The sequence below is a fragment of the Humulus lupulus genome, chromosome 6 (genome assembly GCF_963169125.1).
Source record: "Humulus lupulus chromosome 6, drHumLupu1.1, whole genome shotgun sequence".
Classification (NCBI taxonomy): Eukaryota; Viridiplantae; Streptophyta; class Magnoliopsida; order Rosales; family Cannabaceae; genus Humulus; species Humulus lupulus.
In genome coordinates this window covers 33,885,318-33,957,406 of record NC_084798.1, presented here as the reverse complement: position 1 = coordinate 33,957,406, position 72,089 = coordinate 33,885,318, and the positions used below count along the sequence as shown (strand labels likewise).

At 38.2% G+C, this 72,089-nt stretch overlaps 1 non-coding gene and 1 pseudogene across 1 annotated transcript; one reads left to right on the top strand and one right to left on the bottom strand.

The window, feature by feature from the left end:
- Positions 1–50,285: 50,285 nt before the first annotated feature.
- Positions 50,286–53,913, bottom strand: LOC133784953 (uncharacterized; annotated as a pseudogene).
- A 778-nt stretch (positions 53,914–54,691) lies between these two features.
- LOC133787364 (small nucleolar RNA R71) lies at positions 54,692–54,799 on the top strand. The gene has a single exon (XR_009872390.1). It is a non-coding gene; the product is annotated as a small nucleolar RNA R71 (small nucleolar RNA).
- Positions 54,800–72,089: the final 17,290 nt, after the last annotated feature.

Genomic DNA, 72,089 nt, shown 5'->3' with positions numbered 1-72,089 from the left:
AACCGATTCATTAGAGATGCCTTTTACCCTGACTGGGTAGCCAATCCGGTGTTGGTCCCAAAACCCAATGGGACGTGGCGGACCTGTATTGACTATTCAAACCTCAACAAAGCTTGCCCGAAAGACTGTTTTCCGTTACCAAGGATTGACCAGCTCGTGGATGCCACGGCGGGGCATGGCCTGATGTCCTTCATGGATGCCTATTCTGGATATAACCAGATTCCCATGCATGCCCCCGACCAAGAACATACGAGCTTCATAACGGATAAGGGGCTATACTGTTACAATGTCATGCCATTCGGGCTCAAAAATGCTGGGGCCATATACCAGCGGCTCGTGAACATGATGTTTTCAGAACAGATAGGCAACAACATGGAGGTTTATGTTGACGACATGCTTGTCAAGTCTTAACTTAACAATAACCATGTTGATGACCTCGAAGAGTGCTTTACCGTACTCCGAAAGTATAACATGAAACTGAATCCTCAGAAGTCCACTTTCGGGGTATCGTTAGGAAAATTCTTGGGCTTTATCGTGAACGCTCGTGGAATAGAAGCCAACCCCGACAAGATCAAGGCCCTGATTGACATGCCCTCACCTCAAAGACACAAGGATGTCCAAAGTTTGACCGACAGGATGGCGGCCCTAAGTAGGTTTATTTCAAAATCTACGGACCGTTGTCTCCCGTTTTTCAATCTTTTAAGAGGAGGAAAGAAATTTGAATGGACAGAGGAGTGCGAACTGGCATTCCAGGAACTTAAAAAGCACCTCGCCGAACCCCTTATCTTATCAAAACCTGAAAGCGGGAGAAATACTGTACCTATACCTTTCCACCACCGAACACGCAATAAGTGCAGTACTCGTTCGAGAAGAAGAGAAGGTACAAAGACCCGTTTACTACATCAGTAAAAGATTACTGGGGGCAGAGTCAAGATACCCCCTGATGGAGAAGCTGGCGCTTAGTCTAATTCATTCATCTCGTAAACTCCGCCCCTACTTCCAAGCGCATCCCATCCATGTGTTGACTGATCAACCACTTAGGCAAGTCTTGTCTAAACCAGAAGCTTCAGGTCGACTTCTTAAATGGGCAGTTGAGCTCGGACAGTTCGAGATCACCTACCATCCGAGGACGACCATTAGGGCACAGGCGTTGGCGGACTTTATAGTAGAATGTATTGGCATGACCAACGATGAAGTCATAACCCCGGCCCACGAGCTGTGGAAACTATACGTCGATGGCTCATCCAATGAAAATGGATCGGGGGCAGGAATCATTTTGATTACCCCTGCAGGAAGCAGATTTCATTCTGCCTTGAGATTCAACTTCAAGGCGTCGAATAATGAAGCCGAATACGAGGCTTTACTGGTGGGGCTTCGTATAGCCAAGGAGCTCAAAGCTAAAGCAATACATTGCCACAGCGACTCCCATCTCGTGGTTAACCGAATCCTAGGAGAATACCAGGCTCGTGGCACGAGAATGACAGCTTATTTGGAGAAGGCAAAATCCGCATTGGAGTGTTTCGAATTTTATACAATCGAACAGGTTCCCCGAGAGCGGAACTCAAATGCAGATGCCTTAGCTCGGCTCGCCACCTCCACCGAAAATGAAGAACTGAACGTTGTGCCCATAGAACACCTATCGGCACCTAGCATTAACGAGCTAGAGGAGGAAGATGTGTGTATGATCGAAGCAGATCCTACTTGGATGACCCCAATAGTTGAATATCTCGAGAACGGAGTCCTTCCAAAAGATCGGAACCAGGCTCGAAAGTTAATGTATCAACTTCCCCGTTACACCATTTTGGACGGAAAGCTATACAGAAGGGGATATTCCATGCCATTACTTCGGTGCGTAACTCCACCCGAAGCTAAGAAAATCATTGAAGAAATTCATGAAGGGTTCTGTGGAGATCACACCGGGGGGCATAGCCTATCCAAGAAGATCATACGCCAAGGATATTTCTGGCCTACTATTAAAACGGATTCTTTTGAATACGTGAAGAAATGCGACAAATGTCAGAGATTCACCACAATTCTCCGAGCTCCACCATCCGAGTTGACCATGTTGACTTCCCCATGGCCTTTCGCGGTATGGGGAATCGACCTCATAGGCTCCCTCCCAACTGGCAAAGGCGGAGTAAAATATGTTGTAGTCACCGTGGATTACTTCACGAAGTGGACGGAGGCTGAGCCATTGGCAACAATAACTTCAAAAAAGATCCTTGATTTCGTGGTAAAAAACATCGTATGTCGATATGGGGTGCCGAGGAAGATTGTATCCGACAACGGAACCCAGTTCGATTGCGACTTGTTCACCAACTTTTGTGAAAAGAACGGCATAATAAAGAGTTTCTCATCAGTAGCTCATCCTCAGGCGAATGGCCAGGTCGAGGCTGTGAACAAAACTCTCAAGAGTTCTCTAAAGAAAAAGTTGGAGGAGGCGAAGGGACGATGGCCCGAAGAATTGCCCCAAGTCCTATGGGGATATAGGACCACAGCTCGAACATCAACGGGGAATACCCCGTTCTCTCTAGCATACAGTTGCGAGGCGATGTTGCCTATTGAGGTCGAAATCCCAACAATCGGAACTCAGATTTACGACCAAAATTCAAGCCACACTCAGCTCGAGGAAACCTTAGATTTGATTGAAGAAAAGAGAGAAGAGGCTCAGCTGAGAAACGCTGCCTACCAGCAACAAGCTACCAGGTATTTCAACAAGAGGGTTCGAGATCGAAAGTTCAGAATGGGAGATCTGGTGTTAAGACGCGTATTTTTAGCTACACGAGATCCGGCAGCTGGTGTACTCGGGCTGAATTAGGAAGGACCATACCAGATAGAGTCAGTCATCCGGCTCGGTGTTTACAAGCTAGCAAGATTGGATGGGAGCCTAGTACCGCAAGTATGGAATGGCGAACACCTAAGACCTTACTACTAATAGTATAGGAAAAGTGTTGCCTGTAACCATGATTTTCTATCTGTATTAATTTGTCTGCTTTTGAATTTCATCAAATAAAGATCTATTTCATTCAGTATGTTATCTCTTTTTATTCTTGCAATCTCTCTTAATTTAATAACCTATGGTCACACTCATAGGATATTAAGGGGGCATATACCATTAGCTTAAAAAATAAAATAACATGCACGAAAAACATAAAAGTATTTGGATGTAACCAGATATGCGAGTTTAGATAGTTTGGACATAACCGAATTATCAAAAACATAAAAGTATTTGGATGTAACCAGATACGCGAGCTTAGATAGTTTGGACAACCAAATTATCTAAGGATAATAACGTTTGGATTTAACCAAATGTGCAAACTTAACAGGTTTGGAGCAAACCAGCTAAAACTAATCGACGATAAGTAGGAACCTAAACCTACTTCGAGATAAGTCGAGATCCAGGCTGGAATATCTTAAAGGAAAATAGTTTCGGACTCATAACCTTGGAGTAATAACCGAGGACAAGAAAAGGTAACTAAGCAATAACATATAACTAAACCATTCACATTACATACCATACAAGTACTTTCGGGTTCATGGTTAAAGTAATATCCGACCTTGATGAATAACGAGATCGGAAGCGGATAATTCGAGCAAGCGATGCATGAATGCATCGAGTCTTGAGCCTAAATCCAAACTATGTTTGTATGAATAAATAAACATAAATGATTCATCAATATAAAATGTGCAAAATATTTCGAGCCAAGAAATGTAAAGCATATATAAGTCAATATAAAAAGAAATTGTATCAGCCCTGTGGGCATAAATTAAAGTAATTACAAAAATAAGGGGACGCAGCCCCAAGATAAGATTTCCCCAAGATCAGATTCAAGAAGGAGGAGTCTCCTTGGCCTTCTCAGCATCAGCAGCACTGGACCCCTCAGGACGAATAGCATGACTATCCTCCTGAGCACCTTCGGAGGCGGCCTCCCGAGCAGCCTCTTCCGCCTCGAGCCGAGCATTCCACTTATCCAGAAGCTTCACCTCAAGAGGACCTAAGAAGCTGGTATCCAGGTCTTCGTTGTTGGCCCACATTCTGTACATGGTTGAGTCAACCCCTAGTCCTTCTTCTCCTTATATTCAGCAAGGAGACGAGCCTTCTCGCCCTCAATTATGTCATAGGTAGCGGCCTGATCTTCTTTGAGCTTTTTGTTAGCCTCTTGGAGCCGAGCGTTCTCCTTCTCAAGTTCCGCGAACCTAGCATTCTCTTTCTCGAGCTCCGCGAGCCTAGTATTTAGCTTCTCAAGCTCGGACGCTTTGGCCTTAAGCTCCTCGGCTCCTGCCTCAAGCTTTTCATTTGCTGCCTTCAGGTCGTCACTCGCCTTGAGTTGAAGATCCTTTGCCTCCTGAGCATAAGACTTGCTCGAGTGGATCTCGTTACTCAACCTATAGTTGAGTTGGGCAGTAAAGGCAAGAGACTGAAAAGAAAAAATTGTCATTAACACCAAGACTGTATAAATATAACTAAAAAGTAGAAGAAAACTCACCGTGGCAGTGAGCTCGATGCTTTTCTTGTAAAGGGCAGTTCAATCTTGGGCATTGTTTAAAACCTGCCATTGGGGAGCTTCGAGACTACTGAAGCTCTGGCCGATTCGGGACATAACATCTGAACACATCATAGACCCATGGGATCCAGCCGCGTTGTCAATTACATACTCATCGACATGAGTAGAAGCTGACAGCTTCTGTGCTCGAGAAGTGGAAGGCTTTTTGGGAGGTGGACCAAGTGAGGGCTGGACCGCCACAGGAAGTTGGGGCTCGGCCATAGAGGAGGCACCAACCTGCGAGGTCGGCGCCGCTGCGGGAGCACCAACCTGGGAAGTCATCGTCGCGACGGAGCTCATAACAGGTGGAGCAGGAGGAGTTTTTTCGGACCTCCTGGGGACTTTGGTGGGCCGATCCACCTTTCGCGACCCCGCCCTGGGACGCTTGCTCCTCTTGGCACCACCACTTTCGATGATGTTGTCAAGGTCGGAATCCATCTTGTCTGCACAAGTCACGACACAAGGTGAATCATAACAAAAAGAAGAAATAGTATATAAAGTGATTTAGTATCACACAGATATACAGAGCAATGATAGAAGAAACCTAACTGGAACTCTCCCCCGAGCTCAAGCTCGGGGACCATGAGATTCCCCCATCTTCAGAAGAGGCGGGGGGAGTACCTTCCCTATAGGTGGACGTCAACCTCGAAAGGTCCCTATAATCATTGGTCCCATATTGGACGGCTATCCCGTCCCACACCTCGTTCAGACTGTACATGGTGTCATACTTCCCGAGCCAACTATCAAACCTATGAACTCGGTCGTCTACCCAAGTCCATATGTAGAAGTGGTCTCTATCATCCGGACACAAAACTAACCTATCGGGTTTATGTTTTAATAAGGTGGGGGACCACATTCTCGAGCTAAGGATGACTTTACCTTCTTCATCCGAGTCTGAGCTCGAGGCTTCATCGTTAGCCTCATTGCCTGATGGCGGACTCCTTCGGCGAGCTGGAGGTAGAGGCCTCACCTCTCTCCTCGGAGGGAGGATGCCTGTGGGCAAAGGCACCTGCTCCCAATGATCATACTTGTTGTTGGACCAGTCTGAGGTGGACTGGCCATCTCCCAAAAGCCTGCAAGCTCGGAGCTTACTCTCATGTAAGAGGTACGAGAGAGACCTCCGGCCCTAAGGGAGTTGGAGCAGAGTCTCTCTATGCTCCTTCATGGCGTCGTCGGGTGTAGGGCGGTGAAAATTGGCTGAAAAATAAGACACATTGCAACTAAGTACGAACCTACAAATAAGAGCCCGAGCACAGAGATAAAGAAGATTGGAATACTTACGAATCCGCCTGAATGAGTAGCATCGAGACGGGGATAGGCCGTCTGTCCAGAAGAAGGATTTTTTGAAGTCAGGCGGATGATTAGGAAGGTCCTCAAACATCTTCTTCTCCTTGGGGTAGCTCGAAAGATAGTAAAAGCCGTCTCCTCCCCGAGCTCGGGAGGGGTTTCTTTTCAGACAAAAGAGGTATAAAATCTCTTTTGGAGAAGATCCTTCCCACTTCAGCTCATGGTATAGCGACCTCAGGGCAGACAGAACCCTGTAAGAATTGGTGTTGAGCTGGAACGGAGCCAACCCAACAAAATTCGTGAAGTCCTTGAAAAAAGACTTCAAAGGCAATAATGCTCCTGCCTTCATGTGTTCCTGACTCCATGCCGCGTACCTCAACCTGTTGTCAGGGTTTCCAGTCCCTGGGGCGTAGCAGCTTCGTTCGCGAGCGGTCGGAGCTCGACATCTCAAGGAGCTTGACAACCTGAGGCCATGGAAGGCCAGAATATCAGTTATCTAATTTATCGAGGTAACCGAGCTCCAATAATGTTCGGCCTCGAATATTTCCCTCCTCGGTTGCGAGGTAGAAGGCTCCCCCATAAGTGAAAATTGGAGCTCTCCCGGGCTGTACGCAACGGTCACTGTCAATTTAGGGTCGAGTGGGATCGGCCTGGGCCCTGAATTGGATTCTGGATAAATGGCCTCTCGAAGGGTCCTCCTTTTCTTCTCTATGACCTCGTCAATTTGGTGGCGATAATGAGCTCGAATATCCTCCTGTTCGCGCCCGAGACCGTACTCGCGAATTCGACGTTGATTCCGAGCAAACAGCGACTCCGGGCTCGGGGTTTTGGGCGAGTAAGGGATTGCCAGCAACGACCCCCACCGTCTTTCTAGATTCTGTGACATCTAGCAAGAAAGAAAAAATGGTGAGGGCCATGCATGCAAGAGTCCAAGAATTACGAGCTTGACAGGACAAGCTCGGAGTTTAAGAACAAAACGAGCTCGATACTAAGACCCTATTAAAGAGTCAGAACGCATATTCTATCGGAAAAAGGAGGAGAGTGGACATAACTTTTTGAAAATCTCGAAATATCAGGGAAAAAAAGGTGGCGGTTATTCAGAAAAGGTAACATTGGGTATCGTGCATTCTTTAAAACCAAGATTTTGTACCCAAATATCTTGGTGTGCAAGATACATCTTTTAAATTTTGAAAACCCAGAAAAAAGAGACCATGTTTGGGTTTGTTCTACATATAAACTGGATTTAGAACCAGTAATGGGAAAACCTAAATCTAAATACCTATTGGTCGAAGCATCCTAGAATATCAAACTGCGAAATGAACTAGTGCATTCCCAGGAACAAAAACAGCAAAGCCAGAAACTGATAAAAATATATATAAATATCAGATACTTACACAATGAAGGCGATTGCAGAAAAATTGTCGACTGAAGGAGAGGCTGCAGGTATGTGCTCACGGTCTCGAACAGGCTGACGGTCCTCTGTTTCTTCGGCTGAGAAAACATGCACAAGCGAGAAATTCCCAGGGAGAGTTTCTGGTTTTGTTTTTTTTCTTTCCTCTGATGAACAAAAAATAAAAGGAAGATGATGAATGGGGTCTTATATATAGACGGTAAAAGGGGATTAATCTGGGGCATTGAATAAAATCCTTGCAAGATTCAACGGATAGGGATTACTGATATGATGGTACCAGAAAGGTGGCAGACAAATGATCGTGGGCAGATTTCCAAGGTACTCGAGTACCCTGAATGGGCAATACCCAACTGACACGTGTCCATTCTCAAGTATGTGACGGTACGGTTCCCGAAGAAAGTAGTTCAAAAGTTTCCTTCTCATAGGATTCGAACAAATACTTTTGAGGGGGCAAGATGTTATACCCAGATTTCGATCCATGAGAATTGTGGCCTCGAAATCTGGATTCATAGTGAATGAACTTGTAAAGTCTGGAATATGTTCGAAATCTAAACATCGAGCCTGCAAAGCAGAGACGACTTCGAAGATGGTAGCCTCGCAACCCTCACGAGCTCGAAAGGTAGGCCCCGAGGTGCATCTGTTCTCAGGGATGACCTCGGATCAGGGGCTCCGAGCCTGACGCGCGTACGAGCTCGAAAGTCAAAAGGAAACCTGGGAGAATAGGGCCTTGGTGATATAAGATAATAACTTTGAATATCCTAATGAGTTATCTATAAGAGACGCGGTCTACATTTATTACTGTAAATCCCCTATAATAAAGGGATATTATTTGATCAGTTATACACCCCCTGGTCTTCAGGGGACGTTTCCTTTTATATCGGATTACAGGCATTTAATGCCATTTAATTTATTTGCATATAAAGAGTAACTTCCCAAAATATGTGGGATAGTATTCTGAAATCTTCTCTATAAATAGAGAGTTCATGCACCATTGTAAAGGGACGGAATTTTTGTGATCTTGAGAGAAAACTCTGAAGAATTCATCCTTGAAGAATTTTCAGAGATCATCTTGAGTTTAATAACAAAGACTCGTGGACTAGGCAGATTTAACTGCTGAACCACGTAAAAAATCGTGTTTGTATTATCATATTTTTATTGGCCATTACTGATTATTGTTTACGTGCTCTTCTTTCACTGTTGATGAAAAACGGCGTCAACATACATATTTCTACATTTACTTGTATTTTTTGTTATTGAGTTGTAATCTTATTTAAACAATTACCTTGTCATTTTTATTATTTTTCTTAGAGTTGTAATAGTTTTTCTTATTTCCATTGAGATAATTTTATTATCTCTAACATGTATATCATTGTCATCTTTCTCTATTTACTTGTATTTTTTTCAATTGAGTAGTAACACTTATTTATCAATTACGTTGTCCATTGTAATATTTTGTCTAGAGTTCACTACTAAAAAACTAGGCTATTTCGTTATACCAATCTCGGTGTGCCCGTGTGTGTCTGCCTAGATAGAGAACAATCTTGGCAGGCACCAAATTGGCAGCCGAGATTGGTGGCCATTTAAAAAAAATTCTCTATCTCGGCGGGCCTCATGGGCTAGCCGAGATTAGTTATTTTAAATACACTATATCGACGGGGCGAAAGGACCCACCAATATTGGTTATTTTTATACCCTATCTTGACGAGCCCATTAGGCCTGCTGAGATAGAGTCCCTCATTTTCCCTCTCATTTTTCCCAGCTTGTGCCCTCTTCCTCATTTCCTAATCTTTTCTTCTTTTTCTTCCATCTTTTTCCTCTTCGGCTCCCCCTTTCACTCCACCACTTAAACTCCATTTGTGGGGTTTAGACTCAAATTTTTTTGCTCTATTTCATCATTATGATCATCAAAATCAAGAGGAGCTTTGAGAATATGCTATTGGTAAGTATTTTTCAAGGTTTCACCCTAATTTCTATTTTTTAGTTTGAAAAAGTGATTGAAATTGACAAATTTAGGTTGTCATATATTTGTTTTAGGAACAAAATATTGTGGGAAATGTTCATACAAGGTTAGAGGAGCTTGGAAAATTTCTTTGGAGCTTTTTCGGGTAACATATTTTTTTTTATTTCTTTTTTATTTTTGAACGAAAATTGGTTATATTATATTTATTTTTTGTATATTCTTAAGTTAAATATATTGGGCAATGTTAGTAAACAATAATTGAAACTTTTTAGATTAATGTAGAATTTTTTTTTTACCATTTTTCTATTTATTCTTAGTTTTAGTCGAAAGTTACATAAATAATATATTTAATTTTTTAAATAGTGCAAATTGTTTATTGTATTGATTAAACTATTTTTTTGTATAAAATTATAAGTTAAATTTATTGTTTTAGTGTAATTTGCATTTTAAAAGTTTCTATTTTCATAGTTTATTAGTTATTGATGAGACACAATTTTTGAAACTTTTTCTTCGTTGATTATTTAGTTAATGTTTTAAAAAATTATTGTTATAATTGTAGTTAAATTTGGACGGCATTAACACTTGTTGATTGAAATATATCTTATCACAAACTTTACTAGATATTAATTGTTATATTAATAATGAGAAAGTTTCATGAATTGTTGAGAATAATTAGGACTTGTGGAATTGTGTGTTGAGGAGAATTAATGATGAAATTTATTTTGTGATATTGTTTGACTGTTTTGTTGTGATATATTAAATTGTGGATAATATGTTGAAATAGGAGAAACTCTACCAAATTTTAACCATTTTTTCACATAATTATGACTAAAACTAATTAATTAGTTTAAAAGTTGGTTAGAATTGAGAGAACTACTCAAATATGATATCTTGCTTAGTTTATAGGTTAACTACTAACTATAGTTTTCAAACTTATTTTCATTTAATTAACAATATATATACATTTTCTATGAGTTTTTGGCTAATATTTAGGTAGCATGTAGTGATGCATACGGGGTGGGGAATTGGCGGGGAGTGCCCCTCCGTCCCCGTCCCCATTTATATTTCTAATCCCCGTCCCCGCCCCATCCCCGCTTATTCCCCGTCGGGGACAAGGTGGGGAATCCCCTATTTGGAAAGGGAATCCCCACGGGGAACTTATTTATTTAAAAAATGAATTTTTAAATAAAAATAATAAATGATATGTAAATTAAAATACTGCACAATATTTATTATTTAAAATATTAAACACTATCCTAAGTCAAATTTAAAATATTAAAAAAATTACAACTATACTACAAAAACACATAAAGAAAGATATAAAATATTAAAAAATATATAAAAATTTAAATGGGGCTCCGTCGGGGCGAGGAGTACTATCTCCGTCCCTGCCCCATTTAACATTTGGGGATTGAAAGTTATCCCCGTCTCTGCCCCGCTCCCCATTTAGACGGGGATTCCCCACCCCATTAGGCTCATGGGGAATATGTGCATCCCTAGTAGCATGTTATAAGGTATATATTTTATAATATATCTATTTGCTGTAAATTGTTTTGGTTTGCTCTAAATACATTATATAATCAATGAAATATAGCATGAGAAATAGAAAAAAAATACAAAATTATTTCCCCCTGCATTACTCTATCTTGACAGGCCTAGCATGTCGAGATTAATGCCTATCTCAATGGACTAGAACTGCTGAGAAAGACCCTGTTTTCAATCTTGACACTGAAATTCTCGTCGCGCCCAACCTGTTGAAAAATGACATTTTTTTAGTACTTGTTATATTTGGTTTTCACGATTTCCATTGGAATAATATTATTTCTCTAACATATGGATCGATAAAAAGGAGTGTTGTCGTGCTCATATATTAATTGATGGAGATATACAACTCACGCTTTGTGAAAGGGCATTAATTAATTGGACCCAATAGAACTAATCCATTTCTTTCACTGAAAGGGAACATGAAAGGGGGATATTAATAAATTGGATCCAATGAGGAGTCTTAAAATTATGAGAAAGGTTAAAGAGTACCCTAGCACTCTATACTGTTAATTATCGGTGGATTATATGTGGGAACTATTACTAATGTATACATCAATGACGATATGCCATGTTTTAGGATATTCATCACCTAATAGCATTACTCTAAAACTATATATTTATAGGACAATTCTTCTATAGGAGTTTCACTTTAAGCCCTACCGGTGAGACTCTTAGTGTTTCTCGACCCATGAACAATTTTTGGTGCGATTTTTTTATAACCGTGTATATTGTAGCTATTTAGAGCATCCTGCATTCCGAATAGTTTACAGTACTGAAAAATAGGTTCAAACATATTTTCCACGCGCATAAAAAAAAATTAGTCACGCGTGCAACAACATGTTTGAACTTAGTTTTCAGTACTGTAAACTATTCGGAATTTTCTGAAAATTTACAGGATGTTCTAAATAGCTACAATATACACGGTCATAAAAAAAATCACGCCGAAAACTATTCACAGGTCAAGAACATTGAGAGCCACAGTTGAGCTTAAAGTGAAGCCCTTATAAGAAAATTCCCCTATATATATAAATAATAATTTTAATATATAGTACGTAGTTAAAAATGCTCGTAGTTGAAAGGAAATCTTAACAACAATCCAATGATGAAAAAAGATAAAGAGGACCTCGTATAGCTGAAAATAAATTCTCTCATCTGTAGCACAAACATTCTTCTTGAGCCTCCTTCCATGCTTGAAAACTCGTATACACTTCAAGACTCATATCCAGATCTCAGGAATCATGGACAAATTAAGCAAAAGGGATTAGGTAAAATATTCAGAAATTGACCGCAAAACCCTTATCTTTTAAAATAGTTGCACATAAACACTTGATTAATCTTCCCTTTTAGACAGCAAAACCACTTTTATGTCCACAAAATATATAGTTAGGTCGTTGGCCAATGACCATTAAGAGTACTCACACTAGGTGATGTATAACTCTCCTTTCTCTTAAATAGAGTAGATAAGAGTAGAAAAAGTATTAAAACCATGTTACATCAAATGTATTTTAGAGAAGTTTTTGAAAAGTTTGGTAATGTGTATTTTATATATATTTAAAAAAAATAGTATTTAAATGATGTAGAGAAAAATTAGAGAAATGAATGTATTGTGGAGTGTAAAAGAGTAATGTATAAAACAGAAAAATTGGAGTTTTAATGATGTATTTTTAACAAGAGGAAAGAAATACTGATGTGAGTGCTCTAAGTGCTAGTTTGAACACGTAGTGTGTGGGGTTTATATTACTAAGGCTGCTCAATATGGTCATTAGAAAATGTATGTGATTCTTTCATTTTGCACACAATACTTTAGTCCAAGTGATAGTTATCAATTCTATGATGTGACGAAAATTATAAAAGTAACTAGCTTTCAGTATATAATAATCACAACTGGTAAAATATCATGATCGTGATCATGATTATTATATTCCTATACAATCGTTGTGATAGAGTTTCCACAAAATATAATTCCGTAGAACGTTCATATTATTATTCCTTTGATATGAAACACATTTATACATGTGACCACAATATATTATTAACGGGTGTTGTTATTTGATATCTTAAGGTGTTCAACACCACAAGATATAGCACCTTATAATTAGTTAGTGATACTTTATAATAATTTTAAATTAAAATAAATGGGACTTGATATTCAATTTCACCAATAACAGTATGTTACATTCTTGTAGTGTTGGGATTACCGTCTCTTAACAATTCTCATTATTAAGTGATGACTGCATTATTAATTAAAGCCAATAAAGGAAAAAAAAACATTATGCATGAAACATTAAAGCTAAGCATCCATTTGGGTGATTAATTGCATATTTTGACGTGTGGACACGTTGACATGAAGTATTCATCAAAAGTATATATATAGCCCACCAACAAACGATCATGCCGGGCCACCACCACCAATACCAATATTATTGTGGTAAACTTTTTCATCTCCTATCTCCTTTAATAATATTCTGGGTCCATATAGAAAGGATTTACTCCAATTTAAGATGTGTCACATATCTCCTTTCATACAACTTTTTCATCTCTTATCTCCTTAATAATATTCTGGGTCCATAGAAAGGATTTACTCCATTTTTAAGGTGTGTTATATATCTCCTTTAATACCAGTTTCAACAACATCACCGACTCTACTTGAACATTAGACAAATAATTCCCTAGTTCACGTCTCTCTTATTGTAATGTAATATTAGTATGGAGACTAAATGCTTTGAGAATTTCATAGTTCACGTTCTAGTTTTTTCTATGTCATTAAAATGATGTTTTATCTTGTGACATCATTAACAGACTTGGAACACATTGATATGTTTTCCCATGCATGGAAAGCCTCTGGATCCACAGTAAGGAGTGTTGTCGTGCTCATATATTAACTGATATGGAGATATACCACTCACGCATGTGAGAGGCCATAAATTAGTTGGACCCTGTAGAAATAATCCATTTCTTTCAGTGAGAGGGAAGAGGATATTAATTGGAGCCGGTGAGTCTTCAAATTAAGAGAAATGCTAAAGAATACTTTAGGGTGTCCAATACTTTATACTTTTATTGGTGCAAATAAATCCGATTTTATATATTTTAATTTAAATTAATTTATATTTATGAAAAATGTGGAACCCATTTTTCATATACATCAATACGTATATCCTAAATGATGTTGGACACCTAGGGGACCTTGCAGTAATGCTCTAAAATTATTAATATATTTATATATAAATTTAATAACTTTCAAATACACTACTGAGTTAAAAATGCCCATATGCATGTAATTGAAAAGAAAGCACAAACATTCTTCTCGAGCCTCCCTCCATATTTGAAAAGTCATATACATTCAAGACTCATATCCAAACCACTGGAATCTGAGATAAATTAAGCAAAAGTGAAATTAAGTAAATGATTTAAATATTGGCCCAAAAATTCTTAAGGGTCGTTTGGTATGCAGGAATCTGCAGACGAGAATGAGAATCTGAACACTTTCTCATGTTTGATTTTGAGTTTGAATTTTTGTAACATGTGAAACTATACTCGATGAGTTTTAACTTTTCCTGATTCTGGGTTCAAGTGAAACTCACCTTACAGCTGATTTTCAGATGCTCACGAATGTGAAACACTTTAAAATTATTAATTTTATTTTTAAAAAATCTTATATTAATAATTTTTTAGTGAATAACTTATTTTAGAAGCTTATAATATAAAAATAAATATACATATATAAAATTATAAAATGATAAATAATATTTGTTTATTTAAAGAAATTGATATGTGGAGCCTTTATATCATCACTTTAGTTTAAAATAACAAATAAAATATTATTAAAAATAAAATAAGAGTAATTTTGTATTTTTAAAAATTATATTTTTCTAGTATTAATTAATAAATGTATTTTTTAATTCTGTTAAAAAAATATTTCGTGAGTATAATTGTTTATAAATTATAATCTAAGGAAAAATTTAGTAATTTTTAAAATGTGATTTGCAATTTATAACTATATTATTTATTATTTTGATAAAATATATTATTACGTTAATTTTATGAAAATATGAATACCTAAGAGATTCTTATGTACAAACAAACTCAGAAAATGATATTCCCAATAATCATATATTAGATTCTAGTACACAATCAAACGCAATAATGTCAGTTTCTAGAATATCAGATTATCCTATTTAATTTTCTTATTAATATGAAAACTGTGAACACCAAATGATCTCTTGAAATAGTTGCACATAACACTTAGACATGAAAACCCCTTTTTGTCCACAAAATATATAATTAGGTGGTTTTTTAATGACTAATGAGAGCACGAGCACTGGATGATGTATAACTCTCCTTTTTGTAAAATAGAGTGGAGAAGAGTACAAAAAAGTATTAAAACCATGCCACATTTGATGTTGTATTTTAAAGGAGCTTTTAGAGAATGCTACAATGCTTGTGAAGAAGCACTATTCCTCCAAAAATATTTTATCCATATTCTGTTAATGTGTATTTTATATATATTTAAAAATATAATATTTAAATGATGCAGAAAAAAATATATAATTTAAAGAAAAATAATAAAAACAATTAAAAACAAAGAGAATAAATGTTGAATAATTAAATTCACTTAATAATATGCAAATTTGTGAACAATACTACAGTGAAATGCTATAACAGCTGGAATTTGTGGATCAACTATATAAATTTAATGTCATGATAAGATTTTTATTAAGTCATTATTATGAATTTGGTTCATTAACTAAATTAACATATACCTATGCTAATTTAATTTGAATAAAACATATAAAGATAAGCAAGCATTATGAAACATTAAAGTGAGCATTTATCGATCGGATGATTGCATATTTTGTCATGGACAGTATTCACCAATTATATGTACCCCACAACCAACTGTGATGGCCATGGCAACCACCAATACCATTGTAATAAACTTTTTCATCTTCAATAATCTTCTGGTTCCATAGAAAGGATTTAGTCCAATTTAAAGTGTCGTGTGTGAGTACAGCTGGCTCTCTCTACAAATGAACAAGTTTCAACAACATTAGTGGCTATACGGCCACGACTTTCCTTATCTCACCTAGCTTTAATAATTCTAATTTTTCATTTTATGGCCACTGAGATTTATAGGAGAAAGAATCTGTCTCATTGATCCACACCAGTTAATATCATATTTATAATTAGTTCTCGCACTAATTATATGAGTAATTTGTTTTTCTAGCTCACTCTCGCTACAAAGCAATTGGTTAGTAAGAATAATGTCATTTATTTATGAAATCTAATTGTTCATATGTTTAACTGGCTAAGTTGACTTATATGTTAAATGATATTTATATGTTCTTAGGTATGTATATACAAACTATCTATATATGTAAAATGTTATCTTTTAACTAAAAATGTATATAATAATAAGCTATATATGCTATCTTTTAATTAGATAATAATTTATCAAATTAGGCATATTATATTATTGTTTTAAATTTAGATATGTTATATAATCAAAATTGAAAATATATATAAACACGGCCAAAAATAATTATAAAAAAAAAATATTTTCTCTGCGGTTATATTAAATAAACCGTGGAGAAAGATATTCTTTATTGCGGTTTATTTAAAATAACCGTAGAGAAATAATATATTTCTCAGCGGTTTATTTAACATAATCGCTGAGAAAATTGTGCATTTTCTCCACGATTTTTTTAACACTTTTCTATGTGGTCGAATACACTACGGTTCTCAGTACATACTCCCAAATACTACAGAGAAAAGCATTTTTTGTAGTAGCGGCAGATCAGTCTAAATCCTGAATGATCATGAACTCCTGTTTGTATTTATTGGATCTTTTGATTCATTCATTAAGGTCTATTGATGTAACGCCCTACTACCTTAGAGCCGTTACTAAGTGAGTTTAAAATGTACACACAACTCGCTAAACGAGGTTTTTAGAACAAAAGTGTGATTAAATAGAAGTCTAGGCTGTAATCCTTAAAAAAAAGTACTCTATTTCATTAAAAGTTCAAGAGTTTAACATTCGGGATCCCAGAACTCGGTTTATAAAATATTTACAACTTAAAACAATTTTATGAGTAATTAACCATCAAAACTAGGGTTTGTACAGCCGTTTCTCAAAAATATCCCCAACCAAAGCAGTCGGGCAGGCCAAACATGTACGCACCGCCCCCACGCTCTCCGTACTCATGGCTGGTTGACTTCTCTTTGCCCTTACCTGCAACACAGAGCACCCGTGAGCCGAAGCCCAGCAAGAAAACTCACACAACACATAACATATGCATATCATATAATCACTATAGCAGATATCTCATATCTAGTCAGACAATCCATAAGATTTAAACATACACACGGCCATGTCGTCTCAGAAGCGTTACCAAAGCCTGGGATCTCGGTCTACACCGTAAGGATATCCCATGTATCCATTGGGGTCTAACCCTAACCACAAGCACTCCATGTGCTAGGTGGTATTCTCGGCCCCACTGCCATTCTCGGCCCTTCGCCGTTCCCGGCCCCCTTGCCGTTCACCCTGCTATTACCACGTTTAGCATTCTCAAATAACAATTAAATATATAATCATTCATTTAATGTTACATCCTAGCAATAATACAATTTAGGGCCGCGCCCTGCAACAAAACTATGGGCCCAAGCCCTGCTCTACGGGTGATACAGTTTTCTTACCTGTATCCCGAGCTTTTCGATGCACCAAGGCCGTGAGCACGGTCCTCTAACCCGAGCCTCTCCAAAGACCTAGTCACAACACATATAAACACCCTTTAATGATAACCAATCCAAAACCACTTCCTGGGGCCAATCCCACACTCTCAGAATCCCCAAATACCTAAAACAATACATCAGAAACATCCCGCGAACCCCTGGAGCAAAAGCTCAAAATTGCAAAATTCCATGCTCTGAAAATGGCCTAGCGCCGCGGCGCTACCCTAGAGGACCGCAGCGCCCAGCAAGTCAGAGAGCCTTCCCCTGTCCTGAAGCAACCTCGCGCCGCGATGCCCAAGAACAGAGCCGCGGCGCTCCTTCGCGAACCCAGAAATCTGGGTTTTTCCCCTACATTTTGCCCGAGCCAAAACACTCCCAATTCACTCCCAACATATACCCAAACCCCAAAATCAGTTTAAAACCCCAAACAAACCATTTAACAAACTATAAACCTCAAAAACAAGCTCAATTACTCACCTACACTCAAAATCCACACTTGAGTTAAGATTTCAGAAACTTAACATAAGTTCTCCAAACTCAAACCAGAATTGAGTAGGATGTAAATCAGACCTCCAAATTCCTAAACCTTATTAGATATGAAAATTCAAACATATTTAAAATCCTTACTTCAACCAAGAGTTCAACTTTGAGCTGCTCTTCCCAATCAAGTCCCAAGCTCAAACCACAATCTCATGCTGAACCTAACCTCAATTTATCCCAAAAGTTCTAAGCAAAGCACATAACTCAGTTCCAATTCCATAATACTCTTAGCTAAATCCCACAACACATACACAGAATTTTACTTACCTCAATTCACTGAGTAATCCTCCAAGTTCCCTTAGCTTAAATTCTCTTCTTGATCCCCAAGAGTTTTGCCCTTAGTTTTCCCTTTCCTCCTCTAGGTTTCCTTTCAATTTTAGCAAGAATAAGATAATGCCTAAGTGTAAAACGTATTCTCTTTTTCCTTCAGCTAAAGTAATCTAAATCCCTACCAAATTACTATCCTATCCTCCCATAGTTATCCTCTCCTAACTAAACCTCAAGGGCACTCTTGTCCTTTCACTTATTTTACAATTCTACCATTTTCCATCTAAATTTGTTACTCTCAGCAGTTACTAATGGTTACTCAGGTTACCCAATCACCAATAACCATTAACCACAAATTCACAACTCAACTCATGAAATTCCCCAAAGTACCCCTAGGCTCCTCCCGAGCCGGGTATAAAATCCCGTTGTGACTTTTGAGTTATCTAGCTCCCTAGGACCGTCTCAGCACGTGCATCGCATTAATATCACCACACCCACGTGGTACAAACCATATAATACAATTATCACATTTATGCCCTCAACAGGCTAAAATTACCAATTTACCCCTATCATGCAAATATGGCCCACATTCATATTTATATCACCTAAACATGCATTCTAATCACATATTCATTTAAATTCATATATTATCATATTAATTCACTTATTGCCCTCCAGGCACGCTAATCAAGGTCCTAAACCTTATTAGCAACTTGGGGTGTTACAATTGATATAATGAGGCTAGTGATTTTTGTTTTAGATATTCAATATCATGAATGCTTGGGAACATGAATTTACAATAATGGAATCCATGCTTTCCTAACGGATATTGGTTCCCCTAAGGGTTAATTCTGGAACTGAATAGTTATTGAACTCATCTAATCTATAATTTGATTATAGATTAATTATTCGCTAGTGAATTAATTGTACTTAAGGTACATTAGATAATTAGAAGGGTAAAACGGTAATTTTTGCCAGCTCTAATTAACGAACCAATAAATGGAGGAAAAAACTATATTTATTTATTATCTCAATGGACTACAAGAGAAAACTCTGAAATATAATTCTATAAATACTTAGAGAGCAATTCCATATTTATAGTAGAGTAATCATGCAATTAATAAATAAGATTAATTAATTAAGGATTATTTACCCATGAATTGGCCAACGACACTGAGTCGAATAAACGATAAGATATAAAGAACTGAACTCAATGATAATAAATGACACACAAATTAATAGTGGTTCGGCCCCGACAGTCGATAATAACCTATGTCCACTTAGTATTATTATTTAGGTAAACTTTCAAAAACCTGCAATCAGATTAATTGAATCAATTGAATTTCACAAGGTAAGGGAGAGTATACAAGAATGTGTATAACAACACCTAGATCTTATGAATTCGCTCCAATACAAAATTATAGCTTAAAAAAAATGAATCCTTGAGTCCTCTATTTATAGGCTCAAGCATGTACATTGATGGGCTATGGCCCTCACATAATTTGTGTAACAAACTTGAATCAAATAATACAAACTAACCGATTATAACATAAATATCTTGGTTTTAACTGATTTTGATCTTTTGTGCATTCCCTCGAACAACTCTGGTCATATCAAGCGACCAGCTTGCTGTATCAGCTGCTCCATCTGGCTTCTGAACTTATTGTGAACGAAAAATTCTATTTTTCTATCTGGTCGCGGGTCGATCAGTTCTTCATTAATGATTTGTCATATGCCTTCCCTGTGTCCCATTCTTGTGCCAAGTCATCACACTAATTTTTAGGAAAGCATTTCCCCCAAAGTTTATTATGATGCGATCAACATATAATAAACTGATCCAATGAGTAATGTCTAACTTGCCACTTCAGCTGTACTTTTATTCCCTTGAAAAAGTAAATAATCATAATTTTACGAATTCCAAGAGAAAAAGTGATGGCTTCACACTTCCCCATGCTTCGAAAATCCCATTTTCGATCATGGATTTTCACTTACCCTACTCGAGTATATATAGAGCCCTTGACTTCCCTTTTTCACTTTTCACCTTAAATTTCTCTCTCTTCAAGAACATTCAAAGTTTCTTCAAGCACTCTCCCAAACAATCTGAGATGATTTTCCAAGCATTTCGAAGAAGATTCCAAGCGATTTCTTCAACAATCTTCACTTCAAGTAAGTTTCAACCAACTTCCTTCTATTTTTCGATTTTTTTTTTTTTTTTTGCATTTTCACCATAATTCTTAATGTTTGTAACTGCTATCTTGAAGTTCTTTGTGTTTTTCTTGAGAATACCCAAATTTTGGGTAAAAATTGTGTATGATTCTGGGTTTAAAAAGGTGTTTTAGGTAGTATTTAAGCGTGTAAAGACATTAGGTAGGCTTTATCATGGTATCGTAAATGGTTTTAGGTAACTTTGATTTTTAGGTTTTGGAAAAAATTTGGGTTTTTCCCGCTTGTAATGAAGACAAAATGTTTTCTTGAAAAAAAATTTCATTTTTGCTTTTTGATATGTTACATTCACTGCTCGCATATTAGAATGTGTTTGCTGTTAAATACTGCTGGTCGTCTAAATATTGAATTCATATCCATGAGCAGTATATATTTTTCTTCTTAGTTCTTATTCTATTGGCCGTAAATTATCACTTCCCTTTCTTCATCTCAAATATTCATGCACGATCCCTGGGGGCGTGAGAGGCGAATAGATGAAGACCCCCTAACTTTGTTGTTCACAGACACTGAGCATCCTATCTTGTGTATATCCTAAATTCTAGCATAACCAATTCCATCGACCAGTTATCCCATACCAAATCCTTCTCCCAGCTGACCCAGACACAGAACACCAAGATCCAATCCATCCATAGCCCAAGTAAAACAGGTTGCTCAGAAAAAGAAAAAGATTGTTGATCCTCACGTTGGTCGACATACTATTAGGAAAAATAGTTTTGCCTCAATGGAAATGGTAAGGTAATTACAACTCTAAACAAAATATTACAAATAAATAATTATTGATTAAATAAAGTTACAACTCTATGACTAAAAATACAAATAAATAAAAGAAGAAATAGAAGAAGAGAAATAGTGAAATACAACTCTATGTAAAATAATACAAATAAAGTAAAGTGTTTGAAAAAAGAAAAGAATATTACAACTCAAAGCAAGAAATACAAATAAACAAAAGAGAAGAATATGAGGATGAATAGAAATAGAATAAAAAGAAAGAACAAGAAAACAAAATAGAAACAACTCTCACTCACACTACCAAAGTGAAGAGTGTTGGGGATCACCAACTTGAACAAGGTTTGAAACCTTTGTCTAAAAGCTTATTTCCTCCTAACTCAAGCACTAAGGGATCTCTCATAGATTTTGTAAATGCTTTCTGGAATAATCAAGCCTCAAGGTGTTTCTAGCTAAGTACTCTAATGGATAGAAATATTGTGTCTTACAAGTGAGCATTAGGCTCCTATTTATAGAGTTTTAAGACACCCTTTGAATTTCAAATTCCACCAATCCCCATGGATGTTACCAATGATTAATTGGATGTTTATGGAATTAAAATAGAGATTTTGGAGTTATTTAGCTGTTGGAAACGTTCAAAATTGGATAAAACCGAAAATTGGAATATGTTGTCAGCCACTTGGGCCGCAACCTGACAAACAGGCGCCGCGACCCACTTAGTGTTTCTGCCTCTTGGGCCGCGACCTGACAAACATGCGCCGTGGCCCAATACCTTTTCCAACAACCAATTTTTCAATTTTTCCAAAACGTTCCACATTTATTCCCACTTGATTTTGTAACTTCCATTCACAATATAGGAGTTAAAATCACATCTCTATCAGCCATTTCACATATGGCTTTAAGAAATTCATCTCAATATTGTGTAATAACAAATCTACACAATAATAGGTGATATTTGGAAGTTACAAATTTGTAACATCAAATATGTTACTGTAACGACCCAAATTCGCTAATAAGGCTTAGAGGCCTTGATTAGTGTGCTTGTAGGGCATAATGGGAATAATGTGTGACTTTAATGAATAGAATGCATGATTATGATTTAAAGCATGTTATATGACTATTTGAATATTTGAGATGCATGAATATGTGTACTAGTATGCATGTAGGCCCTGATTAGGTTAGAAGGGCATAATCGTAATTTTGGCCATTATGGGCATGACTGTATTGATAAATGTGATAATTTTCGAGACCACATTATTATGTGGATATATCTGTGATCTGTGACTCGGGACGATCCTAGTGAGCAGAATAGCGGAAAAGTCATGGCGGGGATTTATACCCAGCTCAGAGTGAGCCTGGGGGTATAAATGGGAATTTAGTGAGTTTATCGGAGTCTATTTTGACATCGAGGAATATTATTGGTGATTAATTAGGTATCGGGAATTAAGCGGTAAATATTAGAGACACTTGAGGAGTTAGCGGGAATTGGGGTGAAATGACTAAAATGCCCCTAAGTGGATTAAAGGGTTTATAATTAAAAGGGAGGGCATTAAGGTCATTTGGCTTTTTAAAGACGGGTATTACTAAGGCTTTATGTTAGTGGAAGTGGTAGAATACTACAGAAGTCTGAGGAAAGAAAGGAAGGAAAAATAGAGTTGTTCTCTCTAGGGTCGGTTTGTGGTTCTCTCACCACTTTTCTTGGATTTTCTTGGAGTAAACCTCAGAGGAGAGCTAGGTTAGGCTGAGCATCAAGGATCCTAAGCTAAGCTTGAAGAATTGGCAGGGGTTTAGCAAGAACACACCATCACTTGAGGTAAGACTTTGTAGCTTCTTCAGTTTCTGGTTTTAGTTTTTGACCTATGGTGTATAAGATGGACTTGATGGGAACTTTTGGGAATTCAGGCCAAAGGTTGAGGAAGAGCACGCTAAGGAGGTGTAGAGGTTGTCTTGAAATCGAATTCCCACTAAAGGTATGAAATTCTACGCTTTTAACTTTGATGTTTTGACTGGTTTCTCCTGAGTTTTGATGTCTAGAAGTGGCTATGGTGAATTTTGAGATTGGGGATGCATGTGCTTGAGTTTTGGGTATTTGGGGTGCTTGGGATGAGTGGAGTGTGTTAATAAGGTTGTTTTTGAGTTTGGTGAAGGTTTGGAGGAGTTTTGATTGAGTTTGGCTCGAGGAAATCGCAGGAAGGAAAATTGGGGTATTGCCTGTCTTTGACTAGCGCTACAGCGCTAGTTTTTGGGCGCTGTAGTGCTAGGCGAAGCTTTCTGGGGGAATTTGGTTCTGCTTGTAGCGCTGTAGCGCTGCCCTGTTTCCAGAAAGGGATTTTAGGGTTATTTGCAAGGGTTTTTGACCTAGGGTTTGGGGTTTGATTCCACCACCTTGTTTGGTGGAATTAGAACTTCCCGGGGACTCGGGATTGGTCCCGAGGCTAGGTTTTGGACTTGAGGTTAGACAATGACTTTAACCTATGGTTGTGTTTAGGTGAGCGCTAGGGCTCGAGAGGGATCGTGCTCAAGGAGACAAGTGATCAAAGCTAGCGAATTGAAAGGTAAGAAAACTGCACCCAGTTATATGTTTGTGATGGGACTAAGTGCTCCCGATATTTGTATTATGTCAATGATGGTATTATGCCATGGGACATGTGATAGCGGCCTAAGGGTGTGGTACACAACATTTGCGCACAGGGCGCGGCTTGGACACTGGTAGCCGAGGACAGCTTAACATTCACTGAGCTCGGTTTAAGCAAACCGGAATCAGTGGGATTCCGGAGGGAGCGGCCTGAGGGTGCTAGCCCTAGTTATCATTTGTGAATTATTATATGATATGAGTTGACATGTTTAGTATGTGGAATACCTGATTATACTGAATGCTTATATGGTTAAGAATATGTGATGCGACATGAGATACTGGATTGTCTGTTGATTGCTTATGCTCTGTTGTTGTGTTTTCTTGCTGGGCCTTGGCTCACGACTGCTACGTGGTGCAAGTAAAGGCAAAGGCAAGCTGGACCAATCCTGAGATGGAGAGCTGCAGGGTTGAATGTGCATAACTAGCTGTTATGGTCGAGGAGTGGATCAGGACAGGGATTGCCTAACTATCTGTTTTTGCCTTAATATGGCATGATATTGTATTTAAACCTTATGACTTTTGTAAACGGACTTTAAACTTAATATTTTTGGGATCCCGTGTAAACAGGAAACGTCTCTTTATGAAAAATGTGGCTTTTGAGACCAAAGCATTTTAACCCTAGTTCCTTTGTAGTTTCAATAACATGTTTTTAATTAAACGACTTGATTAGCAAGTCTAGCACTTTATAAACACACAGTGTAACGGTCTTGGCTATCCAGGGCGTTACAGTTACATATATCTCATATATCTAAATATTCTAACTCTTTATTATATGTTACAAAATGTGACACTCTTTGTCACATTTATTTAATCTAAAACATTATAATATAATATAATATAATATAATATTATATTACATTATATTATAAAATAATATAACATTCCCCCACTAGATTAAATAGTTATTTATTGTAACACTTATTTAATCAATCATTATATTTTAAAATATAACATATCCCCCACTTGATTAAATAATAACTCTCTCTTATAGGAGTCATTGCATTAGTGTATAAAGCAAAGTGTTTTTCAACTTGATCTTTACTATAGTGTAATTATCACAAAAATTTGTCAAAAATTTGGTTGCACTAGGCATTGAACCATCTTTTCATGATAACAAATCAATGATAACACACACACCTTTGCGATGTTTACTTGAGACCTCTATGTCTCGCTTTGCACAGTTAATGGCCATGTGCACTTTCCATTCATGGACGTTCTTGAGAATACTCCTAATTCTCATGAGAGGGGGCACCACCCCTAGGTCCATATAGGTAGAATTCTTACAGTATTTTGTTACCAAAAATATTTGTCTTCACAAGACTGAATTCTATTAAAAAACCTTTCAGTTTTAACCCTCAACTTGGTAACTCACAAGTACTCAATATCTCAGATGGGACTTGTTTTGAATACAACTAATATTCACTTGATTGACTTGTTGTTACCTATTGAACCTAACACTAGTTAAATAACTAGTGTTAAGATAGGTTACCATCAATCATGAATATCTTTAGGGAGTTTAAGTTTCATCCCTCGAGATGATGTAGCCACTAAATCCCTCGTTAGTGGCTTAGTGAAAGGATCCGCCAGATTTTCACTTGTTCTCACATAGGAAATTGAGATGATTCCTCTTTGAATCAATTCTCTTACATATCCATGTCTTAGACTAATATGTCTAGCCTTCCCATTATACACTCCATTGTATGCTCTAGCCAACGTCGCTTGGCTATCACAATGTATCGATATAGTGGATACATTCTCTTTGATCAGGGGTATCTCTATCAACAGATCCCTTAACCATTCGGCCTCTTTGCCGGTAGCAGCTAGAGCTATAAACTCTGCTTCCATAGTGGAATGAGATATACAGGTTTGTTTCTTGGAACCCCAAGAAATTGCACCCCCACCAAGTGTAAATACCCAACCAGTTGTGGACAAGTTGTCCCCAAGATTGGAGATCCAGCTTGCATCTCTATATCCTTCTAAGATTGAAGGAAATTTGGAGTAATGAAGGCTTAGTTCTTTGGTTTTCTTGAGATAACCTAAGACTCTTCCAATCGCCTTCCAATGATCCACACTTGGATTACTTGTAAACCTACTAAGTTTACTCACCGCAAATGCTATATCAGGTTAAGTACATTGAGCGGCGTACATTAGACTCCCTATAGCACTAGCGTACTCCAATTGAGCCACCGCTCTTCCTTCATTCTTCTCTAGTTTTACACTATGATCGAATGGAGTATTGGCATCTTTAACCTCGAGATGGTTAAATTTGTTCAATACTTTCTCAACATAGTGGGCTTGCCCTAACACAAAAGCTCCACTATGTTTCTTTACTATGATACCAAGTATGGTGTCAACTTCTCCAAGATCTTTCATCTTGAAGGTTGGTGATAGAAACCTCTTCGTTTCTTCTATCCGTTTCATGCTATCACTTAGAATGAGCATGTCATCCACATATAAGCAAATAATGATCACATATCCCTTACAAGTTTTGGAATACAAACAGTTGTCTCCATTGTTATGTCTAAACCATTAGACATGATGGATTGATCAAATTTCTCATGCCATTGCTTAGGAGCTTGTTTCAATCCATATAAGGATTTTACAAGTCTACACACTTTATGTTCATATTTTGGTAGGACAACCCCTTCGGGTTGTTCCATATAGACCTCCTCATTGAGGTCACCATTAAGGAATGTCGTTTTGACATCCATTTGATGAACATACAAGTTGTGTATATAAGCTAAAGCGAACTAAATTCTTATAGAACTTGTTCTTGCAACAGGCGCATATGTATCGAAATAATCGATACCCTCTTTTTTCCTAAACCCTTTAGCTACTAATCTAGCATTAAGGGTTTGGATAGTGCCATCAATGTGGTATTTTCTCCTAAATACCCACTTACACCCAATTGGCTTAGGCCCTGGTGGCAGGTCTACCAATTCCCAAGTGTTGTTGGAAAGAATTGAATCCATCTCATCATTGATGGCTTCTTTCCAAAATGCACTATCACTTGATTGAATAGCTTATTTATAAGTCTTAGGATCATCCTCAACAAGAAGTACAATAGGAATTTTCCTAATGACTTCCTCTCTGTTTCCTTCTACCATGTAGAATAAAATTCGTTGAGAATCTATCTCATCCACTACTAGACTTTTCTCATTATTTTTTAGCCTTTGACTTCTTCTGAGTTCAAAGGGTTGCTTTACATTCTTTTGAGAATTCTCCTCTTGAGAATCAATTTTGGATGTAGAAGCTTGAGAATTGTTCTCATATAACAAATTCTCCTTTAGAGATGTTGAAGCTTGAGAATTGTAGTCATATAACATGTTCTCAAAGAATTCAACTTCTCTAGATTCAATCACAATATTAGACTCTAAGTCTAATAGCCTATAAGCTTTACTATTGTTGGCATAACCAACAAAAGCACACTTTATGGCTCTTGAACCTAATTTTGTTCTATTAGGTTCGTTTTTCTTGCAATATGCAAGACACCCCCACACTTTGAAGTACCCTATGTTGGGTTTTCTTCCTTTCCATAACTCATATGGAGATATCTCGTTTTTCTTCATTGGTATTCGATTAAGAATGTGACAAGAGGTTAATAGCGCTTCACCCCATAAGTTGAAGTTCAACTTAGAAAACACCAACATAGAATTTATCATCTCTAGATAAGTCCTATTTTTCCTTTCAGCAACACCATTGTGTTGTGGTGTATACGGTGCAGTGCACTCATGAATTATACCATTTTCTTCACAAAATGTATTGAATTCATTAGAAAATTACTCTCCTCCTCTATCACTTCTAAGCACCTTAATATTTTTATTTAGTTGATTTTCAACTTCTAATTTATATAATTTAAAATCATCAAAAGTTTCATCTTTATGCTTTAAAATAAACACATAGGTATATCTACTAAAATCATCTATAAAAGTAAGAAAGTACATTTTACCACCTCTAGTTAAAACACCATTTAATTCACAAAGATCACTATGGATTAAATCTAGTAAATTAGATGATCTTTCTACACTATGAAATGATTTCTTAATCATTTTTTCCTTAACACATATTTCCCATTTACCATAGTTTTTAATATTGCATGCAATCATACTACATTTTACTACTTTTTTCATGGTTGAAAAACCTATATGCGATAGTCTAAGATGCCACAAATATAAATAATCATACTCAACAATATAGGCGGAATTAACATTTTTATTGATAACATTGAAAGTTACATCATTGGTGCACAATTTAACCGTACCCTCACAAGAGTACCCATTTCCCAAAAATACATTTGATTTGATAAGTATAAGTTTACCGAACTCAAAAATGGCTTTAATGCTAGGCTTGCCCAGCAAATCACCATTTACCAAGTTTCTACTCATTTCGGGAACATAAAGTACATTCATTAATGTAACTATCTTGCCAGAGGTGAAAAAGACTTCAATGGTACCTTTGCCAAGTACCTTGGATTTGCCCTCATTGCCCATTTGAATCTCATGGTTGCCCTTTGACTCTTCAAAGGTCTTGAACAATGGTTTGTCATAGGTGACATGGACAGTGGAACATGTGTCATACCACCATCCTTTCACCTTGCCTTGGACCGCATTCACCTCACTAAGGGCAGTAACTATATTTTCCTCTTGAGTTGCGTTTACCTTAGGTCCTTGTTGGTCTTTTCTATGCCTACACTCTCTAGCATATTGACCTTTTTTCCCACACACAAAGCAAGGACCTTTCTCGCCCTTAAACTTGTTTGGGTTGGTTTTTGGACCCAAAGGTTTCTCGTTACCCTTTTTCCCTTTGTTTTTGGGATGTTTTGGTTGTGACACCGCATTTTCTTTGGAAGTCTCTTCATTAGACCCCTCCACAAGTTTATCTCTACATATCGATTCCTCTTCGATTCGAATATAATTTTGGATTTCCTCCAAAGAATAATCCTCATTTTTATGAAGGATTCTTTTCCTATAGCTCTTCCAATTTGGTGGTAATTTAGCCACTATAGCACCAACTTGAAAGGCTTCGGGAAGCTCAATCTTTAACACTTTCAATTTGTTAACAATAATTTGCAATTCGTGTACTTGAGGAAGCATGGGTTTATTACCAAAAAATTTGAAATCAAAATATTGCGATATGAAAAACTTTTTGGTACCTTCCTCTTCCGCCTTGAATTTTGTTTCAAGTGCATCCCATATCTCCTTTGCCGATTTGGTCTCGGTGTAGAGGTCATAGAGCCTATTGGAAAGGGCGTTGAGGATATGACCCCTACAAAGGAGATTCTCCTCCTCCCTCTTCCTTCTTTTCTCCACCACCTCGAGAGTGTCCTTGTCTTGGTGTTGGGAGAGGTTCTAGAGTGGATTCTAGAATGTAGGCGATTTTGAGAGTGGTTAAAAGAAGCCTCACCTTGTCTTGCCATCTAGTGAAATTGGACCCATCAAACCTATCCAATCTCACTAGGTCTTGATGCATAATCTTGATGGTCTTACCTTCCATTGAAACAAACAAGGGTAAGCTTTTGAATGTTAGGAAAAATAGTTTTGCCTTAATGGAAATGGTAAGGTAGTTACAACTCTAAACAAAATATTACAAATAAATAATTATTAATTAAATAAAGTTACAACTCTATGACTGAAAATACAAATAAATAATTATTGATTGAACAAGGTTTAAAACTTTTGTCCAAAAGCTTATTTCCCCCTAACTCAACCACTAAGGGATCTCTCAAAGATTTTGGAAATGCTTTCTGGAATAATCAAGCGTCAAGGTTTTTCTAGCCAAGTGCTCTAATGGATAGAAATGTTGTGTCTTACAAGTGAGCATTAGGCTCCTATTTATAGAGTTTTGAGATACCCTTTAAATTTCAAATTCCACCAACCCCCATGGCTATTACCAATTATTAATTTGATGTTTATGGAATTAAAATAGAGATTTGGGAGTTATTTGGCTGTTGGAAACGTTCAAAATTGGATGAAACCGAAAATTGGAATATGCTGTCAGCCACTTGTGCCGCGACCTGACAAACATGCACCGCGGCCCAAGACCTTTTCCAGCAACCAATTTTTCAAATTTTCCAAAACGTTCCAAATTTATTCTCACTTGATTTTATAACTTCCATACACAATATGGGTGTTAAAATCACATCTCTATCAGCCAGTTTACATATGGCTTTAAGAAATTCATCTCAGTATTGTGTAACAACAAACCTACACAATAATGGGTGATATTTGGTAGTTACAAATTTGTAACATCAAATATGTTACATATTTGGATATATCTCATATATCTAAATATTGTAACTCTCTATTATATGTTACAATATGTGACACTCTTTGTCACATTTATTTAATCTAAAACATTATATTATAATATAAAATAATATTACATTATATTATAAAATAATATAACACATACAACAAATGCTAAGGGTCCATCAACCAATCCCAGCCTGAAACCTTCGAGCAACTTCCTGAGTTGCTCCTTAACCGTGCCCTCATAAAAGAGGGAATAAATAGAAAGAATGTGTCTTGGTACATGGCCCCTCCCATCATCATATCAGCATGATGGCGGGCAAGTACCCTAAGAAGTATGACCTTCCTGGGATTACTTTGTACAAACCTACACCCGACCAGCGGGGAAACGTGCCTGGTCTAGTCAAGGTTTCACATCAAGGTCGGGGCAACCTTGCCCTTTCACGACTATTTCTGAAGGGTGGCTAAGTAATTTGATATCGCCCATTTCTAAATTACCCCGAACGAATATAGAGTGTTATCCGCACTCTTTATCCTTTATCATCACAAATAGTGGCCTGAACCTATCTTCCACGAGATCAATTATCTATTTGATCTTAAGTCTGACCCCAACCAAAACAATATGAGGTTCTTCAACTTCTACCAACAGGAGTTTGGTCACACATTCCTGACCGATACGACCAAGAATCAAACGTAGGAAAATACTTTCAGGAGCATTTTTTTTACAACAGACTTGGTCGTAGAAAACTTGTGGAGAGATCCACAACCTTTGCCAGCATGACCTCTATAGAGAAGAGTGTCAAGGAACTAGTCACAGAAAATAATTTAAGGATGGTCGAACTTTTAGAACCCCACCAAGATGTGAGGGAGTCGATCGCTGGAAGTGCCACTAGGGAAGGCTCTAGGGAGCAAGATCCTTCTGACCAGCCTCAAGACCTACCAACCTCCTAGACATCGACTAACTAGGGTTTCCATCAGGGAGGCAAGCTTCATTCTCCGATAAGCATCTATTCCCTCTTCCCATGGGAAGACAAAAAAAAAAACTATTCGAGCACCCTGGTCGGGTAGACGACTCGTCTGAGGAAGAAAACGATACATACCTATTAACTCTTTTAAACATGTTGCCTATTCTGAATAGTCTGTTCGATAGGGATGGCAACTATATTTGTTCGACCAGTTTCTTTAATCCAGCATTCTTCGAGGAAAATAGTTATTATAGCAGTAGTAGCATAGAAAATGAAGAGACTAATAATTGTAGTTCTAGTATATAACTTAGAATTTTTCTCTGTTTCTTTTGCCTTATTCTTATGACTACTTGATTAACTGTTCATATCATTTGCCAATCATCAGGCTAACAACGTCTTCAACATTTACTCCTCGGGTGGCCAAGCTGCTGGCTCGAAAAGGTTGAGCAGAAAAGAGGCTGGAGGTACAAGTGGGGATTAAACAAACAAAAAATCCTAACCAACAGAGACTCCCACTCCATCCAAGATGACTACTCCTCTACCTTCACCTCAGCCAGAGTCTTCCACCAAGCAAGGAGGAGAACCCTTGGTGAACGAAATGCTGACCAATGCCTCCAACTCAACAATCAACACGTTTTAGAAGATGGCAAAACATCGTCTCTGCAAATAGGGATTTGCCTCTCTCTCCTTGTTGAAAACTGACCAGGTCATTGGTTGTGGTTTCAATGAGCTTCTTAGCGTAAGTTTTCTTAACTTTATTTTCTCTACTCGATGCTTATTATTTTGCACCATGTTGACATTATTTTCAAATTTTTATGTTGATTACAATCTACCCTTACTATTAACAACGAGCGGCGCTGTGTCGAGGTCCATAAAGCCCTTAGTGAGTAGCTGAAGTAATCAAAGGAATATCTGGAAAAGCCCTTAAGTCAAGGGAAAATAAAAATTGTGTCCGAGGTGAACTATGCTGAGGCGGTCAAGCTGCAGGATGACCTGGTCGCCAGTCAAAAGAAGGCTAATGAGCTGGAAGAAAAAGTGAAATAGCTCCAGGAGACTAATGCAGGAAACCTTGAGAGATTCCAAGGTGCAACCTTTACTTGCTTTTATATGTTCTGGAAGCATAAACAAAATATGAATTTTGATTATCTTCCCAAGCAGATAAAGAATGTAGAAATTGGAAAATGCACTGCTCGCCTAGCGGAGGAGAATAATGCCTCTGCGTCTCATGAGATTTCCTTGGCCACAGGAATTGATGGGGAGGAAGAAACCGAGGCCACCGTCGGCCAGCAGCCTCAACAAGATCCACCTGTCCATTAATTTTTCTTTTTTGTAATTATAACACTGGGCAACCTGCTCATGGTGTTGAGACAATTTACTGCCTAAGGCTATTTATCCTTTTACTTTTATACTAGTATTTTCTATTTTATCCGAGAAATCACTACAAGAAAAAGCTTCATTAATAGCATTGCATTTGGACATTATTAAAAAAACGCTATTAAAAAGTTACATAATCTATACAGCACATTGTTCATTAATTGGCGGGAGTATTATTTCATTGGCGCTTATTTTTTTTTATTTTTTTTTGTCAAAGCAGCTTAATTGATAAAGGAAAAGACAAAGAAAAACCCATTTCCCCTCCCTCATTCCCGTCTCTCTCTCTCTTCCCACGTTACCCGTCTCTCCCATTTTCTCCATTTTCACTCCATAGCATAATCCATCTCTCTCTCAGAGGAACCCAGACGAACCCGCCTCTCCCACCCACTCACTGTGAATCTCTCTCTCAGAGGAACCCAGACGAACCCAGTGCCTCTCCCACCCGCTCACTGTGAATCTCTCTCAGAGGAACCCAGACGAACCCAGCGCCGACGAACCCATTGCCTCTCCCACCCGCTCACTGTGAATCTCTCTCAGAGGAACCCAGACGAACCCAGCGCCTCTCCCACCCGCATCTCGGTTCTCTCAGTCAGCACAGCCAAGGGTCTCTCTCGGTTCTCTCAGTCGGTGCCTCTCCCGTCCGATCACTCTCTCTCAGTTAATCAAGCAGCTCTGAAGTACACCTCTACCAAGCAAGTAAGTGCATGCATTTTTGTTTCTTCTAATTGTATACATTAAACTCATTTTTAAAAACAATTCTCTCTCTTTCCTCTAACTCCTTGATGTATAACTTGTTTTCTTCAATAATTTGAGCTTGTTTCTCTGTAAGACTCTGCAATCGGTGTCTGACCTGGGCATAGTGCTGATGTTAAGTAATAGAAAACACCAAAAAGAAACTCTAAGGGGCATAGAAAGATGTGAACAGATAGAATTGTTTTTAAAAATGTTGTAGTTTTCTCTTTAGTAATTGAATGGTAAAGGGTATACCTGGATTTTTCCAAAGATCGCCTCAACTTAGTTATCTCAAGCCGTAAATTCTTCATTATCCTCTCCACAGTTGATGCCTAATAAGAAAATTTCAAAATGACAGTAATTAGATAGTTTTAACATTTGTCCGATTCTCAAAGGTCAATCATCTAGTTCCAGTTTCAGGCTAATAATGAAATTGGTGTTGGCCATTCTTAATCAACTAAAGTAAGGTAATCTTAGTACATACATACCAGGCTTTTATTCGTGGAGAGGATAGAAAATTTACAACCTTATATCACTAACAAGCTCAACTAGGCACCACAACGCACAGGTCAAGTAATTTCTATAAAATTTGAAATCAACCCACAGCTAAAATTCACAATTACTAGAAGAGCCACACCCTTATACCTCATCAAAATCCTGGAAACTTCTATATATTTTCAACAACCCCACTATCTTAATTACATATATGTCTAGATCTCCAATCCACCTAAAATTTAAAAAGTAAAAATTCACCTATTTTCTACGTCAGAGTATGAGTTTACATACAAATAAGTAAATCATCCTGTTAGAATTTCGAAATCAAGTCCAGATTTTAGACCCAATAAAATAAATCAATAAGAAGCATGGAGCGTGGTGATCATATAAGAAAATTCTGAACCAAAATTCTCTCGGGTATGATTTGGTGAGACAGGCCATGGGGAATGGGGAGCCAGATCTATATAAATTTTATTAACTACCCAATTAAGTCAATTGTAGAATACAAACCAAAAATCAGCAAAATCTAATAGATACGAATAAAAACAGTTACGAAATATTGCATCCTCTTCACACTCACTGCTATCTGACTTGGTTCCTGAAAAACTCTCTAGTGATTGCTCAGTGTTCCCACTTCCCATCATAAACCCAAAACCAACTCTCTGCAAACCTCGCTCCGCAATCTGCAAAAGGGCAACTCTCTTCTGCTCGCTATTCACCTTCAACCTCTTCTCCACAGCTTCCTTCTCCAACAAGGCTGCTCTCAGCAAACTGTTGGTATCTCTATTCTCCTCTGTCAAACTCACCACACTATTCTCCAACTCCCTCTTCTCCTTCTTCCTCAATTCTTTGTACTCATTCACCTTCTCTTCAGCCTCAGAAGCAAGTCTTGTAACTACCAATAGCTCTTCAGTCAATTCCAATTCCAAACGCATTGAATCACTCTTTTCTATGCCTTTAATGAACTTGCCATCATCATCATCATCAGTTTTTTCTACAGCCACATTTTTTATGATCCTTTCCAAGCTCACATTTGCTGATGAAAGAGACTCCAAGCATTTAGACAAAATCTCATTGCTTTGCTCTCTCTTCATTTCCATGTCTTCAATTCTCTCCCTGAAAATTTCAACTTCCTTTTCAAGTTTTTTCCAATTGTGCCCTAATGATTTGTCTCCCAAGCATCTTTTGAGTTGGCTTTGCTCAAAAAAAGAAGAAAAATTGGCCTCTTTTACTTGTCGATCTTCAACCCAAATACAGTGCTTGCTCTTCATACTCTTTTTTTTTCCCCCTGAATTCTCAGGAAAAAAGGAAAGGAAAGAAAGAAAGAAAACTTCACCCCCTAAATTCTCTTCGTTGGTTCTCCGCATTTCATCTCTATCAGGTATCTAATGTTACTCTTTAATTTCCATATCTATGTTTTGATTAATCTAATTTATGTATATCAGCATTTGGGTTTTCAAGAAATTTTAATAATGTACTGAGCTGAGATTCTCGTAGGTGAAATGAAATTAAGTCAATTTTTGGTGGAGTTGGTTTCTTAGAGGTTTCTCTCGTGATGAAATGATTGGATTATTTATTTGTTCTCAATTATTTTTTATCAAATAGACAATTTCTGGGCTGTTGAAAAATATTTTACTTGTTTTTTGTTCTTTTGATTTTGATTTATACATTTATAAGCCAATACTTTGTATGTAAACTAACTAAAACAATATTGGCATATTATCTACTTTCTTATATGAGTTTGCTCTATTTTTGTCATATACTCTATGATGAGTTCTATTTAATATCCAAATATAAAGGTAAAGTGAGCTATTTCATTCTACTTGGAGACAAGGTATATTTAATCATAAATTAATATTTAATGTGAATGCAGACAAGGTATAAGGTGGACAAAGATTGGGAACGAGACTGGTGTATGAAAGTAATGGGAGACCTGTGGAGATCTTCCAAGTCCAGGCTAGTTACTAAGCTGAACGAGCTACCAAATGAACAAGAACAACTAAAATTAAAGCCTGATAATATCAAATCAGAAATTGAATGGAGAGTATTTGTGCGTGAAAAAACCAGTAAACAATTTCAGGTAACCAAAATTTCGATATATGTATTATATAGATTCTTCTTATTACAAATAAATTGGGTACCATACTTATTTCAGTTTAGTTTATTATCAGGAGAAAGATTGAGAAAAAAAAACACTCATTGCTTACTTAGCTGTTACATCTCTGATATTGATGAATTATAGTTTTAATGCTTTTGGTATCTATAATCATGGTGCTCACTATAAACAGTAGCAGGTTTAATTTTCATTAAAGTTGTATTTAGCAAAAGAAGTTCATTATTCTTTTGCACTTGCTGCTAAGGTTGTTTATAGTACACATTAAGTTATGCTTTCCCTTGTATTTAAAAATTGAATTGAGTATATATATAAATGTATATATTTGAGCAATAGTTACACTGTCATTTAAAACTTGAACTGAATATATATATTCTATTTAATATATATAGAAAATTTTGAGTGCATAAATAGAATAAACAATAAGAATACATGTCTGGCTACAGAGAAGAAATGACACAGAGGTTATAAGCATCACTATCCTATAAATTAACACAGAGTCAATTTTATTAAGGGGCAAAAAAAAATCTTACCATAGAAGTGTTACCATTTAAATATTCTCTTTTTTTTTTTTCTAGTTTGTCAACCCTCAAGGAAATATATATGGAAAGATAAAATAATCTACAGTGAGAAGAATTTAGAATTGTGTGTATGTGGATTGTAGATAATGAAATTGTCTTGTAGGAAGAATGTCAATTTCTTTTTCCAGATATCAAGAGAGTTTACCTATCTTGAATCCTGAACTTTTTTGTGTTGCTTTTTTTTCTTTGGTGAGCTAAACTGTTTTACCTCTGTACATTCCTTATAATTTCACTTGATACCTCCTACTTATGTGACTTTTTTGTTTTTGAATTGCTACACATGAGGTTTGAACCCTAGCCCCCCAACACACACACACACACACCCCTGCCACTTGAGCTAGCCTCAAGTGGTTCCTCAGTTGACTTTTTTTATTCCTCAAAGGCTAGCAAAGCAATATTCGAACTCCTGGTATTTTTGTTTTAGAAAGAAGAAAACCAATTATTACAGAGTAATAGTAAAAACTTAAAAAGGCAAAGTTTCCTTTGCATTATTTATCAAAATGATCCTCTTATGTTATAGTTATAGTCAAGATGATCCTTTTATGTTATAGTTATATTTCCATTTCCATCTGTATTTAATAACATATGCCACATAAAACCAAAAATGAAGTCTTAAGGAGGCTGCAATATTGACCACCATTCTAACTTGGTCAGCCCATTGTTCTCTACTAGTCATTTTTAAGGAAAAAGAAAAAATCAGAAAAATAGTAAGATCAAAATACTGGTGTCACATTTTATTATAATGATTCTTATTTCTGACCAAGTGTTATATGCCTCATCATTGTTTAATACTCCAACCATAGAATTGAAACCAACCAACCTAGTACAACATTCAACGTGACAGCTTACAACTCCAATGCCTTTTCTTTTATCCTCATATTTTCCTCCCTTACTTACTTATCCCATGCATCAGATACCCTTGTTATTCCTTGTTATTTGGCTATTTTTTCCTTTTCATAATAATGGTGTTGGCTTCTATTCTGCATTCCTGGTTGCAGATTGGTGCAATTATGCTATTTGTAATTTATGTATAAATTTTATTCAGCATATAATGTTCACCAGGATGGATGTCAACATATTTTATGAAAATCTACTTTGAAATTTGAAAGCAAAAGTAACTTGAGGGAGGCATTGGATAAGTAAGATATTTTTTTCTTGGTGTTATGGAGTATATAATATTCTTATTCTAGAACAATGCATTATGCTATATCTGTCAATTAAAACTATTTCAGGTCTGATCAAATTAAGGCAGTAGAAAATCCTTAGTAGTTTCTGCATAATCTTAGCAACATTAGATTGTCTTGGCTTGATATGCACATATGAAAGTTAAACTCTATTGGCCTCAAGAGCTGCATTGAGACTACAATTATGGTTAGTTTTTAGAATATCTTTATGCTCTAAATTTGAACTCTTGCAACCACAAACAAATTTCAGATTCCAAATTTACAATTGGCTTAATTGTATTCAAATTATGTGAGCAGTTTGTGATATGTTTTCATGAAACTTTTGTACTTTAAATGATTTATTTTTTTCCAATTCTCTTCTTGAAAATGTGTTTCTAAATTTATTTGACAAAGCTATTCAAGAGACACTATTATCACCATTCACAGTCCACCAACCATCCCATCCCTGTTCAAGAGGAGTTGTACTGTGTTTACTATTTCATTGCTAGAATACTGGTTCTGTATGTTTCTTTTACTGCTGGAGCGTTTACTGTTGGAGTGTTTATTACATACTCTTTTCTTTGCTGCCTAGTTACTGTTTTATTGCTAGAATACTAGTTTAGTTTTTTTGTTTTACTGCTGGAGTGTTTGGTATTCTGTATGTTCAATCGCTGGTTCATTTCTTATTTATTTTAGGCGATTAGCAATAAGTTTAAAGAGATGAGGAAGAAACAACTCCCACATACATGCAGCAGGAGAGGATATGCTCGAACAATGGATGACATGGTAAAAATTTAATAAATATTTTTGGTAGCTAAACATAAGAAAATATATGTTCTCTTTCTGAAAAATGTACTTGGATACAGAGTAGGGAAAGCTCAAAACCTGTAACAAGAGTTCAAACTTTCTTAAAGACACACACAAAGAAGAATGGTGAACCTGTGAATGCACAAGCTGCTAAAGTTATTGTAAGTAATTTACCCTTTGTTTGTAGAAACATATGTATTTGTATGCACATAGACTTATTTAACAGTCAACTTGAAATGATTTATAGGAGAAGCTACAAGTTCTTGCAAATGAAAAACCAGATTCATGCACAACACAGAATACTGTACAAGATGCTCTCACTATCATATTTGGTCCTGACAAGAATGGTAGATCATTAGCTAATGGGAGGGGAGTAACTAATACAAAGTTAGCTATTCTAAGAGCAAGAGATGACCATATTTCACAATTGGAATCAAGTCAATGTGAGATGAAGAATAAAATGTCTGAGATGATGAATCTTATTAATACTATTGCAAAAAGTGTAAACATTCAGGTAAATTAAATTAATTGACTTCTCTTTATTTTACTCTATTCATTGAAAATTATAAATGACTAAATTATTCTCAAACTTGTAGGGGTTTACTCAACCAAGTGAAGCGGAGTCACACATGCCTTCTCCTATGGTAACTACAATTTTAATTACTACCTATCATTTCACTTTTAATTTTTTAAGTATCAATATTATCTATAAATAAATATATGTTTTATCATGTAACAGAGTGTTAATAATGTGAAGTTCACTCCTGAAAACAATGCTTGCAATTTACTTGATTGGAATGGAAGTGGAGAAATTGTTGCAGAAGGTCGATGGTCTTCTAGTGATCCTTTATGTGAGGTGCATCATCTTCGTCTTGGGCCTAATGCAATGAGAGTTTGGGTTGATGTTGCTAAGAAACCTGCTGCATATTTATGGAGACCAACATCACATATGAGTACAATTGAAGAAGCGGTTGGTTGCACTGTTGCTTGGCCTTCTAATAAAGTTACAATGAGGTAAAATTTCATGCAACTTAAAAATGATTTATAAATAGTACAACAAATCAGCTGTAGTAACTAATTATATCATCAAAATATATAGGAAATGAACATAATGGATGAAATTCAATTGTTTCTTGGTAGATATATTTGGTACGTATCTTTGCATAAAATTAACTAATGAATGAACATGTGTTTTCAACTATTTTGGCTACATTTGTTTTCTTAATTTTATATATTTTTCACTCTTACAGGTGCACAACTAATGAATGAAGTGTAATATTTTGGAGGGACGCCCATGATCAACAAATTATGAATCAGTTTGTTTTAAAACTTTTGCTTATGTATTTTGTCTTGCAATATACTCGTACTTTTGGGATATTGATATTTTAGCTATATGTAGCGAACATATTAAGAATATTTGAATTTATGTTAAGGTATAATTTTTAATGTGTTATATGTTTATCATTTGTTGCAATTATTCATATGTTAAAAGATAAAAAAATATAAAAGTTTTTGTTATGCCATGAAATTGTTCATATGACAATTATAATAAATGTTAGGAAAATGATTAATGATAACAATAGAAAAACACTATTAAAAGTAAGGATGATTACAAACAAAAAACGCTATTAAAAGTAAGGATAATTACAAACATAAAACGCTACAACTGATAACTAATTACATTCTTAAAACGCTATTGTATATCTTTACATAACAATTTAAAAACGCTATTCACAGTAAGTACGACTACAAACATAAAACGCTACGACTTATAATTAATGGCATTTTAAAAACGCTATTGTATATCTTTACATAACGTTTTAAAAACGCTATTAAAAGTAAATATTACTACAAACATAAAACACTATGGTTGATAACTAGTTACATTTTAAAAACGCTATTGTATACCTTTCAACATCATTTCTGCATAACGTTTGAAAAACGCTATTAAAAGTAAGTATTTTCAATTTAACATAATCAATGACTACATACATAAAACGCTATGACTGACATCTAATTATATTTTTAAAACGCTATTATATATCTTTCAATAGCATTTTTACATCACAATTTAAAAACGCTATGAAAAGGTCTAGACTTTTAATAACATGGGATAATATAGCGTTTGTAATAACGCTATCGTTTGTTAAAGACAGCGTTTTAAAAACGCTATGGAATGCAGTTTTTCTTGTAGTGAATTCTGCTCACGATGAAAAGACCAATCATTTTTAGTATTAGAATTACTATTATAATACATGTTCGCATGACCAAACTTAGCATAACACTTTATAATAATTACTATTAAGGTGTTTGGTCATTTTCCATAGACCGAACATGTTCCATAATTACTATTGTTTGAATTTTAATTTCTAGTTCTTTGTATGTCATCACTACAACAAATTTGATATACAATGACTCCCTACAATGTCTTACACCATTAGTGTAAGACATTAAAACTTATCAGGGGTTTTAAATGTCTAATGGTGTAAGACATTGAAAGTTTTTTTTAATGACTACAATTGGAAGACATTAAAAATGGTGGAAGACGTTGGAAATAGGTTGAGAAGTGGCCAGGGGGACATCTAATGTCTCCCACTAGGAGACGTGGGACACGTGGCACGTCTCCCACTGGGAGACATTGAATGTATAGAGGGGTACATCCAACGTCTCCCACTGGGAGACGTGGGACACGTGGCACGTCTCCCACTGGGAGATATTGAATGTATAGAGGGGTACATCCAACGTCTCCCACTGGGAGACGTGGGACACGTGGCACGTCTCCCAGTGGGAGACGTTGGATGTACCCCTCTATACATTCAATGTCTCCCAGTGGGAGACGTGCCACGTGTCCCACGTCTCCCAGTGGGAGACGTTGGATGTCCCCCTGGCCATTTAATGAATTTTGGGTCTTCTTCTTCCTCATAACACCAAACAGAGAGAGCACACCAAACAGAGAGCACGAAAGGGGCTGCGATTTTAGGGTTTTCAAGGTTAGTTTTTTTTAATTTTTATGAATTTTAGTTAATTATTTTGATAAAAAAATCATAGGTTTAGCATTAGGATGAGTAATATACATGATTTTGTGTTAGTTTTACATTTTTATGCATTTTTTTCTATACATTGTTAGATTTATTTGTTTTTCCATGGAGGTTTTTTATAGATTTAAGATTTCATAGTTTTTTTTTAATTTAACCTATCACATTGTATATATTTCATTATAATATATATGTTCATGATTTTTTTTAATTTTTATCATTATTTATTTCGAAATTTAGATATATTTTTGTATGTATATTTAAACTTCTTTTTTTTTTAAATTCTAACTATTTTGTTATCTATATATAGTTATTATGTTAAAATAAATTTATTAAATAATTTTAAAAATATAAATATATGCAAAAATTTATGTTTTTGTTGATTATTGAGATTTTAGGTTATGAATTTTTTTATTGATTTTTTGTTTAGGTTATAATTAGTGGCTCATTGGAGTTTTTTTTATTTTTTTACCAATCAATTACTTATTAGGAATTTAGTGATATTTGTTTAGTAATGTTTAACATATTAATTAATTTAATTTCGTAGGTTGTGATTTTGGTGGTGAGATTTTAGAGAGTACTTTGCATCAAAACTTCTATATCTATCAATCACACATTTGAGGTAATTAAGTTTCTAAAATTATAATAATAAGTTATATATTGCTAGATATTTAGTGATATTTTATTTATTATTTATTAATTTATTTATATTGGTTTGTGGATTTAATAGAGAATTCGATTACTACTTGAAGTAATTTTGCTAGCTTTTGAATTATTAATTGCAAGAGGTAAATATATATTCTCTTACTTCTACTTTTAATATTATTAAACAAATGTTAGAAGAGTTTGAATATCTTAAATATTCATCCATAGTGAAGTCGGTTCTGAGATTAAAATTGTGTGCTGTGGTGATAACGAAAGGTTGAGAACTTGTGTGTATTAGTGAAGTAGGTTCTGAGAAATTTGACTGTGTGCTGGGGAGCTATAAGGAAAAAACTTATTGTATGTTGTTTGAATTGTTTGTTTTGCTATTCACATGTAGATGGTTAGGTCACTATTATAGGGGAAATGCTGCCCGATTTTATCTAGGATAATAAACAATTAATTTTATATAGGCATTCTATAAGGAAGAAACTTATTGTATGTTGTTTGAATTGTTTGTTTTGTTATTCACATGCAGATGGTTAGGTCACTATTATAGGGGAAATGCTGCCCGATATTATTTAGGATAATAAACGATTAGTTGAGAACGGGCATTACTTGATTGAACATGCGAGTCCCGGGCATTACTTGAGAACGGTATTATTAATTAAAATTTACAAATTATTTTTGAAACTATAAATGTAATCAAATAATTAATTAATATATTTTACTTTATATTTCTTGCAGCTAACAAGCACATCATATACAGAGGCACAAATTGATGAGTTGCGACAAGAATGAGCGACATATATGTTGCCGATAATCCAAAGTTACCGACCTCGTTGATAGGTTTTTTTTTTTAATTTTTTAACTCTTTCTTCATACACAATGCAATATTTGTTCATTTTGAATATTTCTAAGAAATATTGTATTTCTTGTATATATCTAACAAATATATTTTTTTCTTTCAATTTAAATTAATATTATTTCAATTTAATTAATTTAAATTTAGATTAAAATAATTTCAATTTAAATTAATATTATTTCAATTTAATTCATTATTAAATTAATTTCAATTTAGATTAAAATAATTTCAATTTAAATTAAAATAATTTCAATTTAAATTAATATTATTTCAATTTAATTAAATATTAAATCAAATTAAAATAATATTAATTATAAATTTATTTAATTTATTTTTTTTAAATGTGGGAGACTTTCAATGTCTCCCATTGGGAGAGGTGGGAGACTTCCCACGTCTCCCAATGGGAGAGGTGGAAAGTCAACGTTTGACTTTCCACCTCTCCCAGTGGGAGACGTGGGAAGTGAGGCACGTCTCCCAATGGGAGACGTGGGATATATTCCTACAATGACCCTAGCAACAACGTCTCACTAAGTGGGAGACATTGTAGACTTCCAATGTCTCCCAATTAAAGTCATAAAACCTCTATTTTGTTGTAGTGCATAACAGGATGTTTTATCTTGTGACATCATTAACGGACCTGGAACACATTGATATGTTTTCCCATGCATGGATATCCTCTCGATCCACAGAAAGCAGTGTTGTCGTGCTCATATATTAACTGATGGAGATTATACCACACTACAACAAATAGAAAGGTTTTATGACTTTATTTGGGAGACATTAAAAGTCTACAATGTCTCCCGTGGGGGAAGACATTGTAGGTGTAATCATTGTAAGTATATATATCACGTCTCCCAATGGGAGATGTGAGAGACATCACACGTCTCCTCTAAAAACGTAGACTTTACAATGAGAGATGAAAGACTTCCCATGTCTCCCAGTGGGAGAGATTGAAAGTCCCTGTGAGACTTTCAATGTCTCCCATTGGGAGATGTGGGACTCTCAGGTTTAAAAAAAATTAATATTATTTTCAATTGATTTAATAATTAATTAAATTTAAATTGATTTAATAATTAATTAAATTGAAATCAATTTAAATTGAAATTGACATAATTAATAAAATGAGAATACAAATCTTCATTAATGAAAATTTAAATTGTTTTGCAAGAAACACAATATTTGTTAGACATATACAAATAAATATTGCATTGTATATGAAGAAAGAGGTAAAAAGTAAGAAAACCTAACAACGAGGTCGGTAACTTTGGATTATCGATAACATATATGTCGCCCATTCTTGTCGCAACTCATCAACTTGTGCCTCTGTATATACGTACTTGTTAGCTGCAAAAAATATAAAGTAAAATATATTAATTAAATATTTGATTACATTTATATATATGGTTTCAAAAATAATTTGTAAATTTTAATTAATTAATACCTCGTTCCTATATTCTGCAAATAACCTATTCGTTGGCATCCACTACCTATCCATATCTTCTCCTATGTCTATGAAAAATAAAAGAAGCAACACTAAATAAGCACGTGATAAAGTTGGATGTCTATATAAAGCTAATTGCTTATTATCCTAGATAAAATCGAGCAACATTTCCCCTATAATAGTGACCTAACCATCAGCATGTGAATAAAAAAACAAACAATTCAAACAAAATACAATAAGTTTCTTTCTTATAGCTCCGCAACACAACCAAATTTCTCATAACCTACTTCACTAAAACACTCAAGTTCTCAACATTCCTTTATCACCGCAACACACAATTTTAATCTCAAAACCTACTTCACTATAGATGAATATTTAAGATATTCAAACTTTTCTAACATTTGTTTAATAATATTAAAAGTAGAAGTAAGAGAATATATATGTACCTCGTGCAATTAATAATCCAAAAGCTAGCAAAATTATTTCACATAGTAATTAAATTTTCTATTAAATCCACAAACCAACAAAATTAAATTAATAATTAATAAATAAAATATCACTAAATATCTACTAATATATAACTTATTATTGTAATTTTAGAAATTTAATTACCTCAAATGTGTGCTTGATATAGAAATTTTGATGCAAAAAATACCATAAAATCTCACCAACAAAATCACAACCTACAAAATTAAATGAATTAATATGTAAAATATTACTAAACAAATATCAAATAAGTAAATGATTGCTAAACAAATAAAAAAAATTCCAATGAGCCACTAATTAACCTAAACAAAAAATCAATAAAACTTTCCATAACCTAAAAACTCAATAATCAACAAAAACATAAAACTTTTCATATATTTTTATTTTTAAAATTATTTAATAAATTAATTTTAACATAACTATATATAATCAAAATAGCTAAAATTTAAATAAAAATAAATAAATATATAAAAAAATATAGCTAAATTTCGAAATAAATAATAATAATTAAAAAATCTCATAAACATATATATTTAATGAAATCTACACAATGTGATGTGTAAAATTAAAATAATTTCTACATTATCAACAAATTAAAAAATTTCTTAGAAACTAACTATGGAAAATCCAAGAAAATCCTACATTCTATGGGAAAAGTTCATAATAATGTAAAACAAATACAAAATCGCATTTACTATTCATTTTTATGCATAACCTAAGATTTTTTTTCAAAAAAAAAAAAAATTAAGTAAAACCATGAAAATAGAGAGAAAACTTTACCTTTTGTGCCCTAGAAATCGCACAAATTGCCTTGCACTTGCCTCTGGTTTATGCGTGCTCCATTGTGTGTCTGAGGGGGAAGGAAAGAGAGGGTTAATATTAGTGGGGACATCCAATGTCTCCCATTAGAAGACGTGCCACGTGTCCTACGTCTCCCACTGGGAGACGTTGGATGCCCACAGACACGTGTTTAGACCCCCAATTTTCAATGTCTCCCTGCATTTTTAATGTCTTACAATTTTAGTAATTAATACAAAATTTCAATGTCTCCCAACATAAGACATTTAAATTTCCTCCTAAATTTAATGTCTTACACCATTGATGGAAGACATTATAGGGACTCATTGAATGCCAAAATTGTTGTAGTGCCACTATTAGGCTTTGTGAGAGGGCATTAATTAATTGGACCCAAAAGAAATAATAATCCATTTCTTTCATTGAGAGGGAACATGTAAGTGGGATATTAATAAATTGAATCCAATTGAGTCTTAAAATTATGAGAAAGGCTAAAGAGCACCCTAGCAGATCTCATATATTTTTAATTTAAATTGATGAAATTTGAGGAACCTACTACTAATGGATACATTAAATGAAGATATGTCATGTTCTAGGAGTTGGTTACTGTTGACGGTGAGAACTCGTCAACTAAGTTGTGTTGGAAAAAACAATCAAGTAAAGATAGTCACTAAAAAAGCTGTAGAAATTTAAGTAATAACTCCAGAACAACAATGGAGAAATCAATCTTTCATTCACTCTCAAGCACTTGCTACAGTCAATTTTCCAACCCCTTTTCAGGTGGGGTTAGAGTTCATTTTATAGTAGGCTCTAATGGCCCTGGGTACATGGTGGTCCAGGAGACCAGGTGGTACATAAGTACTCTGTCAGGAGAGTGGCTTCAGAGGTTGTGGTCGTACATCCAGTACAGGGGCAGGCGTCAGGAGGATGCCTCCACTACCTGTCCGTACCCATGTCAGAGGAGTGGTGGCAGGCATAGTGGCACAGGTGGTAGCGGTGTCGACTCTGACTACTGGTCGTAGATGTTTGGGCCATAACTCTTATCCAAGCATTCCCACTCTCCCACTGGCACAGGTGTCCGTACTTGACATACAAGGTCTTAACAGCCGTACCCAGTCCTATATCGTACAAGCTTGTTCCATTCCACTCGCACTGGAGCCTCTAAGCATTGGGGTCTCAAGGTGTAAGGAATGGGACCCTTGGTGCATGTAATGATCGTGGCGTAACGTGGGGGTCTCGGGTCCTCGACACGAGATGCCTGAAACACCCCGAGGGCCCCCACGGGCATAGGTGATAAGCAGGTGGCCTCGCCGGACGTCTGAGTGCGTGAGGCGAGATGCCTCCCTCGCAAGCCTCCTGCGTAAGCCTCCTTCGCGTAGCCTCCTTCGCGTGGCCCCCTAATGTTGTGGCTTGGACCCAGATGTGTGGAGCGACGGGACGGCGGCCTCCTGAGAAGGTGATGGCCTGAAGGGCCTCACGAGGGCGTGCACGCAAGGGCCTCGCGCATGGGCGGACGCTGACGGCCTTGCGAGAAGTAGAAGGCCCGAAGGCCTTGCGTGGGCACTCGGGTGCGCGCACCATGACGCAAGGCGGAGCTTCGCGTGGGCAGACGGGGGTGCATGGTGATTACGCCCAAACTTGTCTTCACAAAGCAGTTGTTGTAGTGTAGTATGGGCGGTTGTGTCCACAGAGAGATATCTTATCAAAAAGTGATTAGTAGAACTTTAAGCGCAAAAAGTAAATAAATCGTTGGTGGTTTTTGAGAAAATGTTGAAAATAAAATTGGTTGAAAAATTCAATAACAAAAGTGATAAGGTTTCAAGAATCACCTATATGTTTGGCTCATTTATTTGGATTCTGATTCACACATATAACACAATTAAATCGTTCACTTCCCAACAATTTAATCGAAAGATAAAACATGAAGAACATATATAATAAAATGTATTCGAGTAATAATAATTCTCACGTTAGGATCATAGAAAATAATCTTATGAAAAATCTAAGAATGACAATATACCTTATTGGCAATAATGCAATAAAAGACTAATCATAAAATTATAATATCAATATATTTGTCCTAATCATATTCACATAGAAAAAGCATGACTATTTCTATATAATACTAAATAGATAAATATATTGATATTGAGATAGAGAAAAATAGAAGAAAAATATATTACTCAAATGTATAAACTTTAAGCATTTGGTGAATCAAAACACAAATAAATTTCACCTTGCATATAGGATCATCTTTTACCTTATCTAGGAAACTAGCCAAAAATGCTAGTCATTCTCACAATAATCTAAAGAGAAAATATGAGAAGAGATAGACAAAATAAGACCAAAATTTACTATAGTTTTTGCCAATGAAAAATTACACACCAATATGTACAAGAGGTCCCCTTTATATAGCATTTTGTCATGCTAAAACCTTTCAATGGGAAATGAAAAGCAAATTAATTAGAATTGATTTTCTCATTAATTTGAATAAAATAATAATGGAAAACTAATTGTAGCAAATTGATTTCTCCCATTTAGTCAAATATAATTGAGATATTGATGCCTTGGAATGCTAGCAAACAATGGGATTGATTGAGAATACTCCCAACGTTTGTCAACTTTGCTCCATGTGCCAATATTGTGAATATAATCTCTATTATTTGGCTCATTTATTCTATACGTGGAAGAGCATATCATCCATTAGTGATATGATTTGGAGAAGGTGACTCCAACCATTTCTTCAATCTCCTCATGGTAGTTGGGCCTTGCGAGAATAAATCATCTTCCAATGGATTTGGACTTCCTTTTTATTTATTCTCTTTGCAAAATTACCATATTTTTCTACAAAATCAAATAAATCAAATTAAAATCACATATTTTCATATCAAATAAATATTTTATATTAATTTCATGAAAATATATAATTAAAATGTAATTTATTTAGATACTTTTGCTTGCATAAGTGCATTTCATGCACTAATCACAACCCCCAACCAGCTTATTGCTAGTCCCTAGCAATCCAAGCGGAGAAGAAAATTATCAAGCTGAATAATCAAGTCAAACCAATCATAACCAACCAAAAACTTTAAAATATCATCAAGAAATCAGAAATTGCTATGCAAACTACTCAATTGTAACCCCAGAGTTGTGTGTGTGTGCACCAAACCATATCCATTTCTTACCACAAACCATAACACAAATAGTATCGAAAAATCTCAAAAGCATAAAGGACTCAACTCCAAATTCCTCACAGGCATTGAAAGTATTATTTTTTTTTAATGGGAGAGATGACACTCTTGGAGTTGGAATTGTAACAATTAATGATCAAATGAGAGAAGACAACTTTATAGGACAAACAATTTGAACAAATATTGATCACAAGATAGACAAATCAAATCATTAAAATTCAAATGACAAACAACCTTTGGGATTTACACAAGAAACTCGAAGAATAAAGAGCCAACTAAAAGAAAATTATAAATATAGAAAAGAACACTTTTTTTTTAAAAAAGAAACATATGAAGTGATTCTTCCACAATAACGAAATGTTGCTCTTGTTCTATTTTTTTATATGGAACAATTTTTTTTTGACAATAAAATAAAAAGAAAACACAATAACGAAATGTTGCTCTTGTTCTATTTTTTTTTTCTTTTTTTTTATTTATTTAATTTTTTTTTTTTTTTTACAAGAGGCAACACATAAATACATGAACAAAAAGAAATATGAAAAATAACATTACAACAAAGGCTCTTTTAACAAATGAAATTATCCCTCCAGTACATGTCATGTGTTTAAATTCCAGAAATCTGATTTGACCAACTCAAATGATCAATAAAAGTTCAAAAAGTCCTTTTCTCAACTCTCACAACTCACCAAAAAAATGGAAAACCTTAAGCTTGAAAATTTTCTCAACTATTTGTGTTAACAACCATCTTACCACATGTTTGGAAAGTGCATTAAAGAACTCTGGAAATCACTCCTTAATAGCTAAACATAGCAAAAACCAACTTAAACAAAATATTTCAATCATGCTTAGAAAATTTTGAGAAAATTTGACTTAAAAATTCAACACAACAATGTAATTCTCCAAATGAAAGCTCACCAGAGCTCACCACCCCCAACCGAAAATCAGACAGTGTCCTCAATGTCAAAACAAATATGCAATGAAAAAGATAGGGAAAGAGAACACCTGGAAGATGACAATATCCACGGAGCGATAATTGAAACAACCTGATAGCAACAAAACAAACAAAAAACGAAAACACACAAAACTAATAGAAAAGCAGAAAAATAAAATAAAATAAAACATGTAAAAGAAATAAATAACTCAGAGTGTATAAACAGGGTCCTCAAGAAGGACCTCTTCAACATGACTCACACTCTCGATGTAATGCTTCAATCTCTGGCCATTGACTCTGAAAATTCTCCCATCAGTTGGGTCCTCAACTTCAACAGAACCGTTGGGAAAAACTTGTTTCACCATAAATGGGCCAGTCCACCGCGATCTCAACTTACCTGGGTGGAAATGCAACCGAGAATCATAAAGATGCACCTTGTGATTCACCTCAAAATGCTTTCGCAGGATCTGTTTATCATGAGCAGCTTTCATTTTTGCCTTGTAGATCCTGGAATTATCATATGCCTCATTTCTCAACTCCTCAATTTCAGAAAGCTAGAGTTTGCGATTAATGCTTGCAGCACATAGATCAGAATTAAAGGCTTTGACAGCCCAATATGCCTTATGCTCAAGTTCAACAGGCAAATGACAGGCTTTCCCATAAACAAGCCGATAGGGAGACATCCCAAGAGGGGATTTGAAAGAAGTACGGTATGCCCAGAGTGCGTCAAGAAGACGAGAAGACCAATCTTTTCGGTCGGGATTTACCGTTTTTTCCAGAATTTGTTTTATCTCCCTATTGACTAACTCCGCTTGCCCATTGGTTTGCGGATGATAGGAATTAGCAACCTTATGAAGTACACCATATTTGCGCATGAGAGCCTCAAAAGACTTATTTCAAAAATGAGTGCCTTGATCACTAATGATGGCACGAGGCGTACCGAACCTTGACAAAATATTATCTTTCAAGAACTTGGTAACTGTTGCATTATCGTTGGTTCGACAGGGTACAGCCTCGACCCATTTGGAAACATAATCCACATCAAGGAGAATGTAAATGTAACCAGAAGAAGATGGAAATGGTCCCATGAAATCTATCCCCCAACAATCAAATATCTCAATCACAAGAATTGGGTTCAAAGGCATCATATGACGACGGGACAAAGAACCTAACTTCTGGCACCTCACACATGAACGACAGAATTCATTGGTGTCTTTGAACAAAGTGGGCCAATAAAGACCACACTGTAAGATTTTTGCAGCAGTTATCTTCACAGAGAAGTGACCACCACAAGCATCATTATGACAAAAGTTCAAAACACTAGACACCTCATCATCAGGGATGCATCTCCGCATGATCTGGTCGGGACAATACTTGAACAAGTGTGGATCATCCCAATAGAAATTGCGCACCTCGACCAGAAACTTGCGTCTGTCTTGTGAACTCCATTAAGAAGGAAGTTCACCTGTTACTAAGTAGTTAACAATATGTGCATACCATGGTAACTTAGAAACAGCAAGCAATTTTTCATCGGGGAAATCATCACGAATAGGTGGACCATCAGCGGAATCACTGAATTCAAGTCGGGATAAGTGATCTGCCACGACATTTTCAATACCTTTCTTGTCTTTGATTGTGATGTCAAATTCTTGCAATAAAAGGATCCACCGTATTAAGCGCGCCTTAGCATCCTTTTTGGAAAGGAGATATTTAAGGGCAGAATGATCTGTAAAGATTGTAATAGGTGAGCCAATCAAGTATGCTCGGAATTTGTCAAGAGCAAAGACAACGGCAAGCAACTCTTTTTCAGTAGTGGAATAGTTCATTTGAGCACTATTAAGAGTTCGAATTGCATAGTAGACAACAAAAGGTTTTCCCTCCCTTCGTTGTCCCAAAACAGCTCCTACAGCAAAATTGCTTGCGTCACACATGATTTCAAAAGGTAAATCCCAATCAGGTGACTGCATAATAGGGGCGGAGGTCAATTTTGCAACAAGTGTTCGAAAGGCATCCTCACACTTAGGCGTCCACTCAAAAGTAGCATCTTTGGCTAAGAGGTTACATAGCGGACGAGAAATCGCTGAAAAAGTTTTTAATAAACCTCCTATAAAAACCAGCATGCCCAAGAAAAGATCTCACATCTTTGACGGTTTTTGGAGTGGGGAAATTAGAAATGAGATCAATCTTAGATTGATCAACCTCAATTCCTCTTTATGAGACAATGTGTCCCAAGACTATGCCTGAAGATACCATGAAATGGTATTTTTCCCAATTGAGCACAAGACCTTTCTCAATACATCGTGTCAAAACAGCTTCTAAACTAAGAAGGCATGCGTCAAAAGAGTTTCCAAAGACTGTTAAATCATCCATGAATACTTCCATACATTTTTCAACCATGTCACTGAAAATACTCATCATGCACCTTTGGAAGGTGGCTGGTGCATTACACAGTCCAAATGGCATACGTCGAAAAGCATAAGTACCAAAAGGACATGTGAAAGTGGTCTTATCTTGATCCTCCATTGCAATCTCAATTTGATAATAGCCTGAATAGCCATCAAGAAAGCAATAAAAAGGATGAACAGCCACACGTTCAAGGATTTGGTCGATGAATGGGAGTGGGAAATGATCTTTGCGGGTGGAAGAATTCAATTTTCGATAGTCAATGCACATGCGCCAACCCGTCACAGTTCTTGTGGGGACAAGGGCCCCTTTCTCATTTTCAACAACAGTTACACCCGACTTTTTAGGCACTACCTGAGTTGGACTAACCCATTTGCTATCAGCCACTGGATAAATGATGTCAGCATCCAGAAGTATCAGAACTTCATTTTTCACAACTTCTTTCATTGTGGGGTTCAGTCTTCTTTGAGGATCTCTTCGAGGGATTGCCCCATCCTCCAGATTGATTTGATGGGAGCAAATTAAAGGGCTAATGCCTTTAATATCAGCGATCGTCCTACCTAATGCAGATTTAAGCTTTTGTAGTACCTTAATTAGCTTAATTTCTTGTGAAGGATCAAGTTTGGACGAAATGATAACAGGAAAGGTATCACCATCTCCCAAGAAGACATGTTTTACACCCTCAGGTAGTTGGGCTAACTTAACAATAGGAACCTCTTCAGCAGAAGGTTTTGGCTTTTCCCTTTCACTAGGTAGCTCTTCAAAGCGAGGTTGCCAAAACTTTGTTCTTCCGTTTTGTGAGTCTTTGTAACAAGAAATTTCATTAATCGACTCATCAAAACCCGAACTTTCAGAAAAAGAGAGGAGTTCATCAAGATCATCAGAATTGCTTTGCAATTGAATCTCCTCAGGAATGAGCGTGTCAATCAGAAATGTCTGATAACACTCATCATCATCATGTGGTTGCTTTGCAACATGAAAAATATTGACCTCGTGAGTCATATTCCCAAAAGATATTTTCATGAGACCATTCCTACAGTTAATAAGGGCATTAGTTGTAGCAAGGACAGGTCTTCCAAGTATGATAGGGATTTTTGACTCCATGTTAACCACAGATTGAGTATCCAGAATGAGAAAGTCAACGGGGTAATAGAATTTGTCAACTTGAACAAGAACATCCTCAACAATACCCCGAGGCTTCTTAATAGAACGATCAGCCAGCTGTAAGACTATAGAAGTAGGCTTGATTTCACCAAGACCAAGTTGCGAGTAGACAGAATAAGGCATGAGATTGACACTCGCTCCTAAGTCTAGCAAGGCTTGGCTGAATTCATGAGTCCCAATTTGACAGGAAATGGTGGGACAACCAGGATCTTTGTATTTTGGCGGTGTCTTTTGTTCAATTACCGCACTAACTTGCTCAGTCAAGAAAGCAGTCTTCTTGACATGATGCTTCCTTTTTACAGTGCAAAGATCTTTGATGATTTTAGCATAGGCTGGCACTTGTTTGATGATGTGAAGCAAAGGAAGATTTATCTTCACTTGTGTCAAGTGCTCAAGGATTTCTCCTCGATTTTCAGGAATTTTCCCAGCAGGTCTTAGAGCCTGGGGAAATGGAACTTTTGCAGAAGCATTGGACGGCACACTTTCAGAGACAACATTTGGAAATTTTGAAGTAGTATTTGGTATTGGTGGATCTTCCAAAGCTTTACCACTTCTAGTTGTGATGACATTAGCCTCCTTAACGTTTTGATCGTTAGAGTTGGAGGTTTGAGCCATATGTTACCCTTGTGTATTGAATTGAGGCTGAGAAGGAAGTTTGCCTCTTTCAGAATTAACCAAGGATCCAGTTAGTTTTGAAAATTGACTTTTCATGTCCTTGATTTCTTCCATCATTTGACGATTTATTTTGGCTTGCTCCTCCATGAATGAATGAAGGGTGTTCTCAAGAGAACTCCTTTGAGGAGGAGCATTGTATTGAGGAGTAGGTTGAGTTTTTGATGGTTGAGACTGGTGCTCATTTCTCCATTGCCCTCCAGAAGATTGTGCTTGGTTGGGATCTCTCCAACTGAAATTTGGGTGGTTTCTCCAACCAGGGTTGTACGTATGAGAGAATGGCTTATTATAGGCCCCTAAGGCATTGCATTGCTCTTCATAAACCCCCCTCATTTCACTAAAAGCTAAGCAATCCTTAGCTAAATGATATGTTCCTCCACACACAAAACATGGCTCATGTGTTTCTGCTCGGGCAATCATATGAAGTCCTTGCCCACCTTTTGTCTTAAATGCTTCAAGTTGCTTTGTTAAGGACTCAACTTGGGCTTTGAGGCTGTCCTCCTCCCTCAATTGGTAAATTCCTGCTGGTCGATTTCGGTTAGTGCTTTCAGTAGCACTTGGACCAGTCCAGGTATGAGATTTTTCTGCAAGCTCATTGAGATATTCCAAGGCTTCTTCAGGATCTTTTTGAAGAAATTCACCATTGCACATCATTTCTACAAACTGGCGTTCACGAATAGTGAGGCCTTCATAGAAATAGCTGACTAGGCGCCATTTTTCATAACCATGGTGGGGACAAAGAGTTAACAGTTCCTTAAACCTTTCCCAGACTTGATAGAGAGTTTCATTGTCTTTTTGGGAAAAAGTAGAAATCTGTCTTTTTAAGCCATTGGTCTTGTGGTTAGGGAAGTATTTGTGGAAGAATGACGATGTCATTTCATCCCATGTTCCAATAGACCTTGGTCTCAGAGAGTATAACCAGCTTTTAGCCTTATCCTTCAAAGAGAAGGGAAAAAACTTCAATCGCACAGTATCCGCGATATTAGCTTGGTTATAGAAAGTGGCTACCACCTCCTCAAATTCCCTAATATGCACATAAGGATTTTCATTTTCTAAACCATGGAAATTAGGCAAGAGTTGAATCATGCCAGGTTTAAATTCAAAGTTGGGCATATTAGGTGGAAAGATGATACAAGAAGGGGTAGGAGTATGAGTAGGATGGAGATAGTCATTCAGACTTCTCTGCTGAATTTCCTCATGATGAGCCATTGCGAAAGGATTATGAGCAATTGTTGAGGTGGGAGAGGAAATGTTGGATGTATCAGAAGAATTGTCACTAGGGGTGTCGGGTCTCCTAACAAATCTCCCTAGTTCATCTCTATGACGATTCATCCACTTTAAAAAACGAGACCTTTTTTTTTTTTGTTAAACTTGTTCCTTGGTAAATTTGGACAATTTGAAATGATCACACATGCCTCACCAGAACTCCCCGAGGTTACTAGATGAGTATGAAAAATCACAATTCAAACCTTTTCAACCAAATGACCAATAAGTAAAATAATTTACTTATTTTGAAAGAACAAGCTTGTTTTTTTTTAAATAGTAACAAGTTCAAAAATGTAATAATACAAGGGCATACACAAGAAATATTCCCAAGCCGATTGGGAAGGTTGCCAAGGTACCGCTTCGTCCCACACTTTCCTAGACAGAACCAAGGTTCCCAGGAAGGTGTAGAGGGTACTCTATCACAAACCTTAAAAGCCAATCTTTCTAGACAGAATACTCTCAGTTTTTACCACTTGTAGCATTACACTATTGTTCCCAATACTAAAAGTTTTATGCTAAATTTTATGATTTTTTTTTTTGGATTTTATGATTTTTTTTTTAAAACAAGAGTTAAAGAGGAAGAACCTAAATTTAAGCTAATCTAAAACCTAATGTTACACAAATTATGAGACCTAAGTTATTATCTAAAAATTTAAAATCTATAAATTTAAAGCTAAAAAGAAAAAAAAACAAGAAAAATAATTAAATACAAAAAGATACAAAATAAATGAAAATTGAAGTTAACAAATATATATATATATATACATTATAACCAACAAATAAACATAATAGGAAAGAAAAGGAAAAAAAAATATCTCACGTGAATTAAGAGAATACAAATTAAAGAAAGAAAGAAAAAAAAATGTAAAAGGAAATGTGACTTTTTTTTATTTATTTATTCTTTTTTTCTTTTTTTAATACTAACAACGAAATGGAAAAAAAAAATATATATATATAAAATAAAACACTAATCACAATCCTACACAAAGATAGCAAATAATAATAAAATAAGCTACTTACCTCTTGGCGGTATATTCCACTAAGCTTTTGATATCTATCTCCCCGGCAACGGCGCCAAAATTTGATTACGCCCAAACTTGTCTTCACAAAGCGGTTGTTGTAGTGTAGTATGGGCAGTCGTGTCCACAGAGAGATATCTTATCAAAAAGTGATTAGTAGAACTTTAAGCGCAAAAAGTAAATAAATCGTTGGTGGTTTTTGAGAAAATGTTGAAAATAAAATTGGTTGAAAAATTCAATAACAAAAGTGATAAGGTTTCAAGAATCACCTATATGTTTGGCTCATTTATTTGGATTTTGATTCACACATATAACACAATTAAATCGTTCACTTCCCAACAATTTAATCAGAAGATAAAACATGAAGAACATATATAATAAAATGTATTCGAGTAATAATAATTCTCACGTTAGGATCATAGAAAATAATCTTATGAAAAATCTAAGAATGACAATATACCTTATTGGCAATAATGCAATAAAAGACTAATCATAAAATTATAATATCAATATATTTGTCCTAATCATATTCACATAGAAAAAGCATGACTATTTCTATATAATACTAAATAGATAAATATATTGATATTGAGATAGAGAAAAATAGAAGAAAAATATATTACTCAAATGTATAAACTTTAAGCATTTGGTGAATCAAAACACAAATAAATTTCACCTTGCATATAGGATCATCTTTTACCTTATCTAGGAAACTAGCCAAAAATGCTAGTCATTCTCACAATAATCTAAAGAGAAAATATGAGAAGAGATAGACAAAATAAGACCAAAATTTACTATAGTTTTTGCCAATGAAAAATTACACACCAATATGTACAAGAGGTCCCCTTTATATAGCATTTTGTCATGCTAAAACCGTTCAATGGGAAATGAAAAGCAAATTAATTAGAATTGATTTTCTCATTAATTTGAATAAAATAATAATGGAAAACTAATTGTAGCAAATTGATTTCTCCCATTTAGTCAAATATAATTGAGATATTGATGCCTTGGAATGCTAGCAAACAATGGGATTGATTGAGAATACTCCCAACGTTTGTCAACTTTGCTCCATGTGCCAATATTGTGAATATAATCTCTATTATTTGGCTCATTTATTCTATACGTGGAAGAGCATATCATCCATTAGTGATATGATTTGGAGAAGGTGACTCCAACCATTTCTTCAATCTCCTCATGGTAGTTGGGCCTTGAGAGAATAAATTATCTTCCAATGGATTTGGACTTCCTTTTTATTTATTCTCTTTGCAAAATTACCATATTTTTCTACAAAATCAAATAAATCAAATTAAAATCACATATTTTCATATCAAATAAATATTTTATATTAATTTCATGAAAATATATAATTAAAATGTAATTTATTTAGATACTTTTGCTTGCATAAGTGCATTTTCATGCACTAATCACATGGCGTGACGTGAGGCGGGGGCTCGCGTGGACACTCGGGTGCGCGCATCTAGACGCGAGGAGGGGGCTCGCGTGGGCAGAGGGGGTGCACGGCGTGATGCGACGCGGGGCCTCGCCTGGTGCTGGGCGCGTGCGGGACGAGGGGCTTCGCTGATACAGGGCACGCGCGAGACAAGGGGGTGGCCTCGCCTGGTGTTGGGCGCGCGCGAGACAAAGGGCCTCGCTGGTGCTGGCGCGCGCGAGAGGCAACAGTGGCTCGGGGGCATTCCAACCCAGCCATATTTTTGGGCGTTTATGGGGCCTAAGCATACACTTTGAGTCTTTTATGGTGCGGAATATTGAGCGTCCACACTTGCCCCCCAGTCTAGGAGAGGACCTTTAGGTGCTCTTGTAGACTATTCACCTTGATTCTTATAAATAGGTCTTCATGCATGGCCTAATATTTTCAACTTACTTCCTTGGCTTAGTGGTTTGGAGAATCCTTCCTCTTTCAAGAGGTAAGGGGTTCAATCCCTCACAACCTCAATTTTGCCATAGCTTCCTTTATTTTATTTTTTTATCTCATCATCATCTTTTTTTTTTTTTTTTTTACATATGAGCTAATTTTTTGGTGTGTCTATTTGGAGACTAACACATCCTTTTTGCCTATTTTTGGAGACGTGTATTTTCGACCATTTGGTGTTTTTGGCCCTCGTCCTCCTTTTTTGGTCTCGACAGCCTCCAATTTCTACATCTTGAGGTATATTCCCTTTTTCCCTAGTTTTTATTGGGTTCAAATCAGCGTTACTCATGACGGGGTACCTTGGCCTGAGCTTGTAGTGAGTTTGACTATATGCACGCCCCTCCTTTTTTTTTTATATTCTGTAGTGGGCCATTTAGGACGTCTACATTCAGAGATATTAAGACTATTCCTTTGTGTTTTGTAACCTTTCCCTCGTTTATACGTGAACCCCTTTTTGCTGTTGGGACGAGGTCTCATGGCCAGTGACGGCCCGTCCGACATACCCCCGGGGGCTGAGTTTATTGACCTGTCCTCAGACTCAGAGTCCCCTGAGGGAAACCCTCACCAGGACTATGACTCCTTAAGGCAGGCCCACATCCGCCACCTTGAGTACATGGCTGAACTTAGGCGCAAAATTTGGGTGGTGGAGAGAGAAATTGACTCGGTGTCGAGAGGAGACGGAGGACCTCCCCCCCCCCCCCCCCCAGACCTTAGTGACCATGTAGCGAGCCTTAGGATGACCCTTTTTGAATTGCAGTGGGAGTTAGAGTTTATGGAGGGACACCTTCCGCCTGAGCCTTCCAGCCCATCCTCGCCTGATGACTGTCAGGGGGCTGCTCCTGCTTCTCCTCAACCCCTAGTCTCAGTTTTTCCTAGCTTAGCACTTCCGCAGTCGCTCCCTCGATGGAAGACTCTTGCTAGGAAGAAAAAATGGAGGGTCAAGTGTTCTGTCTCCTCCTCACATTTCTCTTTTGATTTTGCAGATATGCCGAGGGCAAGGCGACAGGTATCTACCCAAGAGCAGGACGACGCCCCTTTACTAGCGTCCGAGCTGGTGTCGTGTGTGTCCGACAACAAACTGATGGACATCGTGAATCATTATCGCGTCCCTCCAGATTATGCTCTATACGCCCCTTTGGAGGCATGCCGGGCTGACCGCCCTAGGCTCGACTTCGTGGCCCTCAGTGAGCACATTTTGAAAGCGGGTGGTACCGTTCCGTTACACCCGTTCTTTGTTGCAGTCCTCAACTACTTCGACCTTGCCCCGCTTAAGCTGGCACCCAATGGCTGGCTGACTTTGAGCTGCCTTTTCATTGCATATATGAAACTGCTGAAACACGCCCCTATGGCCACCGAGGTACATTTCCTCTACAACCTCATGCCCCTTCACAATTCAAAAGGCTTTTACTACTTACAAAAAGCCAACAACGGGGCCTCTTTGATAGAGGGTTCGGTGTCTAACCCAGGGGCTTGGAAGCGAGACTTTTTCTTCGTGGAAGGTCCACTCTCTGTCCGTGAGGATTTCCGGACCACTCCCAGTAAGTACTATGAGCATCACTTCCTCTCTCTTTTTTTTTTTTACAACTGATGGTTTCGTACCTTACGCTCACACCGACTATGGCTCGTATTGTGCAGAGCGATTCGCCGAACCCACCGTCGTCGGGTGGAAGTGAAAGACATGAGAATGTTCCTCAACACTGATCCTGCCACGAAAGAGGCGGTGCGCCTTTTCACCATAAAAAATCTGAACCACCACAAGTTATCTCCCGTCTCTGACCCCAAGTTGTTGTGGACCATCTCTAGGTCCACGAAGATGAAGGAGACCTTGGTTGAGTCTTGCCCGGATGACGATGAGGATGAGGAGGGGCCGGAGGAAGCCCCCTTGACCGCGGGGGATCCCACTAGCTGCCTCCATCTCCTGGGGGGTGCCCTCCATGTGCTTCCTATGATCCGGACATAGCCCCTCACTCACAAGACCAGCAGGACATTTCGGGGTGTTGTATTCGCCCTGACCCTGAGGGCCACGACGCCTTCACTCAGGCTCCTCTTGACCCTGAACCATCGGGGACTTATTACGCCGACCTTGCGGAGCCTCCCTCTAATCTACCAGAGCCTCTGTTCTCCACTTTCACCGCGCCCCCTCCCGTTTCGGCGAGCGGGTCGTCCGTCTTCTCCCAACCAGGTGCCACTGGTGCGGACGGGGAGCCCTGGGTGAGTTCAACTTGCGGGCAGAGATACGTCCAACTTGCCTCTGGCCTCCCTGTATCAGACTAGAACAGTCTTGGGAACGTTGCCCAAACGGACCTTGGGGAAACGCTAAGGCGCGCCACGGCCTAGGTGAGTTCCTGCACCTTGCGTCGGCATTATTATGTATAGATGTACATGCGTTTTTCTTTTTGTTACTTATTGTTGATGCCGTTAACTTTCTTGTGCAGGCCTATACCGTGGCTCTACGGTTTGCGGACTCGTCCAACAACCTCTCCGCGTCTACTACTGAGAGGGACTGCCTTACAGCCCGGGTCCAGGAGCTCGAGAAAGAGCTTGAGAAAACCCAGTCTGTGCTGAAGAAGGTTCGGGCCAAACTTGCCACCTCATCGAAAAGGAAGCTGAAGGCAGTTGCCAAGGCCAAGGAGCTGAAGGACCAAGTTGCCAGCCTGAAGAGCGAACTCCAAGCGACCAAGGAAATCGTGACAGTGTCACAGGAGAGGGTTACTTATTTAGAGGCCGAAGTCGAGTCTATCAGGGTCGAACTCCAGACTGCAAGGGCTGAAGTCGAGGCTTCCAGGACCGAACTCCAGGCTGCTAGGACCAATGTTACTACGTTGCAGGAGAGAAATGCTTCCTTGGAGGCGGAGAAGGCTACCACCGAGCGCAGGTCCATAGACCGTGCCCTATACAACGTGTGGAGGCAGGATCCTAATTTCGATTTCTCTTCTTTTGGTGAGCACGTCGTCGCTCGAGCGTCCATGTGGAGTGGCCACGTTAGGAGGCCCTGAAGTAGTTACTTCATAACATTTGCCGGCTAGCCCTCCATGGGTGTATGCTCTCTTCCTATTTTTTGTATTTCGAACCTTTGTAATATGACTGTCATTACTATTTTTCTAGCGTAACTCTTGTACTGTCTTCGAAACTTTCTTTTTCAATGTATAAATACATGTGCTGCTTTTTATTTCTTGTTCTACTGCATTTGAGGCCCTTTTAAGTCTGTATGATGGGGTTTGGTTGGTTCCCCTCTTTTATTTACCAGGCTGGAGGTCCTATGGAGCCCATGTGAAAGGGTTCACTAGGACCTCTTTTGGTGCCTCTTGATTACTTTTATAAGGATATTTTGACACCTTGGGTCCTAGCTATCCTTTTATATATTCTTGCGCGCGCTTATTATTTCTTTGCGAGAAGCGTCCTTCTCGTCGTTATTCATAGTACTATTTTTGCAAGGATCTCTTTTAGGACCCTTTTTGGCTAGACGGCTTGGTGGCCGCTCTAGACTTATTAGTGTAGTCACTATATTTTTTTCTTTCGTAAGACCTTTTGGCCTCCTTGATGTTCACAAGGGTAGCTAATCCTTGTGAACCCAAGGGATGCCTTGTAAGGTCCTCTCCCTGTCTTCTGTATTTAAGGACATCGCCTAAGGCCCCGATAAAAGGGGTCCTTCTAGGACCTCCCGTTAAAGGGTCCTTTTTTAGGGTCATGGTCCCTTTTGGGTCCTCCTGATGGAGGGCCTTTTTTAGGATCCTCCTGGTGCAAAGGATCCTTTTTAGAATCCTGGTGCAAGGGGTCCTTCTTTGGATTCTCCTGCTTGTTGTTTGCCTTATCTTCACGGGTCGTTTCCTCTTGATGGAGGGCCCTTTTTATGATCCTCCTGATAGGGGGTCGTTTTTAGGGTCTTCTTAATTAAGGGCCATTTTTAAGATCCCCTATTAGAGGGTCCCTTTTAGGAGCCTCCTTTTTAGGAGGGCAAGGGGTCCTTTTTAGGATCCTCCGTTAGAGGGTCCTTTTTAGGGGCCTCCTTTTTAGGAGGGCAAGGGGTCCTTTTTAGGATCCTCCTTTTTAGGAGCCCCTTTGCTAGCTGCATGTTTTTGCCTCCTGTCCTGCCCCCCAAGTGTTTGGTGAAATTTATTTCGGCAGGCACTTTGGCTGATGCCCGCGCAGCGAAGAAAAATAACACATGAAGTTGCAAACAGTTTCATTCATGACACGCGATTTACAGCCGATTTTGTAAATTAAAAAAGGGGGTTACATCTAACTAGGAGGTTACCTAGGTAGCCTCTTTGATTCTTACTTGCTTAAGCTAAAACAACGAAGAACAAACTAAACATAGGTTCTTTTGGCACTGAGAGCCGAAGCCTTGCTAGTAGCACCTCTCGAGAGGCTTCGTAACCTGTGGGTCCAATCTTGTGCGGATCTAACTTGTGTGGGTCGCTCCTTCATACACAGACATTGTCATTGGTATAGATGGTTTGGTGGCTACGCGGAGGGATATGTTATAGCATTCCCTCACTTCCTTCTGCTCCCCTTTCATGAATGTTATCCCCCCTAGGGTTGGGAATTTCATAGCTAGGTGATACACAGAAGTTACCGCCTTCAATTCTCTCAGAGAGGGTCTCCCTAATACCGCATTGAAGGCTGAGGTGCACTCCACCACGACAAAGTTAGCCATTACGGAGGTTTGCTTGGGTTGCTCCCTCATGGTGAGAGCTAATTCGATTGTCCCTAGGGGTTGCATCGAATCTCCCGTAAACCCATACAAAGTCGTAATGCAAGGTTTTAGGTGAAGGAGGCTCAATCCCATCTTTTCCAGCGCTGGTCGATACAAAATGTCCACAGAGCTCCCGTTATCCACCATGACCCGATGTACCCTCATGTTAGCAAGCTGGGCGGTTAGCACCAGGGAGTCATTATGAGGGAAATGCACCCCCTGTGCATCTTCTTCAGTGAAAGTTATTGAGTCATTCTCGCCTTTGAAGCTCTTCGGGGGGCGCTGCTCCAAACTTAAAACGCAAGGTGGTGGACTTCGTCTGGCCTCCTTCGCGTACTTGTCTCGCCCCTTCCTTGAATCGCCTCCGACTCCTTGTCCTCCAAAGATGGTCTTGACCTCTCCCTACACTTCTGGGGCCACCCCTTGTGCCCGCGGAGGGGACCCTCCTTCTTCTGGCCTTTGGTTCTCCTTGCGCACATATCTGCCCAAGTGTCCCCGGCGGATGAGCTCCTCGATTTCCACCTTCAAATGGTTGCACTCCGCGGTGGTGTGGCCGATATCCTTGTGATATTGGCAATACTTGCCCGGGTCTCTTTTAGACCGATCCTTTTTTATTGGCGGGGGCCTTTTAAAAGGGACCCGGTTTTCATTCGTGATGAAAATATCCTCTCTCGCATGGGTGAGGTCGGTGTAAAAGGTTTAGGGGCTCTGTATGCGCTCGCCAGAGCGTTGGTTCTTCCGGGGTCGATCGTCCCTCGTTCCCTCATACACACCCCTCTTCTTGGCACTGCTTTGGTTTTCCTGGATAGAAGGTTTCGAGGGCGATGGGTCTTTTCCAGCTTTAAGGTTCTTGTGACCATCCTCCACGCGAATGTACTTTTGAGCCCGCTCGTAGAAATCATCCAAGTCCGTGACCTCTCTCTTGAGCATGTTATCCCATAACTTGCTCCCTGGGCGTACTCCAGCGGTGATGGCCATTTTCAGCTCTCGGCGGGTCAGGTTCCTTACCTTAGCTGCCTCCATATTGAACCGGTGGATATAGCTCTTCAAACTCTCATTTTCTCCTTGTTTCACATTGGCGAAGCTGGTGCCTGGCATTGTGTAATCTCGCACAGCGTGGTGCTGCTGGAGGAATTCATCAGAAAGTTGCTGCCAAGATCAGATGGACCCTGGTCTAAGCCTCCTGAACCATTTGTAGGCAGGTCCTCTTAAGGTGACAGCAAAGCAGTGACATCGCGCCCCGCAGCCAATTCCCCTCAGCTTCATCAGGTCATTAAATGTATCTAGATGATATTTTGGATCCGTGTTTCCTTCGTAGGGGGTCATGTGGGGCTCTTTAAAGTTGGCAGGGAGCCTGATGGCCTGGATCTCCCTGACGAAGGGTGACTCATGGTCGAATTCTTCCTCAAAGACCTGGCCGCCTGATGCGGTGACGATCTTGCTTCGCAGGCTCCTCATCTCTGTGTCCAGGTCCTGCCTCGTCTTGCTTAGAGAGTCCCTCAAAGCGGACGGGCTAAGATCCGCCTTTCTCTTTCCCTCCCGAGGCGCCATAGGGGGCGTGGTCCCTTTGCCCGCCCTCTTTTTATTAAGCTCCTCCCGTAAATCCGAAGGTGCTCTTTTAGAGGTGACCTCATCCTCATTGCGAGGGGCAGCGTTGGTCCTTGGCGCTGGTTTCTGGGCCTGCTTAGGTGGTTCAGGGTGCTCGTGTTGCTTCGCTTGGGGGGTGTTACTGGTAGAGTGTTGGGTTCTCCCATCATCTACTGGTACGGTGGTCTCCACCCCATCCTGGCCTTTCTCCTTCCTCTTAGGCAAGGTCACGCTCGATTTACCCTGCAACAGGCCATTCAGAACCTCTTGCATGTTCTCCAAGGTGGTTTCCAACCTTTGCTTCTTACGGTGTAGCTCACATATTTCCTCTTCATAGAACCGAGATTTTGAACTCGAGCTCACGGAATGGACCCGGGGATGCTTATCATGCCTATGGGTAGAGGGGCCTGGGTCCTGTCGGCCGGAGTTCGGTACCTGCGGTGGTTTTGGGAGAGGGAACTCATTAGCATTTCCCGGTGGTGCTCTTGGAGGACTTTCTCCAGGTGGAGCGGCCAGTGACGAGGCCACTCTGTCACCTCCGTGAACCTCAGGGTCCTTCGGGGGCTCCACGTCTCTGGGTGGAGGAGCGTCCTTCATGGAGGCCTTCAGCTGGACTCCGTTCAGGTGAACCTCTACCTCTCGTGGCTCCCTGAGTCGCTTTGAACGTCTTGGCATTTCTTCTTGCCGGAAACAATGGTGGAACAGTAGCTTGAAACTAACGTTCCCACAGACGGCGCCAAACTGTTGACGGTGAGAACTCGTCAACTAAGTTGTGTTGGAAAAAACAATCAAGTAAAGATAGTCACTAAAAAAGCTGTAGAAATTTAAGTAATAACTCCAGAACAACAATGGAGAAATCAATCTTTCATTCACTCTCAAGCACTTGCTACAGTCAATTTTCCAACCCCTTTTCAGGTGGGGTTAGAGTTCATTTTATAGTAGGCTCTAATGGCCCTGGGTACATGGTGGTCCAGGAGACCAGGTGGTACATCAGTACTCTATCAGGAGAGTGGCTTCAGAGGTTGTGGTCGTACATCCAATACAGGGGCAGGCGTCAGGAGGATGCCTCCACTACCTGTTCGTACCCATGTCAGAGGAGTGGTGACAGGCATAGTGGCGCAGGTGGTAGTGGTGTCGACTCTGACTCCTTGCTGTAGATGTACGGGCCATAACTCTTATCCCAGCATTCCCACTCTCCCACTGGCATGGGTGTCCGTACTTGACATACAAGGTCTTAACGGTCGTACCCAGTCCTATATCGTACAAGCTTGTTCCATTCCACTTGCACTGGAGCCTCTAAGCATTGGGGTCTCAAGGTGTAAGGAATGGGACCCTTGGTGCGTGTAATGATCGTGGCGTAAGGTGGGGGTCTCGGGTCCTTGGCACGAGATGCCTGAAACACCACGAGGGCCCCCACGGGTATAGGTGATAAGCGCGTGGCCTCGCCAGACGTCTGAGTGCGCGAGGCAAGATGCCTCCCTCGCAAGCCTCCTGCGTAAGCCTCCTTCACGTAGCCTCCCTCACGTGGCCCCCTGATGGTGTGGCTTGGACCCAGATGTGTGGAGCAACAGGACGGCGGCCTACTGAGAAGGTGATGGCCCGAAGGGCCTCACGCGGGCGTGCACGCAACGGCCTCGCGCATGGGCGGACGCTAACGGCCTTGCGAGAAGTAGAAGGCCCGAAGGCCTCGAGTGGGCACTCAGGTGCGCGCACCATGACGCGAGGTGGAGCTTCGCATGGGCAGACGGGGATGCATGGCGTGACGCGAGGCGGGGGCTCGCGTGGACACTCGGGTGCGCGCATCTAGACGCGAGGCGGGGGCTTGCGTGGGCAGACGGGGGCGCATGGCGTGAAGCGACACGGGGCCTCGCCTGGTGCTGGGCGCGAGACGAGGGGCTTCACCTGGTACAGGGCATGCGCGAGACGAGGGGGTGGCCTCTCCTGGTGTTGGGCGCGCACGAGACAAAGGGCCTCGCCTGGTGCTGGCGCACGCGAGGCCATCTAGGCTGCCGCGCGGGAGGCAACAGTGGCTCGGGGGCATTCCAACGCAGCCATATTTTTGGGCGTTTATGGGGCCTAAGCATACACTTTGAGTCTTTTATGGGTGCGGAATATTGAGCGTCCACACTTGCCCCCCAGTCTAGGAGAGGACCTTTAGGTGCTGTTGTAGACCATTCACCTTGATTCTTATAAATAGGCCTTCATGCATGACCTAATATTTTCACATTACTTCCTTGGCTTAGTGGTTTGGAGAATCCTTCCTCTTTCAAGAGGTAAGGGGTTCAATCCCTCACAACCTCACTTTTGCCATAGCTTCCTTTATTTTATTTTTTTATCTCATCATCATCTTTTTTTTTTTTTTTTACATATGAGCTAATTTTTTGGTGTGTCTATTTGGAGACTAACACATCCTTTTTGCCTATTTTTGGAGACGTGTATTTTCGACCATTTGGTGTTTTTGGCCCTCGTCCTCCTTTTTTGGTCTCGACAGCCTCCAATTTCTACATCTTGAGGTATATTCCCTTTTTCCTTGGTTTTTGTTGGGTTCAAATCAGCGTTACTCGGGATGGGGTACCTTGGCCTGAGCTTGTAGTGAGTTTGATGGCATCCGACACTCCAAAAAGCTAGTCGGAATTTTTCAGACAGCTAGTCAAAAAATTCAGATAGTTGGTCGAACTTTTAGACAGATGCCATTTTGTAAAAATTATCAAAATTAAGCAAGAATGCAAAATGACTTCAAAAAAGATGCCATTTTTACCAATTACTCTTCACTATAATGTTGTCTTATCTTATAATATAATGTTATAGATTATATAGTCTGACAAATGAGAATTGTCACACTTTGTAATATAATATTGAGAGTTATAAATAAATTTGTCAAGTGAGTGTGTCCAAGTTTGTAACATGCTTTTGAGAGTTACATACCTTAAAAAATCAGTAACTATTTTGTAACTTCCAAAAGATTATCCAAATAATGTGTAGATTGAGAGTTACACATTTCTAAAATTGGATTTCATAAGCCATTATGTGATATGGATGTTGAAGATAAGATTTTGATTGCCATAAGGTGTACATGGAGGTTACAAAATCAATTGAGAAGGTTTGGGATGTTTTTGTGAAAATGTTCAATATTGGGAGGTTACAAAACACTCCAGGGCGCGGCTTGTGGTTGTAACGACCTGGTTACTCCAGAACAGTTACGGTGAACGGTGAACCAGAAATTTGACCCGCTACCCGAGTCCTTTGGTTAAAAACGTGATCTAAGTATTATTATCACGTTAAGGTGAAAACCAGTAAAAAGGAAAGGGGACATTTCATTAAGTAAATAAACTGCTCAGGAGCCTTTTAAAACGTTTACAAGTAGTTCGTAACATAAAAGAGTTGCTACAGTTTCAAATTTACAGTCCCCGCCGCCCTAAGCGACAAAAATAGGGTAAACCCTTAGTCCCTCTGAGAACACCTTGACCGTGGCGGTCAAGTGGTCCTGTATGTACATCACACCGCCCAAGCTCTCCACTCAGGGTTGGCTAAGCTTCTCCTTTCCTTTACCCGCACCACATAGCACCCATGAGCCAAGGCCCAGCAAGAAAACACAATAAGACATGATATAATATCAACAACGATCTTAATAACCATTCAGGACTATCAGTCCAACAAATAGGTGACAATAGCCAAAAGTCACAATAATGAGCATCGCTCCCTCTAGCCATGTGACGATAGGGTCACCAGGGCTTAACGGATAAGTGATTCTTTCATAAGTTTGATCAGGACAGGTGCAAGGTGATTAGTCACCAACATAACCTTCCTCACGACTCTAGAGTCGAAACTATGGACAACGTCCCCTAGCCACGTGACAAACGATCACCGGGGTCATATACCTTGGCTATAGTCATCTGGTCGTAGACCAGGCCAGCGCTTATAAGTTCTTCGACCTTAGGGTCGGTCCCGCATTAATTCCATAGAGCTATTCAATGCGTGATCATCGACTTTAGAGTCGGTCCCTGACTAGTTAGTGTCTTTAACAGGTAATCAACGTACATCAGCATTTAATATGCAATCCACGTCCACATATATCAACCAACATGCTCCAATATCAAACCTTGCATGTCATATACTTGTACAGGGTGCAACTGTATTCATACACCGTTTTCTTACCTCAAGTTCGAGCGAGAGGTATGATAGAGACGACCCCTTAGAACGATCGATCCTTTAGTTCCTTAGTGGTTACCTAATCACAACCAATTATAACCTCCATTAATGAGAATCCACAATAATAGGGTCTTAACCTAAGCACCATCCTTGGGACCTCGAAGCATGCCCACACGGTGAGTAGATTCGATCCCGGGCCTTAAGGATTGAAACCCCAAGTCAAAAACCCTTAAAAACACTCAAAACGAGACTTAGAAGGAACAGGGTAGCGCTACAGCGCTCAACCCCTAGCGCCACAGCGCTATACTCAGAACCTCCCAAATGCCAAAAAGCCTCTTGAGGAGCGCTATAGCGCCCACCTTAGGGCGCTATAGCGCCCACCTTAGGGCGCTATAGCGCTACCTCCAGACCCAATCTCCCCTGAACCGACCTTCTTCAACTCCTTCGATTCTAACTCGATCTCCAAGCTTCCAAATCCTATTCTTGATGCCAAATGAACTCAAAAACCATTCTAACACACCCCAAACATCACAAGCATGGGAACCCTAGCCAAAACTCCCAACAAAACCATGATTTCACCCTAGAAATCTCAGCTACAAAATAAAACCAGAACAGGGCAAACCAGAGAAAACCATGGTTAGAAACTTACCCAAAGCATGGCTTAGGATGCTCTTCAATGGTGGAACACACTCCCAAACTTCCAAGGCTTGCTTCCCAAGCTTGAATCCTCAAAATTGGTTCAAAAACCACAAAGAAAGGTGAAAAGAAGAAGGTACGGGAGAACTCTTTTGCATACTTTGTTTTTCCACTACATTCTTCAGCCAACAATGGTTATATCTATCCTAGGGGTGAAATGTCCATTTTACCCCTAGGTCAATTAATGGTTTCTAAAGACTCTCAAGGGAAAATTTGGTACTTCCCTCCTATCTCGTTAATCATAATTAACGCTCTCTAATTCCCGCTATTCTCAATGTTCTCAAATACCAATAATTCACATCCCGTTACCCTTTATCTCCCGGAAATGCTCTAATCATTAAAATCACCCCGAGACTCAACCCAAGTCCCGGCACTTAAACCTGTTGTGACTAAACCGCTAATCAATATTCCAAGATCATCTCATGTCAAATAGCTCAAACAAACCCACATCATAATGTGGTCTCAACACATATCATCGACATGCATACAATTAACATTATATTATAATATAATTCTCATAAACATGCATAAACACATTTAATGGCACAATTAAGCAATTATGGCCCTCCCGGCCTACTAATCCGGCCATTAAACCACATTAGGGAATCCGGGGCATTACAGTGGTGCTGACAGCCAAATCTCATTTTACACTTCGAATAATTTGAATGTTTTGAATACCTCAAGTTACTCCCCAATGTTCACTTTAATTCCATAAACATCTAATTTAAATTGGTAACAACAAAGGGGGTTGGTGGAATTTGAAATTCAAAGGGTGTCTCAAAACTCTATAAATAAGACCCTAGTGCTCACTTGTAAGACACTATTTCTACTTGCACTACTACAAAAATAGTTTTTAACTTCAGTTTTTACACATATGGATATTGAGAAATACATAAAAAACGAAGTTAAAGCTTTTAAAGGACTTTTAACTTCCCTTTTTTGTGTGGTTCTCATAGAAATTAAGCTATTACTTCGATTATATACGTAAAATGAAGTTAAAAGGTAATAGGCGGAAGGGCATTTTTGCGAAAAAATATTATGGAACTCTTTAACATTGATTTTTAGCAAAAAACCAAAGTTAAAGGGTGACGCGGGGTGTCCTATGAATGAATAACGATCAAGATGAGCACCAAGGATAGTTAATTTTTTTGTTATGGATTATGTTTTCAAATTTCATCATTGAGACTTATTTTGTTTATTTTATTTCTAAATACTGCATAAAGACATAATATTTTAATTTCAAACTAATGGGCTCAAATTACATGTTTTATCAAGGCCCCACTGAACTTTGCCTTAAAATGGTATTTTTCTAATACATGTGAGATGAGCGACGTTTTTTTTATAACGTATTTGATTCGGGCACGTTTTACAGGGACATAGGCCAGTGGTCGCAGCCACTGATACTCCTGGGTGCGGCAAGGGGTGCTGACAAGCAATTTCTTTTTTTAGTTTTCTCCAATTCGAACATCCCAAGTAACTCCCAAATCTCCATTATAATTCCATAAACATCCAATTTAACATTGGTAACAATCGTGGGGGTTGGTGGAATTTGAAATTCAAATAGTATCTCTAGCTCTATAAATAGGAGTCTAATGCTCACTTGTAAAACAACACATTTTCTATCCACTAGAGCACTTGGCTAGAAATACACCAAAATGCTTGATTATTTCAGAGAGCTATTTTCAATATTGTGAGAATCCCTTAGTGCTTGAGATAGGGAGAAATAAACTTTTGGACAAAGGTTGTAAACTATGTTCAAGTTGGTGATCTCTAATGCTCTTCACTTTCACTACTACAAAAACACCCTTTTAGGATACTTTTTTAGGGCACTCACCTACATGTGAGCCTTAAAAACTGCTCCTGGCCTTTTTAGGGCTCGTGTTGCGAGTCCTTAAAGAATTTTTAGAAATAATAAAATTTTAAATAGTACACATATATCATGAAATAGAGTTTGGTATGGTTGTTTGCTACCCATTTAGCTTACTATAGGTCCAAGGTTCGAATCTTAGGTTTACAATTTTGTTTTTATTTTTGAAAAAAATATATCTAGAGTTAGCAAGTTTAAAATCCCCACCCTCCAAGTCAAGTTAAGTCTTTACCATTACACCACCACGGCTTATTGAACAAAAAATGACCATTAAAATAGTTTTATAGGGGTCCCAATTTTTTTTATTTGCCTTGGGCCCAAATAGCTTATCAAAATAGACAAAAAATTTTACAAAACCACAATTGGGGCTCATACTTCTTTCTTTTCAGCAGACAAAAACCACAAAGAGAAGAAAGGGAGAAGGGGCTCGGGCCTTATGGCGACAGGGGAGGCTTGGGCTTGTGGTCGATAGCGTGGAGGGGTTGGGCAATATGGAGTAGGGGAGGCTCGGACTGGGCTCGATGGCAGCTAGGGGTTTCGGGGCTCGACGGCGGCTGGGGGCACGGGGGGTTGGCTCGACGGCAGGTGGGGTTCTTGGGGCTAGCTGGGCTCGATGGCACGGGAGTCTCGGGGGTGGGATCGATGACGCAAGGTTGGGGCTGGCTGGGCTCGACGGCGCGGAGATTGGGGGTCTAGGGGCTGGCTCGACGACGATGGTGGTCTCGGCAGGAGCTAGTTGCATGTATTTTTTTTTATTAAACATATTTTTTTTATTAATAACTATTTATATTTATTTTATTGCATGTATGTTCTTTTTAGTTTGTAATGGACTGTTTTAATAATTAGAATTGTTCTGTTATTTATTTGGCTGCCTGGGCTTGTTTGATATGTTAGGTATGTACGTTTTTT